This window comes from Juglans regia, chromosome 3 (assembly GCF_001411555.2).
Source record: "Juglans regia cultivar Chandler chromosome 3, Walnut 2.0, whole genome shotgun sequence".
NCBI classification, from domain to species: domain Eukaryota; kingdom Viridiplantae; phylum Streptophyta; class Magnoliopsida; order Fagales; family Juglandaceae; genus Juglans; species Juglans regia.
Window position 1 is genome coordinate 25,906,082 of NC_049903.1, and position 72,089 is coordinate 25,978,170.

General features: G+C 36.1%; 2 protein-coding genes across 3 annotated transcripts; both read left to right on the forward strand.

Moving 5' to 3' along the window:
* The first annotated feature begins 40,215 nt into the window (after positions 1 to 40,215).
* LOC118348021 (uncharacterized mitochondrial protein AtMg00860-like) lies at positions 40,216 to 41,583 on the forward strand. The gene is made up of 3 exons (XM_035688746.1): positions 40,216 to 40,341; positions 40,441 to 40,587; positions 41,290 to 41,583. Exons 1-3 carry the CDS (start codon positions 40,216 to 40,218, stop codon positions 41,581 to 41,583), a joined length of 567 nt encoding a protein of 188 aa, XP_035544639.1.
* Positions 41,584 to 52,972: 11,389 nt separating this feature from the next.
* On the forward strand, positions 52,973 to 55,370 carry LOC108990911 (heavy metal-associated isoprenylated plant protein 6). 2 transcript variants are annotated; one of them, XM_018965029.2, is made up of 5 exons: positions 52,973 to 53,107; positions 53,237 to 53,378; positions 53,634 to 53,863; positions 54,108 to 54,186; positions 54,421 to 55,370. In XM_018965029.2, exons 1-5 carry the CDS (start codon positions 53,099 to 53,101, stop codon positions 55,014 to 55,016), a joined length of 1,056 nt encoding a protein of 351 aa, XP_018820574.1. In that variant the 5' UTR covers positions 52,973 to 53,098; the 3' UTR covers positions 55,017 to 55,370. The 2 variants fall into 2 exon arrangements, with proteins under 2 accessions (XP_018820574.1, XP_018820573.1); XM_018965028.2 differs by having other exon boundaries at positions 52,985 to 53,107; positions 53,234 to 53,378; positions 54,421 to 55,347.
* The last annotated feature ends 16,719 nt before the right edge of the window (positions 55,371 to 72,089 follow it).

Genomic DNA, 72,089 nt, shown 5'->3' on the forward strand with positions numbered 1-72,089 from the left:
AACCTTTTAAACCTTGAAAATTTGATTGGGCCAATAAAAATTGGTTTTGGGCTTGATAGCATCTCAAACCCTAACCAAACCGTCTCTAAACCCCAAATTGAAGCCCACTTGGTTGGGGCCCTCCAACGCCCACAAAATTGGCCACTTTGGCAAACCTTCTTGGAGAAGTTTCCTCCCCCACATGGTAGACCATCCACTGTCATTGGTTGCACCCAATAGTGCCTTGATGTGAACGAGAAATCCATTCCATCAACCTCCATCTCTCACAGCTGCTGCAGGCAATCTATGCCTCTCACTATTCTCCAATTTATGTCACATAGGAAACTCCAATCAAGGGTCATTCAAGCCCACAACTTCCCCCTCCAGGATTCTGAAGTCATGCAAGGCACATTTCATTCCATTGTATCACTTCTTCACCCGGTTCTTAGAGAGAAAACCCAAAAGGGCTCTCTCGGGTAGATTTCTGGGTCTTTTTGCGTGGCCATGTTCGACCCGTTGTATGTATTTTCACATGATGATTCCTTCACATAAGTTGTTCATCTTTGCTTTTAGTGTCTGTGGATAGCTTATTAGTCTCATTCCATGCTCATTTGATTAGTCAAAAGTATTTTTAACCATAGAAAGGTCATTCTGGGGTTGAAACTTGAGAGTATGTTATGTTTTGGAATTTTTGACCAAGCTAATGGACATATCTTGGTCCGAAAATTTTATGGAGTGTTTTTAGCTTGTGTTTGTGAATGTTCATTAAGGTTTTATTACATGAATAAAGCTTTTGATGATAGATTTCTTTAGATTTAGACACTTGAAAACTGGAAGTGGAAAAACAGTTTTTGTTTTGTGAAAGTTTAAATATTTCGTGGTTTAATCTTATTCCAAAGGCTTTGATATTTTTATATGATGATTCTAAGCCTCTTATGTACATGTTAGGATGTTATTTCAAAGATATTTAGTATTAAGTTTAAAAATAGGTTTTCTATGCAAGAGGATTTCGGTTAAGCCTAAGATTTGATGTTTTAGTGTTAGATCCATCTTTTAATGAATTTTAGCCATGTGATTTTAAGTTTGACGGTTGGATCTTCTTTAGGACACATTTTTAAACCATGTGATGTTTTATTTTGAAGATCACAAGTCCTTAAGGCATGGATCAAGAGATTGATCAAAGTTAGTTGTGAGAAAGTTTCTGTTTTGGACTAAGTTTAAAACCAGGAACTTCAAGTATTGTTTTGTGATTTTTGTTGACTTTGTTTGATGATTTAAAGCATGGTTGATCTTAGGATGATGTTATGAATATGTTAGAAGTAATATTTGATTTTTTTGAAATTCTTGGAGATGTTTTTATTAAGGTCAAAACTTGTGATTTAAGGGTTTACTTTTGTTAAAACGTTTGGGTCTTTTTACAAAAAGTTCGGTGTTGATGATTAGATTTTTCTTAATGGATATTTAAGTGTGTTTTTAAATTTAGGATAGGAAGATCTTTGTTATAAAATTTTTGTTTAATCATGAGTTTTGAATTTTGAAAGAATGAAACCAAAATCAAGAGAAATGGCCTATGTAGGTTTCAGCCATAGTGAGTTTTCCATAGTTGTGAATAGTTTTAAGATTTCTGAGTTGATAATTGAGTTTAGGACAAAATTTACATGAGGAATGTAAATTTTTGTAATTTTTGGAGTTAGGATGTGAAATCCTTAAGTTAGGGGTAAAATTGTCATTTTCTCACATGTAGAGGGTAAAATGATAATTTTACTCTAAGTTGCCTCTTTTCACATTTCTAACTTTTAGAATACCCTCTTACAGTTCCTTGTGTTTCGCGCTTATTCTCGTAGAACGCGACTATCGAGGTAAGTTAACTCTTAACTTACTATCAAGTTACTGTGTATATGTGATGGGTTAGGGAACTATGGTTTATGTTTTTATGTTGTTTTATATGCCATGCCATGCTATGTCATCCCATGTTTATCTTTTACACGAATTATTCTGTCTCAAAATACTTATTTGTTACACAATATATTCTGTCTCATGTTACTATCTGTTGCAAGTATGTCACATTACGTATGATGCCATATGTTACTTGTATGTCATGTCACGTAATATTTACTGTCACATGTTATGCCATGTTATGAAATATTGTCTATTATAAGTTATTCCATATTACAAAATTTTGTCTGTTACACGCATGTCATGTTATGAAATATTGTATGTTTCATTTATGTCTCAATGTATGTCATGTTTGTCATCTTACGTTCATGTCACGTTACGCTACGTCAAGACTTCTGTCTTTTCATATTCATGTCATCCCCTCTCGAATACAGTTTTTGTACCTTAAGAACAATCTTGTTAAGTTATTCATGTCAATCACGACCTTAAGTACTAGGATAGGGTAATATCCTAGTGGAACTCCTTTGTTCATGCTGGAGTGTCTAAATAGATGTGAAATTCCCTGGTTGATGAAGTACAGTCAACAAGTTGTGAATGAGGCCTAACTAGCTGGTCACAGGAAAGCACCATGCACTGACGCCGATGGAGCCACTTTATTTTACGTGTATCCATAGCAAGTGTGGCACAAACAAATCATGGGGCCACAACAACTGTGGAGCATACACTACGTGAGACACAACAATTGTGACACGTAGAATATATGGGGCCACAGCAATTGTGGAGTACGTATTAACGCACTCACAGCTGGTATAGACACCTGTACCTGTGTTGTGATGCTGTAATCGACAGGGACACACAGCTCAAGGGGATCCATGTAGCACCCATATGGTAACTTTTTTAATTAAGTCTACTGAGCAAGATTCCAAGTTCATGTATTTCACGTTCAAGTCATATTTCATGTTATGTTATGTTCAAGTTGACGTTTAGGTCAAGTTTCAAGTTTGTCACGTTAACCTTAGTTTCAGTTTCAGTTCAAGTTATGTCAGCTCATGCCATGTTATGTCAAGTCACGTTATGCTTATTACTTCATGCCATGTTATGTCAAGTCATGTTATACTTATTATTTCATGCCATGTTATGTCGGTTTTGTTATGTTTACTATTGACTTTGATTGTGCATTCATGTCTTTATTGTCATGCATGCATTATTAACTTGTGTGAAGGTTTTTTGTTAACTTGCTGAGATTTGTAATCAAATCTCATTGTGGTAGTCCCAATTACCATCCCCCCAATTGGTAGATCTTGTTACAGGATCTAAAGGAGAACTGGGAATCGACCAACTGAAAACGGTCGACTAAGCGACGGTGCGACTTAGATGTAGTTGCTTTAGGTTACTACTTGTATTTTGTGGAATTCAATCTCCAGCACTCTTTTGTTCACAACCATTTTGGGCTAGTGTTGTGATCTTAGTTGTTTAGTATGTCTTGATGTATGAAGTATATTTTAAGTATTTGGGATATTATAAGTTTGGTGCATAGTATTGCTAAAAAAAAAAATATATCCGCTGTGAATATTGCATAATGCTAGATGCATGTTAGGAATATTGCATCTTATATGTCATGAATGGGGGCAGGTAACCTTGTGTTGCATGTCCCGACGCTTCAGATGTCCGTCTGATCCCAAACGGAATCTATGGGCTTCCCAGTTGGTCAAATTACAACAAAAATCAAGTTTTTGGCCTATATATGAATCTACCTAAGCATTGTTCTCCTAGTTGTGAACTATTTTAAATTTTTTTCATTGGATGTTTGATTTTAGGACAAAAATTATATGAGTAATGTACATTTACATGAGGAATGTAAATTTTAGTAAGATTTGGAATTATAAAAAATCCTTGTTTTAGGGGTAAAATTGTAATTTTTTGCAAGTAGAGGGGTAACTTTGTAATTTTTGCCATAAGTCAGAACTGTTTATGTTTCTAAGTATCTAGTGAGATATTCTAACCTTAGAAATAGCTCATTTCAGTTCATGATTTTTCATACTACACTTTACGTTATGTTAATCACTCTAAGTTAGCCTCTAACTTATTCTCGATGTATTTCTGTATGTATGGTGGTAAAAGTGTTACTGTTATATTCTTCTCACTTATGATTATTATAAATTATTATAATATTCTATGCCATATCATTTATAACAATTCATTCTTATCTGTTACATACCATGATATGCCACATCATCTGTCACATGTTTATTTTGTTACATGCCATGCCATGTCACATGTATTTGTGTATGTCATAAAATATTTTCAAGCATTTGAAGTCTTTTATATTTTTAGAATGACCCCAAGTTCTAGGATGGTGAGTTATCCTAGTTGAACTACTTTGTCCACCTAGAGTGCTTAAACTAGTGTGGAATTTCCTGAATTGACAAAGTACCCTCAACAGGCTTCAAATGAGACATTAGTAACTAGTTACAGAAGCAAAGTAAGGCACCCAGCACTTGTGGTGTCAACTACATATTTATCATTTTAAATTAGTTAAGTTATCATGATATACTCATAGCTGGCACAAATGCTTGTGATGTGATGTGGTACCGGATAGAGCACATGGCTCAAGGGGACTCATGTAGCATCCACAGTTTCACGTTTAATCAACCATGTATATGTTGAACAATGTCTCATGTTCATGTCACGTCATGTCAAGTTATGTCACATGTAGTTCAGCCAAGTCACATTATGTCTATGTGCAATCATGTTATTTGTCAAGTCAAGCACATGTCATGCTATTGTCAAGTCATTTCACGTGTGTTCATGTCCATGTCATGATACATTTATGTCATTTTATTGACATAGATGCATATATATTGTTTGTAGCTTAGTTGCTTACTTGCACTTGGTAGACCCAACTACCATTTCCCCCGAAATGGTAGACGATGTGTCAAGATCTCGAGAACCCACGCACAACAGACTAGATGAGGTTGAATAATCCATAGCTCGTTGACGATGACGAGAAACTAATAAATTTGGTTGTCCACTTTTTGGATGTGATCTTAGATATCATAGCTGAGTTATGTGAGCAACTCAGGAATTTAATGCAGTAGTTTTACTTCAAGTCTATAATTATGAAGCATTGTCTCTGGTACTTTATTTTTTACAAACTTGTTGGAAAAGTATTGTAGCCCTTTAGTATATTAGTTTTTTTTTTTGTAAATTTATGAAGTGTGTTTATGTTTATGGGATATAGTACTTCTAGTACATTAGGTATTGCTCAAAGAAAAAAAACAATTATCAGCTGCAAATATTGCATACTGTTTGATGCATGCTAGGTGCACTACATCTTTATCTATTATGAACGGGAGTATGTAACCTTGTGTTGCATGTCTCAATGCTTCAAGCAACATAAAATCCCAAATGGGGGTTATGAACATCACAGTGCCTATGGCGCCCATTGCCCTCTATAGTTCCACAGCGAGAAACCATGGTGCCTGGGACCCTAACTGATTGGCTAGGTCCTCCATTCCCTAGAACAAGGTGTGCACGTAAGGGTTATGCGCATGCGAGTTGCAATGGTTTGCAACGAAATTTAAAAGGGGCAATTAGTCGGAGACTAATCTAATCAGTACCAGAGAGGTACTAAATAAATCCTCAATGATAGTAACAGCTGCAAGTCACTCTTACTTCATCTCAAATAAAGTTACAGACCATCATAAGTTCCTCACTAACATGAACATGTACTGATCTATAGAGGTTCGTCTACTAACTATAATAAACATCTTAAATATAGGATAAATACTAACGGAGGTAGGCCTCCTTGGCTACTCTTTCGGATGGGTTGGTCCTTCCTCGGGATAATTCTTATGGGCTATATCTACATCAAGGTCTACAACTTTGATGAATGAAATTGCAGGTGGGACTGCCACATTAGTCTCAGTAAGTTGAAATCCATTACAATACTAATAATTAAAGACAATGGAAATAAATATGCATGCACCAGTGTATGCAAATAAAACTTAGGACACACATATTTTGCATATGGCAAGGAATCACCCTCTGGACAAAATACATATATTCCCAGGCATGGCAAGGAACTCGACGGGGACTCAATCCACCCATCCAACACAGCAATCACTTCACACGATCAACACGTGGAATGCCTCCACCCAAACATAACAAACCACATATGATCAACTGAGGACTCCCGCTATTCATGATATCAAGAGAAGCCAATAAAAAAATATTCCACCCCGATCATCATGAGGAATCTCTTTACTCATATGAAACTCATGGTAATGTGTTGTTGGAATGGGACGGGGACTCCTGAACCCGGTCCTATGATTTTCAACTCTCAAAAAGATGCAACACTTTGAACCACAACATCTCATATCACATCTTAAAACCACATTGTCTCAAAATCACATTCTCTCAACACATACTTTGCTTGCCTAGTGTCGGGTGAATTATCATTCGTCACCTTGTACTATCCTGCATATGCCAGGCTCTAAAAAATGTGCTACTCACCTTAGTCCTTGATTGGTTGCATGTTGCCCACCCACTACCTCCTTGTCTCCATTATTTTGCCGCGAGAGCGAATCTCTTTCCTTGGTTCAACATGATCCACAAAGTTCCATGCAACCACAATTCAGGCATACCCCCACAGTGCCCCAAATATCAGCCATCTCGTGGTTTGTTGAAGCAATGAGGGATTCCCTTCCCTGGCCATCCTTATTTTTCTTTCTTTTTTAGTTTTTAGTTTTTTTATCTTTTTAAAATAAATTTACAAGAAGATTCTTCAAGAAATATAGGAATACATTCTTCAGGAAATCAAGTAGTCTAAGCGTACTCACACCATAGCTGAATTTGATGACATCTTTATATATGAAATTATAATACATATATAGATGTAAAAGCCTAGAAAAATGAGTTCATGTGAACCATACAAATGTACCCGAGTAATTAGAGAATTCGGGTGAATGGAGAACTGGACAATATCGATTTTTCAGCAGAACAAGTACTTCGTCAAGATTTAGTGTCATTTCTGGCAACAACACACCAGCCAACGTGATGGAGTTAAGCTACATTGTGTTGTGATCATCAACTAGAGGGAACAATAGAGTTCGACTTCACAAATTTTCTATAGATTCAGTCATTCAAGAGGACTGTTGCAGGTGGGTGGGTTGTTGTAGGCCTCTTGTGCGAAGAGAGAATTCAATGACTGTATTCATGAGTGTGCTCTGGTGGGTCTGCCTTGTGAAGGTAACATGTTTTCATGGTGTAATGGGAGGTTAGGTGGCAGAAGAATTTGGGCTCAGCTGGATAGAGTACTAGTGAATTTGCATTTTTTGAGTTGCTTTGGGAGTGTTTCAGTTTTTTTTTTGCCGAGAACATCCTCGAATCATGCTTCGATGTTGGTACTTCTGGTTAGAGAGGACTTATCGTTTGCTCGGCCTTTCCGGTTTCTTCGTATGTGGGGCACACATGAGGAGTTTATTCCTCTAGTGCAGTCGATTTGGAACTCTAATATTGAAGGGTGTGCTATGTTCCGTATTAGTAGGAAGTTGAAGGCACTTAAAGGGGCATTAAGATCATGGAACCTGGAGGTGTTTGGTTGCGTTGGAATTAAAAATATTGGAGGAGCGCATTGTTGCATTGGAGGTTGATCTCTCTCGAAACTTTACGTCCTAGACGGAGTTGGAGTTATTGAAGTCTAAGCTGGATCATATTAAATGGTTGCACCGAGAGGAAATATTAGCTTGTCAAAAATCAAGAGTGAAATGGATTGCTGAAGGAGATTCCAATACAAGTTTCTTTCATGCTTCACTATGGGTTAAGAGAAAGAGTAAATTAATTTAGAGAATGCAGCTTGAAAACGGCGGATTGTTGGATTCACGAGATGCAGTGCATGAGGGAGGAGTTTCATTTTTTCAACAGCTTCTTGAGGTGACGTCGATTGACAGCAATCTGAGTGAGTTGGAGTTGATACAACCAGTGGTTTCTATGGAGGATAATGATGCTTTATGTGCTGCCCTTCTATTGAGGAGGTTAAGCAGGCTTTATGGTCTATTCTTGCAGATAGTAGCCCAGGTCTAGATGGATTCTCAGCTAGTTTTTTCATGCTAGCTTGGGATATCGTTAATGGTGATCTTTTGGAGATGGCTAAGGATTTTTTTGAAGGGAAATCTCTTTCTACTTTTTTTGGGGCGACCAGTTTGGTTTTAATTCCTAAAGTGGAGGAACTGGTGGGATTTGGCTAGTTTGGCCCAATCAACCTTTGCTCAGTTGTTTATAAAACAATGTCAAAGATTATGGTTTGTCGTTTGGTGCAAATCCTGAATAAAATTATATCTCCAGAATAGGCAGCGTTTATTCCAGGTAGAAGTATTTTTGAGAATATTTCATTGGCCCAAGAATTGGTTCAAGGCGTAAATAGGAAAGTGAGAGGGGGAAATGTTATGTTGAAGATTGATATGGCCAAAGCTTATGACCGTATTAATTGGAATTTTCTCTTAGAAATTCTATGCCGGTTGGGCTTTTCAGAAAAGTGGAGAAGTGTTGTGTTTAATGCTATTTCATCTCCTTTCTATTCAGTAATGCTTAATGGATGTGCTAAAGGATTTTTTAAGGCGTCTTGGGGACTTCATCAAGGTGACCCTCTTTCTCCCTATTTATTTATTTTATCTGAGGAGATCCTTTCTTGTATGCTTCACAAAGAATACCATATGGGTCGTATTAAGCCTTTTCATCCGGGAGGAGGAACCTTGATTTCCCACTTATTTTATGCAGATGATTTATTGATTTTTGTGAATGGTGGAAAAGCATCTATTCGGAATCTTATGGGAGTCTTGCATCGATATGAAATGATGTTCGGGCAATTGATGAATCCGAGTAAGTCTTCGATGTTCTTTTCATCAGCTATATTGAATGATCGTAAAGGTGGTTTGAAGTTAATGTCAGGTTTTTCGGAAGGTAGTTGGCCTTGTATGTATTTGGGTTTTCCTCTTTTTGTAGGCTGGATGAAAATTCGCATGGTTGACTCATTTTTTACAAAAATACAGAAAAAGCTGGCTGGGTGGAAGAGTAAGCTTCTTTCTTTTAGTGGTAAAATTGTGCTTATCAAACATGTTTTGAATAGTATGCCTATTCATATGCTTTCAATATTGAATTTGCCGAAAGGAGTGTTTTAGACAATTAAGAAATTTTTTTCAGATTTCCATTGGGGATCTTCGATGGAGATGAGAAAAAGGAAGTGGGTATCTTGGCGGAATATTTGTTTGTCGGTGGAAATGGGTGGGTTGGGTATTCGGAACCTTCATGAAGTCCAAGAATCCTTGCTTATGAAATTTGCGTGGAAATTAATTAAAGAAAATTCGATGTGGTCGAATTTCTTTTCTACCAAATATGTGGGAAATTCTCATATTTGTTCTATTATGCAGCTTCGAAAATGGTCGAGATTCTGGAAGGGTATCATGGAGAGAATTCCAAAAGTGATATAGAATTCAAGATGGATTATTCGGGATGGGCATGCTAAGTTTTGGCTAAATAATTGGCTAGGGGAGGGTCTGTTGATTGCAATAGTTCTGTTGGTGGGTAATCGTGATTTGCAGGTTTGGAGGTGCTTACTGAAGTTGGACCGAATTTGCATAGATTGCGGGATTTAGTTCAAGAACAAATATGCAATAAAATTCGGGACTCTGGTTTGCGTTTACATCAGGGAGAGGATATCTGTATTAGGGAGCCAGCGATTGATGGTGAGTATAGTACAAAATCAGCTTGGGAGTTAATTCGAAGACAAGGGGAAGTATGTCCTTGGAAGAAATGGCTTTGGAAGAATTAGATCCCAAAAAAATTATCTGGGCAATCCCGGTTGATGATATTATCCCACGTTTAGGCATTCCACTCCTTTTGAAGTGTGAGTGTTGTGTTCAATCGAAATAGGAATCTCTTCAACATTTATTATGTGAGGGCAAAGGTGCTAAGAAAGTGTGGCAATATTTTGTAGAGGCATGTTGTATGAGAATGCCACAGATCCGAGATTGGGAGGGAATGATGAGGTTTTGGTGGCAAAGAGCATCTTTGTCAATGCAGGTGGGGTGGCTTTGAGGGGTTCTCCCTATTGTGATTTCTTGGGCGAATTGGCGAGCTCGGTGTGTGGCAAGAATGGAAGGTATTATTTTTAATCCAGTTAATATTATTGGTGTTGTTAAAAGTTTAATTAGAGATCTCTCTAATAAGATTAAAAGTTTTCGTAAAAATGGGGATAATGACCGTGCCATTTTAGAAGTTTTAGCTTGTTCGGTTGCTCCTCTTAATGAAAGGAGAGTGAGATTATTTGCATGGCAACCTCCAAAGAGAGGGCGAGTAAAATTAAATGTGGATGGGGGTTCTTGCGGGAATCCAGGAGATGCCGGTGGTGGAGGCATTATTCGGAATTATCAAGGGGGAGTAGTGGCAGGGTTCATGCATTCTTATGGTCAGGCCACAAATAACATTGCTGAATGTAGAGCTCTTCTTGATGGGCTTTGGTTGTGTAGAGATTTGGGATTGCGGGATGTATTAGTAGAGACAGATTCATTGATTTTAGTAGGCTGGTTGGCTTCGGGTGTGTGCAAATATTGGTTTCTTTGTGATTTCTAGGAGGAAATTAAGGCTATTGCTTGTGAATTAAATGTACGCTTCATGCACATTTTTGGAGAAGCAAATATGGTGGCTGACTGTTTGGCAAAGCAAGGAACTCGAGGTATGAATTCTGATTTTTGTGATGTTGATCTCTTTCTAGGAATCATTCAGGGTTTGATTTGAATGGATAAACTAAGTATCCCTTATCTTAGACGATAAAAGATTAGTAGTTTGGGCAAGATGTTTTTTGGTGGATGTTTGGGGCATTTGTGTAGTATTATGTTTGGGGAATTTTTTTGCAAGTCCTCTTGGGATGTTTTTTTGTTTTTGCCGTATTCATCAGCCATAAGTATGGGTTTTTAATAAAAATGGGTAGGGGTCATTCTTGGACATGTGACCTCAACTCTTTTAAAAAAAAAAAAAAAAGTCATTCAAGAGGACCACTACCACCAACCTCGGTTGCTGAGGTAGAGACTGAAACCTATAGGGAGAGACCGATGCTAAGGATAGAAGAAGGTAAGTCTCAGTCTAAGAAGCAGATGATGTGTCTAGTAAACAAAGGGGCATGGTAGTTTCTCAGCCTTTGGATCACTTTAGTTGGGGCCTAGATAGGATACTGTGTTGGAAGCATCAGAAAAGAACACGTGGAAAGGAATATTTTTTGTAGTTTTATCTCTAGTTTGTCATTACTTTTGAGTTCTTTTACATCTATTGGCCTAGTGGTATCAATGTTAGGAGTTTTGTTATTCTGCTTGTCATTGTAGGACATAGGGAAATGTAACGTAACAGTCAATCAGTGAGTACACATTTCTATTTCATCACTTTCACTTTTTTTCCTCCTCACACCTTTCGTAGAGGCTCTCACCCTCTAAGTGAGAATATCCTTACAAATTTTCCTAGAAGTATTAGAGCTTGAGGATGGTTGAAGGAACACGTCTTAACCAGCTACAAGATGGGTTGAACGCCCTAAAGAAAACCATGAATTCACAGTAAAAAAATCTAGAGACTAAGATGTTGGCCTTGAAGGGACAAACATACTTTTTGTGGAACAGCTGGCAGCATTAACATTAGAGCTGCAAAAGAATAATCAAAACCAATGTTAGGGAGAATCATCATCGGGGGTAAACATGCATGCTGAAAATACTAGTTGTTAGTCTGGGAGGTTCAAACCAAAACAATTCAAGTTGATTTTACAACCTTCCATGAGGAGGGCCCTATCACCTACCTGTACAAGCTTAGTCATTTCTTTTTCCTTTCATAACACTTTACCTCAACATAGGCTTAGGCTTGCTTCCTTTCATATGAAGGGCAAGGCTCTTGTTTGGTTTCAAAGCATCGAAGAAATGGGGCTACTCACTGATTGGGAGGCCTTTGTTAGAGCTTTGTTTGTACGATTTGGACAAAATGCATATGATGACCCACGAGGTCATCGACAGATTGGGGAAAACAAGGTCTATAAAAGAAAATATGACCAATTTTGAGAGGCTCTCGAAAAGCTCGAGGGGACTATCTGAAGCCACCAAACCGAGTTACTTCATGAGTGGGCTAAATTATGAGACTAGCCTCCCTGTTAGGATGTTTAATCCTACTAATTTGGTTACCGCCTCTAGTGCTTCCAAGATACAAGAAGAAATGTAGCCCTCATAAGAAGGTATCATAGGAGCTCCTCTGTGCACTCTGAACCTAGAATATTAAAAACTCCACATATCCTTGTTGTAGTTTCCAACAAGGGGACATTTAAAACTAAAGTGCCAGTTCAAAGGATCAACCAAACTCAGATGATGGATAGGAAGGGGAGGAGATTGTGTTACTGTTGTGACTCTAAGCAGAACCCAAGTCACAAGAAACAAAACTGTAACGCCCCAAACCCGGTTGGCTTCGAGAATTACTACCTGTCACTTAAGAACATGTTTCCCAACACAACTAAAATAAAACTGCAAAACTTTATTAGCAAAACTCAATCTCATGTACTCTAAATAACCATACTGAAAACTTTACAAAGTCATTACAGCAGCAAAATAAACTAAGGAGTCCAAAATCTCCCGGTAGTCATAACAAACCAAACAAATACTTTCATAAGTCTTACTAAACCCAAGCCCAAGATATAATTAAATCTAAAAGACATTAAAACTAAAGGACAACAGAATTCCTTCTTCTAACATTCTCTCCTCAGCTAAATCATGCTCACCAATCTAATCCAGATCCTCAGTTGGACTCTCCACATCATCTGAAAAATATTATAAAGATAGGGGGTGAGTTATCAACAACTTAATAAGCAGAAGACATATGCTAGCGTGCAAACATGAGCATTTACAAAGTATAGCATGCAGAATAAAATATTTTTAGTTATCATGCAGAACAGAACATATTTTCAAAAGTAACAGACCGATGGTTTTAAGACAAGTAAAACCCGTAATACTTTGGCGTAACATAAACTGAGTATCATCATCAGATAAAAAATAGAGCATCACACAAAGCAGAGACCATGTTTCACCCCCGTGGTAGGGTTGTGCTAATCCCGATGGCCAAACCAGGCAAAGACAGATGTGAAATCTTTCCTTTATTCTTCTCGGAGCCCCGAGTGTGCACACATGAAAGGCCACAATAAAACCACTTTGTTTCCAAAGTGGGTGCACTCAGAAACAGAGAAGTTGGTACCAACCCAAACAGAGCAGAGCAGAGCAAAGCAGAGACAGAGTCAGATACAAATACCAGTACACCATGCCAAAGGTTTTCAGATGTTATATCAAAATAATACAGAGTACCAAAACAAAATCAGACAGTTTACACACACTGACAACAAAAGCCAAAACATCTTTCTAAATAAATGCACAATTTTCCATATTCTCAATATCGCTCCCTTTTTCAGATTTCAAAAACCCCATGATAGAATTTAGCTCATGTTTACACAATGCATGTCAGAACATATTTTTCCTTTTTCATAAAGATTTGATGAATAATGCAGATAAGCGACCGAGGTTGGTCTTTGTTTTTCCCAAGTTCCCATTACATCACAAAATATGCAAGTTTTCATAAAGTTAACCTCAGTCTTATTAACTTGTATAAAACCTAGCATAGGAACCCTGCTTACCTGAACAACTTAACTTTTTAGAATTTTCCTAAAAAATGTCGAGTCGAATATAAATCGTCACCTATAAAAATAATCACATAATTTTCGTAAGTTTTCAATCAATCACGGATTTCGATATTTAAGCCTAAACTTCTAAAATAACCTATTTTAATATCTCAAAACTTAAAACCTTCATAATCCCAAAATATATCATCACTTCCTAAAAATCACCAATATTTACCATGACCAACGTCAAACTCAAAACACCAATATTTAAACCCGAAACAGCCAACAAATTTCATAGCATAAACTAATCTCACACAAACAACTCCATCAACCAATCCAACCGACCCCCTTACTCCTCTGACTCAGTCCGGCACAACTAACAAATTCACAATAAATATGAATTAGCGTAGAAATACATTTAAATCTCAAAAGTTCTTTAGGAAAATACTTACAATGCTATAATATATATTTTGAAAGATTACGGAGGTGCTAGAAGCGGCAATGCAGCAACAAAACAGTGCCAAATGCACTGTGGCTGTGGGTCTCAAAAACTCACTTTTGAACGGGTGTAAACGAAGACCCGAGATTGATAGGGTAAGGCTTAGGGATGTCGGTGAAGCTAGTGGTGGTGGTGGTGGTTGGCCATGGGTGGCGGCGTAGAGGGCGGTCGAAGGCTAAAATACCCAAAACGGAAATATTGATGGTGGGGCCTCACCGGTGACAGATCGGAGGTAAGGATGGGTGCATTGGGTTACTAGAAGGTCGAGGATGAAGTGGTGAAGCAATTGTGGCCGGTGGTGGTGCGACGGCGTCGCAATGCCGCAAGGAGTGCCGCGGCTTTAAGCTGCTCGTGGGGGCTATCGGCGGCGATGGAGGAGCTGGAAATGGAGGGGGAGTGTCGCCGGCAGGTGTGGAAGCTGAAGGGGTGGGCGGTGTCGCACACGGCGGCGTGAGGCAGCAGGGCTGGGGGAGAAGAGATCAATGCACGTGAGAGAAAACAGACGGGTCGCGCGCGAGAGAAGCCAGGGAAGAAAAGAAAAAAAAAAGGAAAAAAAGTAAAATAAAGAGGAAAGAGAAAATGTAGGGAAAGAAATGAGGTACAATCCTCACATCTTGGGTCACAAAATGATCCAACGGAAACGATTTTAAATCAGCAAGTGAAAATAAAATAATTTAAACGTAGTGATTAAAATGAAAATAAATAATTAAATCCAACAACAAGTTAATTTAATATGAAAAGAAAATTAAATGCATAACAATAATAAATATTAACGAAACATGTCAAATTTTAATTTTCACAAATTAAAAATCCTAAAAAAATAAACCCACTAAAATCTGAAAAGTTAAAACAAGATAATCAATTTTTAAATTAATAACAAAAAAAATCCTTCAATTAAAAATACACTAAAAATACGGGGTGTTACAAAAACTCTAGGTTATAAAGTTTAGAATAAGATCTGGAAGACAATGAGGTGGTAGAGAAACATGGGCCAATAATTGGTGACAAGGAGACCAATAGTGAATCCCTAGATTTCATTTCCATTGCCAAAAATCTAGAGATCTCCCTTCAAGCCATCATAGGTTCATACAACCCTCAGACTATAAGAGTAAAAGGAAAGGTTGGGTTTTAGTGGGTCATTATCTTGATTGATACAAGCAGCACATTTTTTTGGACCCTGTTTAATAAAGAAGGGGCATCCACCCATCAATCGTGATAAAAGAATCAAGGTCAGAGTGCTCAGTGGGGAGCAACTACTCAAGGGAAAAGTATGCGTCTTAGGTTTTAGATTTAGGGTGTTAACTTCTTGATTGATGTGCATGTTTTGTCTTGCCAGGGTGTGATATGGTTATGAGAATACAGTGGCTAAGGGCCAAGGGCCTTGGGCATCATTCTTTGGAACTTTGAGAAACTAACCATGCATTTCACTTACATGACTTAACCTATGGAACATTAGGGACAAGTTGCATCCCAATTGATTGAGGAATGCTCATTAAACGAATCCCACAAGCTCGAGAAACAAGGAGTAATCTTGTAATCTTATACACATGCAGATGTGTCTGTGGAACCTATGGGATTCCCCCCCAAAGAGGTCAGTCACATGATCATTCAATTAATATATTGCCCAATTCTAAACTAATGTCCGTAAGGCCCTACCATTACCCCTATTTTCAGAAGGATGAGACTAAAAAAATAGTGAACGAAATCCTAGGTTCTGGCTTATTCATACAAGCCAGAGTCCCCAGTTATCACCTGTTTTGTTGATCAGAAAATCAGATGGGACCTGACGCCTTTCTGTAAACTATCGTGCCCATAACCAAGTCACTATTAAGGACCAATTTTCAATACGTATTGTGGAGCTTATAGGTGAATTGTATGGATCAGCAATGTTTTCCAAACTCACCTCAGCTCTAGTTATCATCAGATTCGTGTGAGGCTCGATAATGCCACAATACAATATTTAGAACTCACAAGGGACACTATGAGTTCTTAGTTATGCCCTTTGGGCTAATGCTACCTCAACTTTCCTAAATCTCATGAATGAGGTGTTTAAGCCTTTCCTTAGAAAATCTATTATAGTATTTTTTTTACGACATTTTAGTGTACATGAAAAGCGAAGAGGAGCATGTGAGACAATTACAAATCAGTTTGGATAGTCTTAAACATCATTCGTTATTTTCCAAACTCTCCAAATGCAAGTTTGCCTATAATGAAATTACATATTTAGAGCACTTGATTTCAGCCCAAGGTTTTAGAGCAAATCTAGAGTAGTTGCAAGAAATGATACAATAGCCCCTGACTAACTATATTTACGGGTTGAGAGGATTCTTAGGATGCAACTTGTCCCTAATCTGATGATGGTAGCTGATGCCCTCTCTAGAAAATCTGATGATGATGAAGTGTCCTTGTAACAGCCCTTTTCCATAGGCTATGAGTGTCACGTGTTTTTCATAAAATAAATCCGGCAAGAGATATCGTATGTAATAACATGAAATTAGCATTTATTTCATAAAAATATTTGTCTAATAAATGTCTTCCAAAAAATCTTAAATGAATAAACTGAACAAACTTTATGTCATAAAAGCAATTTTATTTTAGAAAGTCTGAAACTAAATCAACTGCTTCTTCTAATCCTGACTTGCCTGCTCATGTTCATCACCCTCACCTGGGTGGTTAAAAGACATGAAATAAACTAAAATGAGTCGAAAACTCAGCAAGAAATCCATCACAACGTAAACATAATAAACATAAGGTTTTCATAAAATTTTTCATGTTGAGACCTTAAATGGATGACTATTCATACTGATGTTTATGCTATGCATGACTAATTTATTTGAATTAACTGACTAATCTAACTTAATTGATTAATCTCGCTGGCCAACACATTTAACCCTGTGTGCGAAGTTGTGCACTTGCCCCACGTCCCGCGGCCGCAAGGGGAGCCGCTGATAGTATTGTATTCTGGCATATTATGGTGGACCATGCTTAAGTCCGTGGCTTACACATCCACCCTGATCTGAACTACATTGGTACCACGCATCTAAATGGCCATCTGATTAACTGATCTTATCTTATTTTGCACTTGAATTTAAGATAGCTTACGTGTTTTAGGCACATGAGATGCATGACATAATACATACATAATTATAATTTTTAAATCTGAACATGATGCGGAATGACATGATCGTATACTATGTTGGATGACATGTTTGCATGAGTGGTACATAAAAATGACTATCAAAGAACTAACACTAATAATAATCTATATAAGCTGAATTGTGATGATCCTAATTTGTGATCAAATTACTTACTTCATGGCACTTCTTCCTGAATCTCACTTGGTAGCTCGTCACCTATACAAAGTATTAAATATCACTAAATTTGTCAAGAAAGTCGATCCTAATAACCCACTTAATTAAATTTATACCACAAAACATAATCAAATAAATATTCTATTTATCACGAAGATCAATGAATACTGATATTTTAAAATTATTTAAATATTGACAACATATTAAAAATTTAGAAAACTGCTTTGAGCTATATTAAATTTTAATAAAAATAAGTAGTGGACACATCAACTCTTAAAACATATTTATTCTCTTATAATTAGCATAATTACTCAATTTCACAATACAATCTAATAAATACTTATATCATTTAAATATTCTTAACATATTTCTTTATTTTAAAAGTAAAGCTGTAATACCATAACTATATCAAAACCTATAAAAAAAAACAGTAAAATTCTCTTCATACGATAGACATTGATCTAAAAACATTTCAAATATAGATTAAACACTTACTATTTGCTATTAATATAATATCTAATCTTTCAATATTATTTAATATATATATATATATTTATCTAAGTTTAATAAAAACACAACTGGTGGAAACACCCGATTCATAAAGATAAACTTAATAGTATTCAATATAAAAATTATTACAAGCTATTAGTATAATTCAATCTTAATTTAATACTTAATAACATAATAAAATTGCTAAGCTAATATATTTAGTTTAAAATGTAAGCCAAACTTAATTGTTAAACCCAACATGAAATATAAGTCTATATATAAAATTGCCCTTCAATATACTGAGTGTAAAAAACTCAAGCGGTCAAGGGTCTAATGGGAGTTTTGATAACAATAAATTTAGAAGCACTTACGGAAGGCCAATAGTAAGAAGAACATGCTAGACGTTACCAGGGAAAAGATAAAAAGAAAACCGTGTGGCACAAAGGAGTTTCAAACTCACCGATGGAGAGAAGAAATCATGCGACGGTGGACCTGGGTGACGGAAAGTGATTAACAGCAATTTATGTGCGTGGACATGGGGTCTGATGACTGTGTTTTTCAGTGGTGTTCCATCAAGGAGGATGGTGATGAAGCACGACTGCCTAGGCATAAACGATTGTGTGCGCAGAGGTAAATATTTTGTGGTTTGTTCTGAAGTGATAGGAAACTTCCGGCGACAGTTGTTGTGAAGCCTAAGCTGTCCACAGCGGCAACGATAGGTGGAAGTGGCTGTGAGGGAGGCCTCTGTTTATGGTGAAAAATTCTATATATGTAAAAATCAATTTCTGCAGTGCCCATTGAGAAACAAAGGAGCAGATAGAGAGAGATCTAAATGTCTTGTGGGAGTAGTTGTTGAGGCTTTTCTATGATTGAAACTAGATGGAAACTGTCATGTCCAACTCAAAGTGCTTCAGAAAGTTGCAGGAGAAATACTCGGTGATCACACTAAAAATAGAAGGATAACGAGGGGTGACGTGAAGTGTAGAGTGGGTTATTTGAATTGAAATTTGGTGTAGATAGAACTGACTTAGGCATGTTTTGCACATGTATAGAGAGTCTGGTAAATCACTAGAGACAGTTCAGTGTTTACATCTGATAAGATTAATACATATTTTGGGTTAAATAAGATTATTATAATAATAATGATAATAATAATATGAGAAATCGAAATATTAAAATATTTGCATTTAATCTCTAAAAAGGTTCTGGGTCGTGTTGTTATAGTCCTTATGCTTATTTTATTTTCCCTCAGTGGACTCGATTGAGGAACTTTGAAGGCCTTATGCTAAGGACAACTGAGTGCAAGAACCCCTAGCCAATCTAACAAAAATTCTCTACCTTCGCACTATACCTCTCGAGATGGCCTACTCTTTTAGAAGAAGAGACTCTACATCCCTTAAGATGAGACCTTTAAAACTAAACTTTTAGAGCTATTACATAGTAGCCCTCTAGGAGGACACTCAAGATACATTAAAATCATGTATCGAGCAAGGAGGGACTTCTTTTGGTTAGGTCTTAAGGCAGACGTTAAAAGCTTTATCCGGAGATTTGATATATGTTAGAGTGTGAAGGCAGAAAACACCCTTCCAAGAGGTTTGCTCCAACCCTTACCTATCTCCTATCAACCATGGCTCCATATTATCACGGACTTCATTGAAGGTCTTCCCCATTTGCATGGACACAATAGCCCTCTAAGTAGCTGTAGACATACTAACAAAATACAGACACTTCACCCCTATCCCACCCATTCACAACCAAAATTATAGCTTAGGTATTCCTTAAACATATTTTCAAACTACATGACCTTACCATCTCCATAGTTTCAGACCATGACAGTACTTTTACTAGTAGGTTTTGGCCAGAATACTTTAAACTACAGGGAGTACAAATGGGTTTTAGTGCTAGCTATCATCCTCAATCGAATGGGAAGTCAGAGGTAGTCAACAAGAGTTTAGAGAACTACCTCGGGTGCTCGCTGGAGATCAACTATAAAAGATTGGCCTTAGTGGCTTCCCTTGGTCAAGTGGTGGTACAACACCAACCAGGATGCTTCTACAAAACTGACCCCATTCGAGGCCTTAATATGGATACTTACCCCCCTCACATTCTCAGCTATATTCCTGGAACATCCCAAGTAGAATCAATAGAAAAAGTCCTTCAATCAAGAGATCAGATTCTACAGATTTTGAAGCACAACCACCACAGAGCACAAAATCAGATGAAGAGGCAAGCAGAACTAAAGAGAAAGGAACAAGAGAATAATGCAGGTGATTGGATCTACTTATGGCTCCAGCCATATAGGTAGTTGTCGGTTGCACATTGGAGGAATCTAAAGCTTGCTCCTCGGTATTACGGCCCCTTCTAAGTCTTACAGCACATAAGGGCAATAGCCTATCACCTAGGTCTACCTCCATCTACTCAAATCCATGCCACATTTCTTGTCTCCCAACTGAAGAAAATTTTTTGAGAAAAGATGGCACATTTACCTTCATTGCCACTCATAGACGCTAATGCAATTCTCAAACCAAAACCTGAAGAGGTCCTAGAATGCCTCATGACCAAGCACCATAACCAACCATCTGTAGAGCTACTAGTCCAATTGCAATTACACCAACCAAATGACACCACCCAAGATCCCTACTTGTGGTTGTGAGAGTCTTACGCACCTTATGGGCAAGGTGTTTTGATGGGGGAGGCATTATCACTAACCATGCCTACATTTTCTATCATACATCTGCGTCTTAGCACTATCAAGAGTGTTACAATTACATCCTTCAAATAGAATTTAGGGTTCAAAGTTTTGAGAGAAGCTGTGTTTTCTATCGTACATCTATGACTAGTTTTTATTTTTGCGCTGACGTGGCATTTGTTGATGTAGGTACACACGATGTGATTGATCGTGGTAGAGGTTCATAGAAGAACTCTTTACTTATAAATTGGTTCCCCATATTCAATCAAAGGATGACAAAAGGAAAGTCGAAAAAGTTCTTTTTGGACTTTTGGCTTTATCAATTGCCACTAAGAACAAAAAGAAAAAGGGTTATATGATTCTTTTTGTGTGCTTTCATTTGACGTGTTCAGTACCATAGGAGTTTTTGGTACATTTTTCTTCTAATGAGAGAGCACATTATAATTCTTGCCTATTACAAAGAAATTGAATTGAAGATCAATGTGGTAAAAGAGCATTAAATTTTATTTTTTTCAAATATCAATTGTATTATTTGCCATATAAATTGAGTTTTTTATTCATTGATTCATATAAACTTGATGTTTTCATCTTGATAAGTTCAACTTGCATATGATTTGTACATGTAACACCCCGTCCCTCCTAAGGTTAAGAGTAATGCCATTTTCATAAATCAATGGGATTTAGAATGCTACTTACCTTTAAAAGTCATTACTCAAAATTTGGATATAAAACATTGTATAAATTCAAAGAAATCAAAATCACCCTTTGTAAAATACTAAAAATTTAAAAGAAAGACCACAGAAGCATTTATTATTGAGTTATATGCTCAAGAAAATAACTTAAGACTAAAAATATAAAACTAAGTATTTCATGAACTATCTAGGCCTCTATCCCTTCTCCCTAAACCAGGCCTCATTCACTAGTTTCATCCTCATAGTGATCATCAGCTAGAATGGTTAAAACATAGAAACAACTAAAATCAGTCGAATACTCAATAAGCAACAAATCATAGAGTAAATATTATAATCCTCGATATTATTTATAAATAAATTATTATATTATTATATTGTATGATTGTCTGTTATGGTTGATGATATTATATTATGCGTAACTAGTGAGGTTAGTTAGAAGGGGGCTAAAATTTGGACCCTTGGGAAATTTTAGTGTGCACATTTTTGTAGCTTAGAGTGGGATTAGATATAACATTGGGTTATGGTATAGCTTAGTATCCAAGGCTAAGATCCAAGACCCTTTGAATGGCCCAAACCGTGACCCAAGTTGTGCTTTGTTTCACTTAACCTGACCCGGTTGCTAGAGAAATTACACCGAACGTAACACACTAACGCCTGCATGTCCAATCATCTTCCTTTTGATTGGTTCTAGTAGTTTCCAATTTAGGGTTGTAAAAAAATCGATGAACAAATAAAACCGACCAAATTGGACTGAATCGGTGTGTTCAGTCCGGTTCCGATTCCTAATATAAATAGACCGGTAGATATAAATATATATTTAATTTTTTATATTATATAAAAATATTTTTAAATGATTTTTTATATTATATATTATTTGCAAATTTCTAATTAATATAACATAAAATTTTAATCTTATTATTCATGTTTGTTAACCTTCCAACATAAAATTAATATAACATTTGATATTATGTAAAATTAATCTTATAAATTTTAATATAACATTTGATTATGATATAACATAAATTAATCTTATGATTTTTAATATAACATTTGAATTTTGATATAACATATAAATTTTAATTTTATAACATTAATATGACATAAAATGAGGGATATAGGTCAAACACTTGCGATTGGAGTATTATTTTGTTTATCCGTAAAAGTGAAAAAATTGGAACTTACAATTTTGGTGATGATTGGTCTAGTATCAGTTCTTAAATTTCTAAAATTGGCGTAGACTGGTTCAGTTTTAAAAAATGTCCAAAATCAAATCAAATCTAATCTGTTACATCCCTATTCCAATCGTTCCCCTCTCATAATCTTCTTCTTCTTGCCAATGTTCATCATTGGGAAACATTGCGTCAATCCTGAGCTTCAAGTTGAGTCAACCATGTGATTCGAGATGGTTTCAAGTACTCTCACTACTATTCTTTACTTTATTATTACTTTTCACCTATTTTTACTACTATTTATTACTCTTCACCTACTTTTTACTACTATTCAATATTCTATTATTACTTTTTCACTACTATTAACAAACATTTTCAACATTTCTCAAGTATTCTCACTACCCAAACATTTTAAAAATACATCACTAGATCTCAATCTTGCACTGCTCAAGGACCACTGGTAAGCCCTTCACGTTGTGTGACTTCCCCAAGACCCCCGCTTGGGATGTAAAGAAAACTTACAGTGTCGGAACATGCAGAACAAGGTTACATAATCTCATTCATAACAGTTAATATGCAATGCATCCTAAAATGCAACTAACAGATGAACTAAAGCATCACAATCTCATTAGTAACCATCATTAGTTCAAACAAGGGGTGATAAACGGTCAGTCTGGACCGACCGTTTCAGTCCGAACTGGACCGGATTAAGACAAAGACCGGTCCATGTTTTATAGGACCAAAAAGTTTTGGTCTGGTCCACGGTCTAGGATTTTTTCGGACTGGACCGAACCAAATAAAAATAAAAATAAAAAAATATTTTATATATATTGTTTATATAATAATTGTACAATTAACAATATAAAATTTTAAATATGTTATTAATACTTGTTAATATTCTATAAATTAACAATATTTTATATATATATCTTCGTCTAACCTATTGCTATTAACAATATAAAATTTTTAATATGTTATTAACACTTGTTATATTCTATTAATTAACTAATATATAATATCAATTAGTTAATTATATAGTAATTATATAAATTAATAATGTAATTTTCATCTAATTTATTATCATTGACCATATAAAATACTTTTTTTATTGAGTTTGTTACATAATCCACATTAATAAGTCACTTACTTTAATTTAGTATTTTAAATAATTTTTTTTATTAATTGATTTAAAAAAAAAAAAACTAGGCCAGACCGAATGGACCGACCAGACCGATAGCTACTGGTCTGGTTCGATCCCTATGGCTGTTCGGTCCGGTCCAGTCCGGAAAAATGATGGACTGAAAATGTTCAGTCCATCGCCGGACCGACCTATTTGCACCCCTAGTTCAAACCATAAGATAGCATATCCTCAATACAAACTACTTTCAATAATAAGTCTTCATGATTAGATCAATTCCTTCGTACGCTCTAAGGTACGAAGGGTTAGAGCTATGAACATCAAAATTAGATCTAATATTTTATCAAGGCACGACTCCTCTTCAATCAGTTAGATCCACTAGATTCCTCAACATTTTCACAAAAACTTTGATGCACATTTTTTACATAGAACATTTTCAATTTAACTTTCAAAAAACATAACAACTCATCATCGTTAACCAATCATCTTAATATTAGCCATAACATTAACATCATATAGTATGGTATTATCACAGTTTCCCAAATGCATTGTGAGTACTTGCTAGTGACCGTAGCACAACACATTTTAAAACTACGTTGTCTGTAGAGTCGTTCTCAATGCATTGGTAACATAATAATTCATAACATCATAATGTCATAATATATACACCCACCAATCTTAGGTGTCATAAAACTTGACTTCGCTCCGGCATTCCTTAAAAGGAGCTCATTCAAAGATCGTTGAGTGTTCTTCGTCAACCTAAGGGTTTTACCACTCTATTTTTAATCACTCTAGAGTGGACAGAGAGGTTCCACTAGGATAATCCCTCATCCTAGCATTTGGGGTCGTGAAAAAAATTAAATTTCCATACTATGCTTGGAAATACTTTTCATGACATGCGTTTATAAGTATGCTTCTTGTAAAAATGACAAATTTTGTATAACATGCTCAAATGATGAAAAATTGCACTTGTCATGTAAGAAAATAGTCATATACCCAATATATCATATAACATGATGTTTCATGCTTAAAATGAAAATTATAACATGAATGTGGCATTTATCAATAAATTATAAATAACTTATCAATGTGTAAGTTAGACAAACTGTCCAAGTTTGGAAAACCGTAGCGGCTATAAATAAGGTTATACTAAGTTAGGAATTGAGTTTCTAAAGAAGGTGTTCATAATCAAAAGGATTCAAAAATTAGTATTTACAAAAATACCCCTAAACTTCTCTAAATTGCCACTAAGACCCTAAATTTTTACTATTTACAAATAAATCTCAAATTTAACCAAACTTCACCAACCTCATATTTTCCGTATTATAAAACCATCTATGCCCTTTTAATTTTAAAATTCAAAGTGCAACGATGCTAATCACATCCAAACCATGGCATGCATCTCATTGATGTCTAAGTGTGATTTCAACTAATTAACCTCCGTGGTGCATATGTACTCAAATCATCAAGTGCCATGAATAAGTACAAACTTAAATATGAATTAAAACTTATATTCAGGTCCTACAAGTTCATCATAACACTTAGACATGGCTCAATACCTTAATCACCACTAAATCATCCATTAAGCATACATGATGTCTCTTAGTCTTTTTCGTCAAGAAATGTTTCAAAAACTTAAATCAAATCATGTATTTTCCTTCTTACCCCAATCACAAGGTTTTCTAAATGCTTATTACTCAAGCCTAGGTAACATAAATAAAAACTTCCATGTTTTAATTCAAACTAGTCAAAACCGATGCATGCTAAATGATCAACACAAGTTAGAATTAAAACCTATCATAGCATGCTTCTAAATTCAAAATAAAACGTTCAAGACTCAAACTAAGACATTTATGCAACATATAAAAATCATAACAAATCATGCCATGACTAAAATTTCACCCAAAATAATTTATTTCAACAAAACTTCAAATCTAACCCGGTTTGATATTTATATGCTAAGCCTTAACTAAACTCAATCAAAAACTCATTCTTATGCCATAAATTAAAACCTAACATGCTATTATAATACTTAGCAAGAGAATAAGTAAGAATACTTACAAAAGTCGTGGCCCTTAAAGCTCTCAAGCACACTTCACTCAAGAACTTCATCCAACTCACTAGGTTTCGACTCTCTTGCACACTAAGGGGAGAAGAGCTCTCAAAAACTGAAGAGAAGGCTTGGAGAAGAGGTGTGTAGAAATGAGGAAGTGAGGTAGGTATTTATAGGGTTCATTGGAGGGGTGAGGGGAGAGAGGCACGACAATGGAGAGGTGTGGGATTGGTGGAGGTGGGCGGTGGGTGATGAGTACCAACAAGAACCGATTGTGTCATCCTTGTGCACAAAACTAGTGTTCAATTTCTTCATGATTTCATCTAGACCAAGTGGGTGCAGGGGCTTATTTGTTTCAGAATTTCAAAACAAAATGCAATGGATTGCTAGGTGATGTCATGCAAGATGTCGTCGAGTAGGGGTCTTCAAGGCTGGCCAATTTTCATCACTCATTTGTACTATCTCCATGGCTTTTTTGTGTAGTTACAATGATACATCTTGATGCCCTTTTCAGGTGGTGGAAGGTGGAATTGGCGTGGGCTATGGGGGCTGATTTATTGCAATGCACATGAAGGTGCATATGTGAGCCAATTGGTGGTGATAGTGCAATGACATGTCTTTGCCTGTAATGATATGTGTTGGATCAAGACTAAACTTCTAATTTAGTCTAAGAATGATGAAAACTAATAATAAAAATAATAAGGTTCAGATAAAAAAAGGTGAAAAATAATTAAAAAGGAAATTAAGCTTAAAACATGGTTTAGATATCAAAAATCATGTGTAAGTTAATTAATGTTCTTAACTCAAGTTGCAAACTTAATTTAGGTCCAAAGAAATCCTAAGGGGTGTGGGGTACTAAATGAGCTTGAGGGATACTAATGGTATGGTGTATGTGGGCTTCAAAAGGAAGTGTAAAAATAAATGAAAGACAAGGCTTTTGGGCCTTGTTGAGATTGAGGGGGCCTTTTGTAAATTTTTAATGTCGGCTTTTGGTGTGGGTCAATGAGTGGGCTTTATGTCTAGATTTGAGAGTTCATACAACGTCCCAAGGCCTACTAAGATTGGGTCAAAATGGCATGTCTAAGGGCCTCTACTATCACCAAGGTAGGCACAAAGGCTTAATGCCTTCTACATGTTTGGGTTTAATCTCTAAGGCTTTTCAAGAGGGACCTAAAATATTATAGATCCAATTGGGTTTAGGCGTATTGCCTATTCCTAGCCCATCACATCCTGATTGACGACCCAAGATAAAACGCTATTGGACTTACCTCTAAATCCATCCATACTTAGCTTTTTTACTTAGCCCACCAAGGATGCCGAGTGTCAATCTCCAATTGGTTTCTTAGCAATTATTCTAAAAATAACATACTAGAATTCTCCCACTACTTCTAACTAAACTCAAAGTGTGATTCTCAAAATAAAAAATAAAAATAAAAAATTAACTGTAAAAATAAAAATTGCAATCTTATGCTAATTAGGATTAAGGGAGCTAATGGCTAAGTCTTAAAGTGCTTTTTAGGCGGGGTGTTTCACATTGCATTATGCATTACACATATGTGACACACACGGATCATTCCGAGTTTTCCTCAGTTTCCCAGAAACCACCGTGGAAGTGAGACTTTAACCATTGTCAAACCTCCTCAACACGACCGAATAGCCCCTACACCTCCACCCATCAAGCCAGGCCACAAGATAAGGGTTGGAAGCCACCAACACATGTACATACATTTTCCTAACATTGGAAGAAATGTCGCCACACCTTCATCCCACATCCGCACGCACCATCCACGATAAGTTTACTCCCGTGTTCTCAGATTTGTGTTATTCCTTCCCCTCACATGTTGACCTTTAGGCAGACTTTAAGATCCTACATTAGAGGCTTGAGAGAGAGAGTGAAGTTGGGAAAGAAGGTGTGAATGTTGTGCTTAAGAGTGGAGGTACACGGGTATAGGACCAAGAGTTGCATTTGTATTTGAGTGATGGGTGTGTTCCGATTGAAACCATGTAGCAGATGGGCAAGGAAAGAGCAAATGGTGTGTTGGGATACTATGATATTGTGTGGTTGTATGTCGGCGTGTTGTACCGGAAGCTTATGTTATGTAAGTAGACTACGAGCATGTGGATTTTACATGTGGGTAATTTAGAATCTAAGAGTAAAGTAATATACAGTACTAGCATGAGAGGATCACGGGAAAGTGTCTAAAAGTGCAGTAAAACCCTATGAGTTAGGTCAAAGGTCATGTCCAAACTAGGGTTGACGTTTGGAGGACTTAGACATCACGAGTTACCTTGAGGTCTAGTTTCATTATGCATATTTTCCGTATCGTTTAACGAAAAGGATGCTTATTCCATCGCATGGATATGTATAGATTCTTTTTAACGATTGGTGATATGCACTGCTATCTTAAATTTCATTAGGATCGAAGTGACTATGATCATGTTCTTTCATACATTATTTTATGTAAACTGAAATGTCTATTTTGCAACTATATATGTAATGTACATGTTTATAAATGTATATACATGTACAATCCTTCATTGGTAGCCCCTTTTCATGAACCATATCTATGATGAAGGTAATTGCATGTGATTTTAGAACTACTTTAAAGAATGAAAGGTGAGGTAAAGTAAGGTAAGGTTAGATGAAAGAAAAGAAAACGAAAATGTATGATCGCATGTGTTGGATGAGGTTAATGTACTGACCATGACAGTGAAGTGCCATGAGGTCAAGGCGGATTACAACACCAGAATGCATCATTAGCAGTGCATCTAGTGATGACCCATTTCTGAGGAGTTTAGGTTCTTATCCGCTAACCACAGAAAGAACCATTCACCACAAGGGTTGCTTGCCCCTATATATGGGGGTAAAAATGTGTACCAGCCATTAAGGACATGAGGCTAAGGAAATACATGTTTCTTTTATGCTTGCGGTTAACATTTACGTATGATATGAGGTGATGTTTTCTTGAGAATGTTAATGTTAATTGAAACCTATACTACTATAATGTTTACTGAATGACATGATTTGTACTGAGTATTCGATTCATTTTTGTGTTTTTATATTTTTTCCACCCTAGGTAAGGAAGGTTATGAGGATGTTGTGAAACAGGATTCTTTTCAAGGGGATGACACTAGGGCTTGAGGCACTGAGGATATTTTTGAATTATTTTCATATTCAGTATTTTTTAGCACATGAGTGTTTTCATCTTCTTTAATAAGTGTTACTAACAATCTTTATTATGTAGGTTTTTTATTTTAATAAAGTGCTCTAAGTTTTTTATAAATGCTATAGAATCTTTTATACCTGGCACGAAAAAGTAAACGTTCTAAGGTTAGTAATATTCGGTTCCTCTAACTTTTTCTTGAAATAGAAGTGCTCATGATCTATTTATGAATAATGTTGGCAATCAACCATTACAAGATCAGAAATAGAAGAACAAATAGAATCAACATCAATTCTTTCTTCATCTAATAGCACTGCTACCCTTGCAAGTTCATGTGCAACTTGGTTGGCATTCCTCTTGACATGTCTCACCCTCCAATCTGTACCATCCAATAGTTGTATAATGTCTGCAATGATAGGATTGTTACTGTAATCAAGCTCCCTCTGATTATGTATTGCAGACACAACATTTGAAGAATCTCCTTCAAACAAGCACGTAAGCAGCCCAAGATCCTTGCATAACTTAACTGCTTCAAACAACCCCCTTGCTTCAGCCATATCAGCATTTGAACAAACAGACATAGGCTTCATCAAGCTTAATAACACAGACCCTTCCCAATCTCTAGGCACAATGCCAATTCCAATCCTATTGGCTTGTTTCTACACTGCAATATCCCAGTTGATTTTTATAAACCCCTCAGGTGGTCTTTCCCATCTAATTGCAACATTTGAACCTAAGACAAGGTGACAAGTGGTGGCCTCCATAGCTTGCTGATATAGATCACATTCATTAACAGCATGCTGAAACAAAAAAAAAGGGTGAAGTAAACTGCTCTTGATGAATTAAGGAATTCCTTATGTGCCATAAAGAACGAGACACATAAGCAAAACAAACAAGATCTCTTCCTTGCAACCTGTCAAGCATCTGTTTAAAGATTTGAACGAAATCAAATAAGTAATAGCCATCTTCTGCAAAATCTTATCACCCATCATCCAAACATCCATAGCAGCAGGACATGCCCATAGAATATGCCTAGTGGATTCAAGTTCTAATAAACAGATAGGACATAAATTGTTCTCAATCACGTTTCTTTTATAGAGATTCAACTTAGTTGGGAGTGAGTCTGAAATAGCTCTCCACATGAAATTCTTGACAGAGTTAGCAACAGGTAAAGCCCACAATTCTTTCTAACAAGGGTCATACTCAGCTCGGGCAGAGGTCTCACCATAGATACTACAAGTTGTTTCCATATAGAGATGATAAGCACTTCTGACAGAAAATAATCCATTGTTAGTCCCTTTCCATACCAATCTATCTGGATTCCCCAACACACTAATTGGAATCTGTAAAATTGATGCAACCTCCACTTCATTAAAAATAGACTGGACCAATTGGACATTCCACCAAGCATTCTATTCATCAATTAGTTCCTCAACCAAAGCATTAGGACCCAAAGTCTGAATTTGAGATTGAAGCATACCTGAGTTGGTCCCTGGAATCCATCTCTCCTGCCAGATGTGAATCTAACTACCATTCTCCACCCTCCAGATGAGACCATCTTTAAGAATCCTTATGGCTTGCCAAATGCTTCTCCACATGTAGGAAGGTCTTGACCCCAAGTTTGCTTGTAACACTGAAGATGAAAGAAAGTAATTTGCTTTAAAAATTTTGCTAGGTAGGTTGTTTGGGGCTGTGAGGAATCTCCAAGCCTGTTTAGCTAATAAAGCCATATTAAAACTAGTAAGGTCTCTGAATCCACATCCTCCTTTCTGCTTACCAGTACATAAAACATGCCAAGATTCCCAATGCACCTTATTTTTATCTTCCAGACCACTCCACCAGAAATTGGAGATTAAAGAATTCAACTTCTAGCATAAGGTTTTGGGCAAGAGAAACACACTCATACAGTATGTAGGAACTGACTGAAGCACAGCCTTGATCAGAACTTCCCTTCCAGCTTGAGATAGAAATCTATTTTTCTAATTTCCAATCTTGCTTTGTACTTTACTCACAATAGTCTGAAAAGCCTTCATTCGAGACTTGCCCACCAAACTAGGCAGCCCTAGATATTTCTCCATGTTAGAAGTGTCATTTAAACCAGCAATCTCCTTTATATAATCTCTAGTTGAGGCTTTTGTGTTCCTGCTGAAAAAAAGAGAGGTCTTATCTCTATTGAGCAGTTGTCCAGAGGCCTTTTCATAAATACTCAGAATATGATTCAATCTCCCCCATTCCACCATATTAGCTTGACAAAACATCAAACTATCATCTGCGAAAAACAGATGATTCATGATAACACACCCCTAGCAATAGGTACTCCAGAAATTAGCCCTTGATCTTCTACTGCAAACAGTTAAGAACTCAAGGCCTCAACACATAGGATGAATAGGTATGGTGAGAGATGACATCCTTGTCTTAAGCCTCTTGAAGGTCTGAATGTTTGCTGAAGGGAGCCATTAACCAACACTGAAAAGCTAGAAGAGGAAACACATTCCATAATCAAATGAATCCAGTTATGTGCAAAGCCTAACTTAGCCAAAACTGCCTTGAGGAACTCCCATTCTACACGGTCATAAGCTTTGCTCATGTCGCACTTTAAAGCCATATAACCCTTCCTACCATACATCTTACTATTCATTGTATGAAGGGTTTCAAAAGCTGCTAATATATTGTCAGAAATCAAACGTCCAGGAACAAAAGCACATTGGGTTGGAGATATTAACTTTGGCAAAACACACTTCAATCTGTTTGCTAACACCTTTGCAATCATCTTGTATAGCACATTACAAAGACTGATTGGTCGATATTCAGATAAAAATTGAGGCTTAAACTTCTTTAGTAACATAACAAGATAAGTGTGATTAATCCCAGCTATTGATTGCTTGTTATTCAGAAAAGATAGAACTGCCTTACAAACATCCTCCTTCACTATTGGCCAATGATCTTGGAAAAATCATGCAGCATAACCATCAGGGTCGGGGCTTTATGAGGACCCATTTGGAAAAGAGCATTTTCTACTTCTGTTGCAGTAAAAGGCTAGTTCAACATTGCATTCATCTCAGCAGAGACCTTTTCTGTTAAGTAAGCAAGACATAAATCAATGTTAGTAGGAATAGAGGAAATGAAGAGTGATTGATAATAGCTAGTAAAAGCATTCCCAATATCCTTTGATTTAGTAAACATTGTCCCCCTTTCATCAGCAATCTTCATAATATGATTCCTTCTCTTCCTTTGAGTAGCACAGAAATGAAAATACTTGGAATTTCGATCACCCTTCTGAAGCCAATGCACATTTGCTCTTTGTTTCCATCTGATATTAATTCTTTCCAAAAGGACATTAATCTCTTTTTGCAGATGCTTAATTTCCCCAACAAAAGCAACTGTCATAGACTGTTGCAGGAAATTCAATCTCTCCATCTTGGCCTGCAGAAAAGAATCAAATAGAGGTTCCTTGCTTCTGCTCCATCTTCTGCGGGTTGACATACCTTGCTTTAGCTTGGACATTACTGAAGAAAAACTAACTTCTAAGTTATTAGACCCTTGCCAAATTCACTTTACCACTTCTCCACAATCATCATAGGAAGACCAACTTGCTTCATATCTTGCAATTCTACAATGAGGCACATGCTGCTATCTCTATGGCAGTAGTGTAACCATGAGAGGACAGTGATCAGATGAGAGTGTAGGTAGAACTTGAATGTTACCATCTCCAAAAACATCATTCTCATAATATAAACATAAGTTTTTCTTGAACAATGTGCATTCTCATAAATACGTAATAAAACATATAACATGAATTGTCAACAAAGGTCATTTCTTATCTTAACTAATGACCCCATGAGTTAGGGTTAACAATCTTGAAGATCCTAATTCCTCCCATGTCCATGTATTAAGAATCCATACATAAGGATTATATCACTAGGTGCACTACTAGTGTGCCTATCCTGACAATATAATATACCATTACCTTATGGTACCACCATATATACTTATCACAACATAGGTCACTGCTTATCTTAACTGTCATACATTTCATGATTATACTTGCATGCTTTCTTATTATACTTTGTCTTATCACATCTTATTATGATGCATGAAAACAACATAGAATTATGGCACGTCATAACATATTGTGAAGCATACAATATACATACAAGTATGTAACACAACATAAAACATGATGTGCATAAAATTAACCATGTCATTTACAATTTATCATGGCACTCAAAATCATGATTTTCATCATGACTTGGGTATGTAAAAGGGAGCTTCCAACGAAGGGTCATACATGATACATAATAATTTACAAGAATGATATCATTTAATATACAATATACATACAAGTATAATTATGTTGCTTACCTCGCAGCTCTTGAACAATAATTAGCGTGTCGATAAGCACTTGTATACGCCATCACATGAAACTCCATATCAATTTCAGCTCATGTACCTTCAATTTAAAGACTAACATTCCACCTAATTGGCTATTGAAAATAATCTGTAATACTTGGTATGTCAACCAAAAATCATGTGTCCTAAAACATCACTTCAAGCCCGTTACACCTATCTATGCCCTGTAACCTGACGTCCGGCATTTAAATTATATCATAAAGGTCCTGATGGTTCAATGTATCAGGCCGTAAACCATCTCCCATAAAACATACCATCATAACATGTTAGCCGGTAACCAAGTTTCTCTATAATCAATGTTAAACTCGTGGGCCGTAATATATCCCTTTAAAAACATGTAGGAACTTGTTCCTTTATGCATGTCAACCAACTACAGTTAACACCAAGTATAGGCAACAGGTGTTTGATAGGTCCCGCTCAAAGACTAAGCAAGTGAATACAGAGGAATAGTTCACTTCGGGTGAGAGTAAACCACAATTTGGATGAAAATACTTGACTTCCATTAACAAAAGCATTGGCTGCTTAAATAAGCAAACCTACGTACATATTGCCGAAACAAAAGAGTCCTATCAGTTAGTAACATAAAGCATAAACACACGTACTACATAAAAGGAAATCATGCAACAACAGAAAAGAAAACGTAGAGCTTGAAACTCTGTAATGGATCAAAACAGCTATTGACCCAATCCATGCTACATGCATGCAACATTCTCCCACATCTAACCTCTTCCCATATACTTGGGATTTGGCTTGAGGCCTCTCTCTGAACGCCGAGGCCTATCAATACCCCTCCCATCAAGTGGACTCTTGTCCTCAAGGTCCATAGAAGGAAACTGGTCCAACAATGACTACTTCTTCTCTCACGTGGCATCATCCGCCTTGGTCTTCCTCCAACATCTGCTAATCAGTAATGTCTTCACATACCAGGTTAACCGCATGCCCCTCCAAGAGTAATAACTGTGGTTTAAACATCTGAATCCCATCAGCAATTTCAGCTTTTAAGCCGCCCATGAATGTCCCCATTAACGCCTTCTGAGTCCATCCTTGAACCTTGTTGCCGAGCTTTTCAAACTTGTGATGATAATCATGCAAATTCCATAGCTACCTGACGCAGGAGACAGCTTCGTCAAAGTCCTCACACTCCGATAGTCCGAAGCTAGCCCAGAGTTCTTTTTTGAATTTCTCCCATGAAATCACTTGTCCTTCTTCCCAAAATGTTCTGTGAATCCACTGCCACCACTGGTTTGCCTCTCCTTCCAGATGGTATGCTGCCATGGAAACCTTCTAGGCTTCTGCCGCCGTGCTCTAGTACTCAACGAACTGGTTCACACAGTTTAACCATTTTGATGGGTCATCCCCTGAAAATCGTGGAAATTCCAGCTTTGCCGTTTTGGAGGAGACGATCTGCTGACCTCCATCGTTGCCTTCTCGGTGGTGGTTGTCGTGGTTGGGGTTCTCCTGGTTTGCGAGCAAGACATCAGAGAGGCGGTTGAGAGTTTCTTCCAAATGACGAAGCCTGTCAGCCATGCTGAGATCCATCCTGTGTAACCCATCTTGCACTCCACCGAGCCCAGCCTCCAACTACTCAATACGTTCTTTATTGGTTCTCATAAATAACCTTGCTCTGATGCTAATGATAGGTCCCGCTCAAAGACTAAGCAAGTCAATACAAAGGAATAGTTCTCTTCGGGTGAGAGTCAACCACAATTTGGATGAAAATACTTTACTTCCATTAACGAAAGCATTGGCTGCTTAAATAAGCAAAGCTACGTACATATTGCCAAAATAAAAGAGTCCTATTATCTAGTAACATAAAGCATAAACACACGTACTACATAAAAGGAAATCATGCAACAACAGAAAAGCAAATGTAGAGCTTGAAACTCTCTAACGGATCAAAACAACTATTGACCCAGTCCACACTACATGCATGCAACCGTCTCCCATGTCTAACCTCTTCCCATATACTTGGGATTTGGCTTTAGGCCTCTCTCTAAACACCAAGGCCTATCAGTGTTATCTAGAGGCTAGATGGTATGCCATAATCTTCCTCTCCGGTTCAGTTGTGGCTTCCAGTACAATGGCTTGGGCTGGCCGTGCCTCCTCAAAGTGATGCAAAAAGGAAGTTAAGCTAGTCTACGGCCAAGGTAAGAGAAGAGGGTTTGAGAGAGTAATTGAGAGAGAGAAGCAGAGGAGGGAGAGAACCAACTTGGCTTATGCACGAATCGTGTGAGATGGAGGACAAAAGAAGTAGGGAAGAAGACGGTGGTCAATGCAAACTTGCTTGGCAGCATTTTTTGTCCAACTGTAGTGGCTCCAGACGTGAGAGAGTGTTGAGTTTCCCATGGGCTGCAGTGGTGTAGAGTGGATATCAACTGTGCGAAGCTAGGATCCTATCGTAGTCTCTGTGAGTTGGCTGAGTTGAACGTGCATGCATGGCAGCATGCTAGGCAGAGGGACAGAGACAGTGGTTTCACGGAGAGAGAAAATTATCAAGGAAGATATTGCAAATATTCTTTTGCCAACTCAAATTCAACGGAAATATTAAATCCCACCCAGATTTTGTGCAAAGCTTGATTCAAGGAACAGTTTCGATTTTTCTGTAAATTTCATTGTTAAATACGTTGTAACTTTCCTTACTTAGATTACTCAGTTTTGTATAGAAACCAATCATGTATAGTAATAAAAGTGTGTGTTCAAATTTCAAAAACCAAAGCAGTGTTAAATCTTTTACATGGTATCAGTAGAGCCAGACCTCTAACGAGATTTACTTCCTTCATCCCTTTGAAATGGCTGTTATCCCTTCCTCATCCTCTAATACTCGCTGCCACCACCATCAATGAAAAGGTCACTCCTATGATCTTCCCTCAATGGAGAGCCCAATTTGAAGCAATGCTAGTAATTGGTTATGACCTCATTGATTTTGTCATCGGAATACATCAATGGCTATTGTGTGACAATTTGGGTGCAACTCATCTTAGTTTTAATTATGTTCAGCACTCAAGGATGAAGCACATTCAATTTGATCTTCACTTTGTTAGAGATTTGGTTCAAAAAAATGCAATTCATGTTCGTCATGTTCATACTAATGATCAACTTGCAGATTTACTAACCAAGCCTCTCTCACGTCAACATACAGATCATCACAAAAACAAGATCGGCCTCAATAATGGTAGCCCCTTCTTGTAGGGGCGTATCGAGGAAGATAATGCAAATATTCTTTTGCCAACTCTGATTCAATAGAAATAATAAATCCCACCCAGATTTTGTGCAAAGCTTGATTCAAGGAACAATTTCAGTTTTTCTGTAAACTTCATTGTTAAACACGTTGTAACTTTCCTTACTTAGATTACTCAATTTTGTAAATAAACCAATCATGTATAGCAATGAAAGTGTGTGCTCAAATTTCAAAAACCAAAGCAATGTTAAATCTTTTACAAGAACTAGGTGGCTATGCATCGGCTAATTAAAATGGCTTAGGGCAGTGCAGGGATGGTTTCTGCATGATGAAGGGCTTGCAATGGAGCATTCAAGCAGTGTAGCTGATCTAGTGTTGCTTGGTGCATGGGTAAGGATTGGAACGACTTGCTTCCTATGTGGGATATGGTGGCTAATTGGCTGGTTGAGAGTCTTAGCATGTGGTTCTTGCCTTGAACTTGGCAAATGTAAGGGGTTGAAGAGAAGGGTTATGTAGTGTTGGAAGAATTAAACGATGAGTTTTGAAGAGTAAGTGAAGCAGTGCATTTTGTGGAAGGTAACTAGGCCTGCAACCCAATGGTAACCAATAGGGTTTGGACCTGGTCCGACACTGTTCGCGCGCCAAACCGACCCAACCCAGTCCGACCCGTACGTTACGAGTCAGGTCTTTTTTTATTTTTTTCTTAATCCTGCCTACCTACTCTTGTCACAGTGGAGGAGATAATTGTTATTGGTCTTCTTTCAACATAATACAAGTTAAATTTGTACAAAAAAAAAATAATAAAAAGATGTACAAAAGCCATCTATTACAAAAACTATCTAAATTACAAAATATGAACATCAACTGATAGAGTACTAAGGAGCATCCAACAATCATCTAATAAATAAATATGCCAGTAAATGAGTTGTTAAATGAAGTTTCTCAGACCAAGTTTCAATCTACTTGGTGTTTAAAGCTGTGTTTGGATGTTGAACTGAGTTGAGATGAAAGTTGAAAGTTAAATAAAATATTGTTAGAATATTACTTTTTAATATTATTATTATTTTGGGATTTAAAAAAGTTGAATTGTTTATTATATTTTGTGTTGAAATTTGAGAAAGTTGTAATGATTAGATAATATGAGTTGAGATGGGTTTGGGATCCAAACTGGCTAAATAATGCCCATGTGTAGATCGAAGACAAAATAGAAGGGGTATAAAAAGTAATGCAGAGAGAAAACAAAGAGCAATTATCTTTCCAGCCTTTTTTTCTGATTAGATGTTTTCTATGCATATTGGTTTATTGCTTGTCCGGCCATGTTCAACAGAATTATTGGAGCAATTCTTCTCGATTTAAAGTTTCTGAAAGATTGTAACAAAACCCAAAAGCTCTCCATTTGTTAAGCTCAGATAGACCATTCTTTCAGACCTCTCATTTCAATGGCTAAACCCAAAAACCAAACAAAACCTACCAAGATTATCCACCAAAGCCAAAACCAAAACCACCAGCCTCTAAAATCTAAGAAAGCACCCTCATGGTCAGTTATTAGAGGCATTTTGACCTGTAGAGATCTCCAAACACTACAACAGCATCAACAATTGCAACAACAAAAGCAGCAGCTAAAGCAACAGCAACAAAAGTGGCAACAATAGAATGGGCATCGACTGCAACACCAAGAGCAAGCCCTAGAGGAGAGTACTAACAAGAAATGCAAGAAAGTGAAGTGCTCTAGTTCACTCTGTAGCAACACAAAGGTGCTTCTACAAGATCCCAGAAAGCTCCTTTACGTGAACTCAATGGGTTGTTTCCTCTACTACTACTTCGTTCTCTGCATCTTCCAAAACGATTTATTTGTCGATACTTCCTCTCCCTCCTTTTTTTTTTTTTTACCTGATTAGATTATAAACTATTTTGTTAGCTATTATTTTTCTCACATCTCATCTAGACTAATCTTAGTTTAAGTAATTTAATAAATAAAATAATTATTTCAATAAGAAAAAATAATTAAAATCACCATATATCAAATTATGCAAAGGAAGATAAAACTCTGAAAAACATTTATCATCCACTTTCTCCGGTCCACAACAAAATAAAATGGGAGGCTATCAGAAGTTCCAAAGGGAAAAAGTTTGAGGTTCGTAATTTTCAAGGAAAACTGGAAGGGACCCAGAAGGATCCGCAAAATCAACCATCCACAGAGAGAGCAACAAGATCGGGATATCACCCAATCAGAGAGAAAATTCATGACTTTCCAAAGATCAAGAGTTAAGCAAGAGAGAGAGAGAGTAAGAGAGAGTAACCTGTAATGTGGATGGAAGAGAAGCAATAGGCTGAGCCAGAAATAATGAAAGCAAAATTTTCTGTCTACTTAAGTGACTGAAACGAAGCAGTAGAACTCTTGATCGAAGTCGAGAGTCGGACAAGTTCTTTGCTAGTGGGGTGGAATCAGAAATCGGGGGCAAGTGAGGTTTAAGTAAGAGAGGTTAAGCCGGGGTCAAGTGGACGGGTTCTTCGTTAGAGGACGGTGATGGCAAACGACAACAGAGAACAGTGACAGTGACTAGGGTTTCCACAGTGGGGAGAAGAGACTTGAGAAATTGCTCAGTTTTGACGGGTTCGATGGGTTGTATTGTTTAAAACCCACTATTAAATTTTGATCTAATGAACTCGTGTTTGTTCGAGTTGGGCAAATTGGGTATCTCAGACGGATCGGGCTAAGGCCCTTTATGCACAGGCCTAAAGGTAACGATATTCACGACAAGGAAATCAAAACAGGATGTTTTATGCATTAATGAAATAGTGCATTTTGGAGTTATAAGAAGCTGACGTCTGAGAAGAAAATGATGTATGTTCTGTGGGGATTTTGTGTGTAATAAACAACTGCATTTTACTTATAGTCTAGTAGTATAAATTTTGAATTCATTGTAGAGACTCTTTATTCAAAAGCTTAATAAAAGGAAGTCGTCTTTGGAGGTTGGAGGTTCCTCGAAAGCCTCTTTCAAGAATCAAGAAGTGGATTCTTGGGTTTTCTTCTCATCTCTTGTTCATTGTTCTTATTTGTTAGTTTCTTGGGAAGTTTTATGGGAATTGAAAGAAGCACGTAACAACAATCGGTTGGGATTAACTATGGTTTGGAGGGAAAAGCTCTCATATGGTATCAAGATGTCATTGATTGTGGTGTTTTTAATGGATGAGATTCATTTGTAAAGGCATTGCAAGTAAGATTTGGGCCAACAGCTTATGATGACCCAATTGAGGCATTGACACACCTCAAGCAATCATCCTTTGTAACTGTGTATAAAGCTCAATTTGAGGCTTTGTCTAATAGGTTGAAAGGATTGTTTCAGAGGCATAAATTGAGCTGCTTTTGAGTGGGTTAAAGGATGAGATTCGATTACCAATTTGAATGCTCAATCCTATTAATCTCAATGTTGCTTTTGGATTACCAAAGATCCAAGAAGAGTATTTGTTAGCTGCTAAGAGGCCATGGAAGGGTATTGTAACACATAATGAATCTACTGTTGAAGGGAGTAGGGTGTAGAAACCTGCTTTACCAATTAAGAAAATATTTTCTTCTCAAGTGGATGAGAAAAGAAAAAGAAAAAAGACATGCTACCATTGTGATGAAAAATAGAACCCTGCACATGTGTGTAAGAGTCCAAAAGTGTACCTGTTGCAAGTAGAGTACACTCTTAATAAAACTTTAGAAGTTGAGGAAGTCGTGGAAGAAGCTGTTGTAGGGAGAGAAGAGTTAGTAGTAAAAGAAGAAGGGTTAGAGGTATCCATTCATGCAATATCAGGGTGTTCTAATAATAATGCAATGAGATTACTTTGAAGGATAGGGAGTTGTGTAGTTGAGATCATGGTGGATTCAGGAAGTACACATAACTTCCTAGATCCCTTAGTGGTGCAGGCAGCAAAGTTGAAGGTTCATGATGACTCAAAGTTACAAGTTAGAGTGGGTAATGGTGACAGATTGCTTATCAAGGTTAGATGTGAAGAATTCATAAAAATTCAAGACTCCAGATTCAGAATTCCTTTCCATATTCTGACTTTAGGTGGCTATGACATTGTCTTGGGGGTTCAGTGGTTGAAAGCCTTGGGGCCCATTAATTGGGATTTCAATTCTATGTCAATGAGTTTTGTAGTTGGGCATTCCAGGGTCACTTTGTGTGGAATGAAGTCTGATGGGTTAAAAGTTCAGAGTGGAGAGAGTAGTTTGAAGTCTTCTTTGGTAAGACATCAAGGTTGGTTTTTATAGTTGGTGAGTGAAGAGCAAGGAGAAAAGCCTAGAAGTCAGGTTAAGGAAGCGGCTGAGTATTTGCAAAACTTGTTGGGTTACCTCCAACCGGATCTTTTGATCACTAAATTCCACTGAAAGAGGGTCCTAGCCCAATTTCAATGAGGCCTTACAAATACCATCACTATAAAAAAAGTGAGGCAGAAAATATTGTCCAAGATTTGCTGAAATCTGGTGTAGTGAGGCCCAGTCAAAGTCCCTTTTCATCACTAGTGCTTCTTGTTATAAAATCAGAAGGATCGTGGAGAATGTGCATAGACTATTGTGCACTAAATCAGGTAACCATCAAGGACAAATTCCCCATAACTGTCAATGATGAGTTACTTGATGAATTATTTAGGGCAAAAATTTTCTCAAAGTTGGACTTGAGATATGGTTATCAACAGATTTGAGTGAAGGAAGAGGATATTGAGAAAATAGCTTTCAGAATTCATGAGTGGCACTATGAGTTCTTAGTAATGCCTTTTGGGCTTACTAATGCCCCTAGTACCTTCCAAGGATTGATGAACGATATGTTCAAACCTTTCTTAAGGAGGTTTATATTGGTTTTTTTTTTTTTATGACATTTTGATTTACAACAGAACTTTGGTGGATCATGTCTCACATCTAAGATCAATTTTAGAGGTATTAAAGCAGCACAATTTGTATGCAAACATGTCAAAGTGTAAATTAGCAATGCACGAAGTAGATTACTTGGGCCATGTCATTTCTGGTTGTGGAGTCAAGGCTAATCCTTCTAAGATTGTATCCATGGTTGAATGGCCCATTCCAAATTCCTTGAAAGCTTTGAGACATTTCCTAAGCCTCACTGGATACTACAAGAAATTTATAAGGAATTATGGAACCATTGTTGCCCCATTAACAGTTTTGCTTAAGAAGAATTCCTTCCGTTGGACTATAGCTACATCTCAGGCTTTTCAACAGTTTTAAGAGGTTGTTACTAATCCTCCAATTCTTAGGCTGCCTGACTTCTCTAAAAGCTTCACAATTAAGTGTGATGCTTCTGGAGTAGGGTTGGGGGCTGTGTTTATGCAAGAGGGCTAGCCTATTGCATTTTACAGTAAGGCCTTAAAGGGTAAAGTATTGTTGTTGTCGACTTATGGAAAAGAGTTATAAGCTCTTGTTTCTACTGTAAGTAAATGGAGAGCTTATCTTTTGGGATGAGTTTTTAAGGTAAAGGTTGATCTACAAGCACTTAAGTATTTGCTAGAGCAAAGAGTTGGCACAAAAACTCAACAAAATTGGTTATCCAAGCTAATAGGCTATGATTTCACTATTGACTATAAAAGGGGCAAGGTGAATAAAGTGGCAGATGCCCTTTCAAGAAAGTTTCAAGAACAACCAGCTACTTAAGCCTCAATCACTTTTCCCACTTCTGTTTGGGTCAAGGAGCTTAAACAAAGTAATCAACTTTGCCCTACCATTAGTGGCATTTATGAAAAATTGCAGCAAGGCCTAGAGGGTCCTAATGACTATACCTTGCAGCAAGGGTTGTTACTGACGAAAGGGAAAATTGTAGTGGTTTTAGACTCACCATTCAAGACCAAGGTTCTTGCATCATATTCATCATGGTCTACAAGCTAGGAATGTTAGCTATCACAAAAAATTGTTCAGAGCTAAAATGGGTTTTTATTGGGAAGGAATGCGCAAGGACATAAAATCACTTGTCAGAGAATGTGAGGTGTGTCAGACATGTAAGCATGAAACAGTCCATCCAGCTGGACTTTTGCAGCATTACCAATTCCCTCTTCACCATGGTTAGACATTTCCATGGATTTTATTGAAGGGTTGCCTCCTTCAAGTGGCTTTATTATGATTCTCATAGTGGTTGACAGATTCACTAAATTTAGACATTTTTTCCCTCTTGCACATCCATATACAACAAGTAAGATAAATCAAGTCTTTTTCTCTCGGGTTTTTTAAATTACATAGAATGCCCAAATCCATTGTATCAGATAGAGATCCTATTTTCACAAGTACTTTTTGGAAGAAGCTGTTTAAGCTACAAGGCACTTCATTGAACTTTAGTTTTGCCTATCATCCACAATTTGATGGGCAGACTAAGGCTTTGGAAGACAGGTTTTGAAGCTTTATATGGCTATCTTTGGAAGACAGTTTCCTTGCGCCACAACTTGAAACTTACTCCAAGGTTTTTTTGGACCTTTTCAAATCCTTGGAAAAATTGGGACAGTTGCTTACAAGCTGAACCTCCCTTCCTCTTCAAAAATGCATCCTGTATTTCATGTGTCATGTTTAAAGAAGAAGTTGGGTCAGTACGTGATGCCACTACCTACACTTCCTTCTATAAACTCTCAGGGAGAAGTTTAACCTGAACCTAAAATGATTTTGGAGAGAAGAATGAAGAGGGTAAGAAACCATGTTGCTACTGAAGTATTGGTGAAGTGGCTAGGGGTACCTATTAAAGACAGTACTTGGGAGTTGCTCTGGAAATTGTGTGACCTGTATCCACAACTTGTGTGCAAGGTTCTTTAGAGGAGTGGAAGTCTTAAGGCCTTTAGGTCAAGGACCTTAAAGGGGGAAGGAATGTAAGGGATTGAAAAGAAGGGTTCTGTAGTGTTAAAAGAATTTTAAACAATGTGTTTTGAAGAGTAAGTTAAGCAGTGCATTTTGTGGAAGGTAACGGTATTAACGGCAAGGAAATCGAAACGGGGCGTATTATGCATTAATGAAATGGTGTGTTTTGGAGTTATAAAAAGCTAAGGTGAGGGAAGAAAATGATGTATGTTCTGTGGGGATTTTTTGTGTTATAAACAACTGTGTTTTAATTGTAGTCTAGTAGTATAAAGTCTGAATTCATTGTAAAGACTCTTTGTTTAGAAGCTTAATAAAAGAAAGTCATCTTTGGAGGTTGGCGGTTCCTCAAAAGCCTCTTCCAAGAATCAAGAAGTGGTTTCTTGGGTTTTCTTCTCATCTCTTGTTCATTGTTCTCATCTGTTAGTTTCTTGGGAAGTTTTCTGGGAATTGAAGGAAGCATGCAACAGCAACTAGTTATGCCTGCAGGTCAATGTGCAGTATTGCAGCAACGTTATGGCTCAATATGGTGGTTTCCAGAACTCAAAGGAGGTAACGCCCCGTACCTGGATGGGTCGGAGAATTACTACCTGTCACCTAAAATCATTTCACAACAATACAAATATAATTTCCAAATAATCCATAAACATCAATTCGTCTATTTTAACTAAACATATAAACAACCCCTACAAGATTCTCAATGAGATAATCTAACAAGATAAATTAATAACTCCACAAACTCTTCATAATAATATCAATCTCCTAATAAATCAAACCAAGATACGGAAAATATCTTCTAATAATTACAATACCCTTAGGTACTCAATAAAATTTCCTCAACTAAACCCTGCCCATGTTTCTTAATCTTGATTCCCAGCTAAGCCATCACAATTATCTGAAAAATATTGTGGAGATAAGGGGTGAATTATCAATAATTCAGTAAGCAGAGAACATATACTAATATGTAAACATGAGCCGTTTCACAGAGTTTAGAATGCAAAGCAAAACATTTTTAATTTTAGAGTGCGGAACCAAAACATGTTCTCAAAATATCAGAGCAACAGTTTAGAAATATTTATATTCAAAAATCATTTGGCATAGCATAACTAAACATCATCATCATATCATCTCATATCATATCGTATCAAAGCATCATATCAGAACAAATGTTATGTTTAACCCCTATGGTAAGGTTGTGCTATTCTTAGTGGTCAAACCAGGTAGAAACAGAAGTGAATCTTCCCCTTATTAGTCTCGGAGCCCCGAGTGTGCACACAGGAAAGACCACACAAAAAACTATTTTACTTCCAAAGTGGGTGCACTTAGAGACAGAGAAGTTGATACCAACCATATAACAGAGGCCGCAGTTTTACATCTGTGGTAAGGTCAAAGAAAAACATATCAGAAGGGAGAAGGGGGAAGGGAGGGAGGGAGGGAGTGGCGACACTTGATGGGGAGAAGGGAGGAAGTGATCTTTGGGAAAGGAAAAATCAAAGTGGGTGTTTGTGAGAGTTAGAACAACGTCGGACGTGTTGTAAAAATTAGAACGAGAGGGTTTGACGTCGACCAAAACCCTCGAACAGAGATGGTGTCACATGGCTATTCAATGGAAAGAAAAGAAATAAAAAGAAATAAATACATAAATCTTGAGCTGAGGGACGAACATAGAGAGTAAGGGTAGGTTTGGGGGGTGAGATAAGAATTTTGTGTTTTGTTTTAGTGTTTAAAATATTATGTTTTAATATTATTATTATTTTGGGATTTGAAAAAGGTATATTGTGATTTGAAAAATTTGAATTATTTATTATATTTTGTATGGGGATTTGAAAAATGTGTAATGATGAGATGAGATGAGATGAAAATTTTGTGTTTTATTTGTGCCCCAAACCTGCCCTAAGAGACATGATTACTTAGAGAGAGAGAGTGGGCTTTATCGGCATGAAGAGTAACCGGCAATGGTGATAACTATCATGAATGGCAATGGTTAACAGGGAGGAACGATATGTGAAGCAGATTGTGAGTGAGAATTGGTGTGTGTGTGTGAGAGAGAGAGAGAGAGAGAGTGAGTGAGTGAGTGAGAACAAAGAGTGAGTGAGAGGAAGGCTTACCGTCGTTCACCAACTGCTCTGACGTAAAGGCTTGACGGCGACACAAATTCAGGAACCCACAAAATCGTAGCTCCAACGACGACAAAGAAAACTCATAAAGAGGGAAAGTTTGAGAGTGGGTCTGTTGAGAGAGGTTTGGATGTGAGGAAAAAAAAAACTGCAAAGACGTGGGGGGTTGTATGGGGTGGAAGGCTAACAAGGAAGAAGAAAAGTAAAAGGGACATGAAAACATACCGAAACAGCGCCATTTTGGTCTCCATGGCTGGGCTCTTTGTGGGCTTGGGCTTGATTTTGTACATGTGGCTGTTGTGCATGACCTAGAGTACTTGTCTACATATATATAGTTGATAGTGAGATTGAGATTGATGTGCGGCAACCCTAATATGATCTCCTACATGCATGGGTCTCGTTCTTGGGCTCAAGCCTTGGGCCTTCTGATGGGTTTTAGTAGGTTTCTTGAGCTCGGCCTATAATCATTTAACAAATTAACCCTAACAGGTGAAGCCTTAGACCCAAAATGAGCTCAACACAATATTTGTTGGCTTTTTAAAATAAACCATTAGTCAATTGCCTGTTAAATATGGGCCGCTTGTTCAAAAGGATAATTGGGTTTTAACCAATTTATTAGGCCCAATAAAATCCTTAGTCATCTAAAATGATTTTCTAGGCCCATGGTCTATTCTATATCGTCTAAATACGAAAAAACATATTTACCATAACATCCCAGAGATTTTTACTTTGCTATTTATTTAGTATTATTATTTTATTAGTAATTTAAAGATATTTGAGTGGGATTGTTATTAGGCACAATCAATCGTTTTCGTTTTTATAAAAAGGAAAAAAAAAAAAAAAAAACTCTTGGCTTTTCATTTAACCAATATCGTTTACATTTTGGCTTTTATTGTGTGTGACAATGGAATTTGTGTCTCTTTTTTGTTTAATTAATCTACTCTTTTATCTTAATTTTCTGTTTTCTTTTATTTGGATATATATATATATATATATAAGAAATGATAGTTGCAATCGTAAATGTGCAAGTATCGCGCAGTCACTTCAAAAAAAATAAATAAATACGGAATTTACATGAAAAAAATTAATTTCTCAGTAATGGACCTCATGTTCTTTTTTAAAATGACTGTACGATATTTAGACACTCTATAAATGTATATAGTATTATTCTATATATATATATATATATAGGAGTATATATTCAAGAAGACTAAAGAGGAAGACCACAGCAAAGTGAGGAATAGACCCTTGGTTTTGCGACTGAATATTGTACCTCTCTTTGAATTGAATTGCTCATCTCCAAATAAGAAAAAAAAGGGAAGTTCGGATTGTATACGCGGCTTGATGTCGGTTAGCTAACATATGGAAAAGGAAAACAACACAAGTCTCGTGAGAGGTAATGAAAACCATTTTTTAAGTGTTGGCTTTTCGTCCTTTGGTTCCGTCCGAAACTCGTTACATTTTCATCTACTTTTATTTCATTACAATAAATCGTGATTATTCATTAATTTTTAATTTTTTTTAAAGAATAAAGGATAATTTGATAGTGATGAAACGTGACGTATTTTATATAATGAAATGAAAATAGGATAAAAATGTAATTTGTAATATTATTCTTTTAATAACCTCTATATTAAAATTACAAATTTTTTGGCTAAGAATTATAGAATTTGTCCCTTTAGGACCCAATTCACTCCAAGCATTGACAAAAATGAATCCCATGCATTCGTTCATGATTGCTAAGCAAATGGGTATCAAAAGTAAACGTGGCTCACGTTGTCCATACTTAGATTCTAATCTTTAACTACACATGCACAAGATGTTTATCTCGTGACTCTTATATATATATATATATATATATATATATATAAATATATATATATTTATATATAAATATATATATATTTATATATATGGTCCCCCGTTCACTTCACTTATACTTTTTGTGGTGCATGAAACTTCCTGCACATGAACCTTTTTTATGCACCTATACATCGACCATGGCCACTTGGCAGTATGGTCCTCCAACCCTAAGGCCACGGTAGCTTTTCTTCCAAAGCAAAATATCAAGCCTTTTTAGCCAAAGGTCCCCACAAAGACACATTAATAGAACAAAGAGCAGTGTAGATATGTTTCAACCTTCCCCCTTAGCCTGGAAGTCGTGCACTCTCCTCTTCCAAGTTTCCTCGCACTTGTTGGGAAATAAATCTTATCCTAAATTTCTATTTATTTTATTTCATCTACTTTTTAAACATAGTTCAAATATAAATATTTTTTAAATTAATCATTACAATTTTTTTAAATTTTTAAACAAAAAATAAAAAATAATTCAAAATTTTCAAATTCACAAACAAAAATAATATAATAAAATTATATTCTAACAATAATTTAACTTCATAATATTTTTATTCAACTTTTTCTCTCTTATTTTCTAAAATGTTAAAAATATTTAATTCAAATTATCTCACTACTCTTCACAAACTATCTTACTACTCTTCAAAAAATTATCATCTCATCTTATCTCATCCTTCAAAAGATCTCGGAGAGGACGTAATTTGGATTATGTAGAATCTGTACGGATTGGTAACATTAGTGATATGTGTAAATTAAGCATCTCAATGAAGTTCAATATAAGATATTGTTTGATAGAACATTTTTTTTTAATTATATATGTTTGATAGAACTTACAATATATTAGAAATTCAAATTGACAAAGAGAATGAGAATGGGGGAGACAACATTTGAGGACTACATTTTTATTGTTTCGCAATAAATTGAATACAATCATATCAATATGTCTCTATTTAGAAATGAAATAAAGTAAATATTGTAAAATTCAAATTATTTGATAATTATCCTAATCAAATTTGTCAAATTCTTAATTTAAGGTGAAAAATATTTTAGCCTGATAATTAGAATATCAAATAAGCGCTCATTATTTTTGTTTTGAGATTTAAAAAAATTGAATTGTTTATTTTATTTTATATTGAAAGTTAGAAAAATTGTAATGATTAGATGAGATGAGATGAGATGAAATAATATGATATGTTTTCTAAAAACAAACGATAGAGTCGTGGCCAACAAAGAGTTAATAATTGGCCAAAATCAACAAAAATGCTAACAATAAACCAAAAAATTGAGTCAACATGATAAGGCAAAATATGACATCGATGAGATATAGGACTAAAAACAAAACGCCAACAAAAATAGTCATGGGGATTTATACCATGCGCACAACGACTAAGAACAATTGGGCTAACGAAGATGCACAGAACAATTGGGCTAATCGACATATATATGATTGAACGACAGCGAAAGTTCTTTGAGATAGGTAAAACCAATCGAGTAAAAACAAATATTCCCCACTCATTGTCAATTACCCTCTACTAATTTCGAAAGTTAAATCTAAATGACTAGTTAAGATCAAGCATGACATTAATGAAAGGCCCTAATACCATGATAGAGTTTAGAATAAAATAAAAACTGAGATGATAAAAAGAATTTTTTTTATTTTATTTATAAGTCAGTGTGAATAACACATTTAATAAAGTGTTTATATGACATAATTTGATTTGAAAGATAAGTTTTAAAATTTAAATCTTTACTATTTAAATGATGTGAATGATATACTCTATATATCGACTTCAGGATAAAATAACTCAAAAGAAAATGAGAGATGATAACTTTCACGACAATTTTTTTGTTATTCACGCTAAATTGAATATAAAGCATAAACTAGATCCAATGTGAGTAGGATCATGGAGATTTTGATACAAATTTTTTTTAATTCATCTCATATCATTTTATCTAATAATTATAATTTTTTTAAATTTTACACAAAATATAATAAAAAATTTAACTTTTTTCAAATTCTAAAATAATAATAATACTAAAAAATAAAATTCTAATAATATTTTATTCAATTTTCATTTCAACTCATTTCGTCTCAACTCACTATCCAAACCTCTCCTTAACCACGCTTCCAACTGTTCTGCCAGAATCTATAAGATACTTATAATAAAATTAGAGCGGTGCTACTCTGCTCCTCATAGTAGCCCGCTGCAAGTGACCGCTAGATCAAAATCATATTTTCAATTTTTATTCATATTTATTATCATTTTAAAATATTTTTTAAAAAATATAAAAATATATATATCAATACATTAATAGCAAATTCCTTAATTATTAAGTAAAAAAAAATTAAAATACGTAAGGTGTCAAAATGAGTGGATAAGTTGAATGGACAAAATAAAATTTTCGTAAAATTATATAAATAAATATTGTGAAAATCAAATATCTTGGTATGCAAAAATACTTGATAACTCTATAAAATAAAATCTTTTACCATAATTAGTAGTTACGATTATGTTTAACAGTGTTAAGGCTCATAAACCCACAAACATGTAAGGTCACTTCAAATACAACTTTTCCGATGCACGTAATGTCAGGAGATCCATCGATCATACATCAAACCATATATAACAAATGAGATTAAAGCTGATAGTACATCACATTTCTCCATACCAAAATTTCTTTCTCCTTAGAATCCAAAAGAGAAAAGATATCCTCCCTACTATTCTACAATTTTTCTATAACTTTCTAATAAAATAATATTTTTTTAAATATTTATTTTAATTTTAATTTTGATTTGATGTGTTCAAACTTTGAAAAATATTATTTTATTAAAAAATTGTTGAAAAAATGTAAATGAGTAGTATGGCTATCATTGCTCAATCCAAAAATGAGAGTGTTGCGTGTGAAGCTGCCAATGCAAGTAAAGAGATAAGAAAATGGAGTAAGCTGAGCTCTATATGGTGGTATGGTGGGGAGCTTTTTCCGCGTCGGTACAAATGATTGCTTGGGAGATGGTCCCAAAATGGTGACCCTGCATACGCAACTTGATAAAAACTCCTATTATAGAATACGTGACTCCATCTGGAAATCAGCCTCAACCCCAATCCTGCTTTCTTCTTTTTGTTTTCTTTCTTTTTGGTCTAAATTGGCCAGAGAGCTGAATAATATGCATGATCAGGGGGGGATCGATGCAAAGCACCGCGTATTTGTTTGTGATGGGTGAGTTCTCGGCCCGGATGAAGCCAGCCCCCAGCCGCATCGTAGATCAGTCTATCCTGTCTTTGCGCATGTTTGAGAAAAAGAGTAACAAAAAGTATTGGTATACATGCTCCGAAGAAATGTACAAGATAGAGATATAACTCCATCAACAGTACGTAGGCACCAAATTTTATTTTAATTTATTTTTTGTGGTTAATGCCGACTAAACCTGACCACATCATTTTAATCTAAAATATCTAAAAAATAATATTATATACAGTCGTAGAATAGACGGATTTCATGAAGTTTCTCTAAACGAAAGAATCGAAGCGAAAGAATATTTCCAGATGCTTGTTCATGATCATTATGGAAAGATGGTTGATTTTATAATCACCTAACCAACTCCCTTGTTGGTGTGTTAGTGATTATGTAGTGTAGTGGGTAAGAGTTATTGTCCGTGCCCACCGATTGCTAGTTGAGCTGCTACCATTATTGACAGTACCCTCGTAGCAATGATCGATAATACGTTCTTTTTGACTTACCATGCATTATTAGAGCACTGACAGATATCGGTAAAAGTAATATTTCGAAAAAATGTCTACTAAATTTCTGCTGTATTGAATTAGATTAACGCAATTTATTTAAAAGATAAGCTACAATAACTTTATTTCTAGAATTATATATGAAGAGAAATATAGTATTTTTATTTTAATATTTTTTGTGTTTCTCTTTTCTCTCCTTTTAGTGTAACTTCATTTCTAGAATTACGATATATTTTCTTATTATTAATTATATTTTTGTAAAATAATAATATGAATAAATTTTTTATTAATTACTTATAAAGTACAAAATAATGCAATAATTTTATCTTATAACAAATTATAATATAAGTAATGTTCATCTATATAATTTAATTAAATAAATATTAGTAATAATAAAATAATAATAATAATATTTTATTATTATAGAGAGTATGATAACTAATCTGATTTAAACTTTAAGTTTTGAGTGATTGGTTAAAAGTAAAAAACTTTTATATTAGTCAAATTTTAAAAATTGAGATAATTAATCAAATGTTAATGCTATGACCAAAGGTATTAGATACTCACTAATATTTAAATATTTATAACCTAGTATTCTTATATTATGATAAAAAGATAAGGTTTATAAAATATAATTATAAAAATATTTTATAATTAATGTGACGTAATATAATGTATCGTCTTAAAATTATAATGTAATATATCATGTCAAGCCATGTATATTTATAAGATAGTTCTTTTAAAATTTATTTATATATATATATAAAAAAAAAAAGATAGTTCTTTTATAACTTTTTTAAGGAGCAAATATTTCACAATTCAAAATATCATGCAATTAAAGTTCTTACGTAAATACTATTTTTAAATATAAGTTATAATATAAGTTCCTATGTTTTCACAAATTCCCTATCTTTTCGAATTTAGCAAACTCATCATTACAACTTTTTCAAATCTCAATACAAAATATAATAAACAATTCAACTTTTTCAAATTTCAAAATAATAATAATATTAAAAAATAATATTTTATCATCTCAACTCAATTCAACTCAATTCACTTCAACATCCAAACACAATCTAAATCCTTATGTTTAGAATTTTTTGCAATCAACCCCTATTTGAGTTAAATCAAAGTCTAACCAATTAATTAATAGATAATATTATATACAATCTTAAACTGTGTAGTTTTTGTGTATTTCATTTAAAAAAATAGTGGAGGTCACAGTTAATAAAATAATTTTTCACTTAAATTTTAAATTTATTTATTTTTTATTAATATAAATATTATTTCTATTAATTATATTCTTGACATTTTTAAATAGTAAATAGTAACACACGAGAGGCTTTTATGGACCGTACACGATATACCGTAAAAACTTTTTCAGGTTTTTGTGTTTAAAAGCCTCCCCGTAACTAAATAAATATTGTTTTTCAAATAGATAATTAACTATTTTTTTAATTAGTCAATAGTTTCTTTTTTAGTTTAATAATCTTTATTTATTTTATTTTTCAATTAGTTTTTGACTTCCTACGTAAAGGTTTTAGGAAACTCAAACACTGATTTTCCCGATTAACCTCTTTCTTAATCAAACCATATACACTATACGGTACAGAACGTGATACCGAAATACATAGTATGAGTCTGGTGCGTTTGGTTATCATATTTATTTCAATTTATTTTATTTTTTTTTAATTTTAATATAAAATATAATAAATAATTTAATTTTTTTAAATTTTAAAATAATAATAATATTAAAAAATAATATTTTAATAATATTTTATCATTTCAATTTAACATCTTAACACAATTTAAATAATAAATTCTTAAATTATAATGGGTTAGACAGTAAGGGGTTGTACGGTCATTTTACAAGACACGCCAGCGCTGACGATGCCGTCGTTTCTGGACAACCATTAGTCTACTTCGACGGCAGTTCCCAACACACCGCACACCACTGCTGAGTTTCTCACCATCCCCATTAATTAATCACATTCCCCATAAGCATACATACATCATACATCCATCATTCCACCCACACATGATATATACATACATAGGCGGTCCCTCGTGGATATGACCCGCAACCGAGCCTCTTATAAATCTCAACTCCGTCCTCCATTGCTACTCTTCAAACGATCCTTCTAGCAGATCTCTACGTCGGTCGAATAATTAATTGAGTTTTTGTCATTCTGATTATCGCCAATGGGTGAGGTCTGTCTCAAGTCTCTCTAGCTTCAGCTCTTCGATTATTCATGGGGTTTCCGTATTGTGTTATGTTCTGTTTGACTAACGTTGTCTTTTTTTTTAACTTTCTTTTTCCTCTTTGATTGGGAAAAGCAGAAAGTTCAAGGAGAGAAGAATGAGGGGGAGAAGAAGCCCGCCGACAAGAAAGACGATGGCAAAGCCACCGCCGTTTTCAAGATGGAAATGCATTGCGAGGGCTGCGCCAAGAAAGTCAGAAGAGCTGTTCGTGGTCTCGATGGTATACATGGAAATCCATGACTTTAATGACATTATGTGGTTTTGCTAATTTAATTGTAATCCGATCTTCACTATATGAACTGTGGAGTGGATCCTCTCTCATCGTTCTCTCTAAAAAATTTCAACGCTGAATTGAAACAGAGAATTGTTCCTGTTACGATTCTCAACAAATTCAGCATGATTTGTTTTTGTTTCCAAATTCTAGGCATAAGTTGTTCCTCATTGCGTTGTTGTTGATGATGATCTATGTCAACAGGTGTTGAAGATGTGAAGACAGATTGTGCGGCAAACAAATTGACGGTAACGGGGAAACCGGACCCCGCGGCCATCAAGGAGAGGCTGGAGCAGAAAACAAAGAAGAAGGTGGAGCTCGTCTCTCCGCAGCCAAAGAAAGATGGCGGTGGGGATAAGAAGCCGGAGGAGAAATCGGAGAAGAAGGAGGAGAAGAAGGAAGAGAAGAAGGAGGAGAAGAAACCCCCCAAAGAGGTACACTCTCTAACCTGCGCTTCACAACCGGCCTCTCGTTAACATGCGCCGTTGCCAGCTATGCCATGGCTTTGCACACACGGTGCACTTTAGCTCGCGTGGGGCTGATATGTGAAAAGATTAATTAATTAATTAATTTGGTTACCAACGAGGGCCGACGAGGGGAGTCTTGAGATAAGTTGTTATTATTCAAATCTGATTTTGTGAACTAATTTTATGAGCGATTTTTCTCATGTGGGTCCAGAGTTCTGTGGTTATGAAGATCCGACTGCATTGTGAAGGTTGCATCCATAAAATAAAGAAGATCATACAGAAGTTCAACGGTGAGATATCACCAAACCCTTTTAATTATTCAATAATTTTTGTAAACAATTTTTTTTTTGGTCGGTTATAGTGATGCAAACTCACCAAACTCCAATTTTATTTGTTAATTTTAAAAAATAAATAATATTTTTCTACTCTTTCCGTTGAGGGCTAAAATATTCTGGAACACCCAGATGATTGGCTAGCTACAATGAATGACATTTACCAATTTATTTCAATTGATGCGGATGCAGGAGTTGAGAAGGTGGAGGTAGATGCGGGGAAGGATCTGGTGACGGCGAAGGGCACGATGGACGTGAAGGAATTGGTTGCCTACCTCAAAGAGAAGCTCAAAAGGAACATCGAGGTCGTCCCGCCCAAGAAAGACGAAGGCGGAGATAAGAAAGCGAAAGAAGCCGGCGGAGGTGGCGACAAGAAAGAAAAAGAAGCCGGCGGAGGTGGCGACAAGAAAGAGAAAGAAGCTGGAGGAGGAGGAGGCGGCGACGGTGGAAAGAAGGAGGAAGGTGGTGGGACAAAGGTGGAGGTGAGCAAGATGGAGTACCATGGATACCCATATGGAGCTCCCATGCACTACTGGCAAGAGGGACAATCGTCGTCGTACGCTCAGAGTTACCCGATGATGGACGTTCAACATCATCAAGGATATGGGATTGTAAACCATGCGTATGCGAACCAAGAGTATGCGAACCACGGGTATGCGAATCAAGGATACGTGGATCATCAAGGATACGGTGTTGTAAATCAGGGATACATGGTGCCGGCGAACCACCCGATGCATGCGCCGCAGATGTTCAGCGACGAGAATCCCAATGCTTGTTCCATCATGTGAGTGAGATAGCAATCGAAACCCAGATCCCCCAAAACTCCAAAAACCAAAACCCGTAGACGAAGTCGGAGTATATACTGTATACTAAGACAAGAAAAGTAAAAAAAAAAAAAATATTATGGAATTTTAATTAGCTTAATGGATGGGTATGGTAGCCGGCTGGTTTGGGTTGTTGGGTTAGGTTGTTGGTCGTTCTTTTGTCATTGTCATCTTCTAAATTTTGTACTAATTTTTTAGAGTAGTCGAATGTAATAAAAAGTATATAATATATTAATGCTCAACCAGTAATGTCAAAAATACGTGGAGTTGGAACGTTGATTATTATGTTTGGCTCCGTGGAATCCACCTGTTAATTTATTTTTTGTTCGTTTCTTTCTTTGTTTTTTGGTCTTTTTTAAAGGGTGGATGAATTAATTTTGGTTTTAACTAATGAGGGGCAGCAAAAAAGCATTGATGGTTTTGATTGAATATTGAATGTGCGTGCGGGGGCCAAGTGGAGGCATTATTGTCATTCTCCTTGTCATAACTGCGACACTATACTGTCTAGTTGTCCCAATTACACTGTCCCAATTACACTGTCTAGTTGTCCCAATTGTAATAGCCGTCGGTTGGTGGTACCAAGTACCGACTTGCCCGGGAGCGCTACCTATGCAAGTAGAGCCAGTATTGTAATCATTCGATGGATCATATTATCATGAATTATTTTATGTTCACGTGATTGTCACATATCTATATTATTTTTTGTACCGACTATAAATAATGTACTTCACTTTACTTTTGTACTACACACAAATAAACACACAATTGATCTTTTAATAAAATAGAGGTTTTATTCCAAACCCTTCAAGTGTTTCTCTCTACTAAGGTTTCACCATTTCTCTGCTGGGTTTGATCTTTACATGGTATCAGATGTTTTTTTCCTTCCATAATGTCATCTCACAAATTTATTTGAGAGGATGCTACATCTCTTTTATTTCTTCACCCTAGTGATAGTCTTGGTGTCATTTTGGTCACTTAACCTCTCATCGGTGATAACTATCATGCCTGGTCTCATTCGATGACGATGGCTCTTTTAGCAAAAGAATAAACTTGGTTTTGTCAATGGATCTATCTCTATGCCTTCGGATTCAAATCCTTTTCTTTCTCCATGGCTCTAATGCAATAATATGGTGATATCTTGGATCTTCATCTCTGTTTTTTCTAAAATTTCGTCTAGTACTTTGTACATTACTACTGATTACGAGATCTAGTCAGATCTTAAGGAGCGTGATGGGCACCAACATAGACCTAGTCTTAAAAATCATTTACAAGTTTCAGATGAGCCAATTATAAGGTAAAGGGCCAAGAAGATCAAGGAAACAATGCAAGGATTGATGTAATCCATTTGGAACGAGTTTAGTAAGAGCCCAATATTCAAGATGGGCTTGAAGGATGAAGATCCAATTTTGTTTCATTTGATAAGCTATGGAAGAGAATAACAACATGACTTAAAGGCTTTGGGCACTTGAAGGCTTTCAACTTGTTTAATTCATTTAAAACACTTATTTTATTAGTTTAGAATAATTGAATTTATTACGGGAATGACTTGAGGGGGCCTATGCAAAGGTATGTTGGAAAATTTATTATTTTATTAAACTAGGGTTTCAAGAGATTATTGTAGCGTTACTGTAGCCATGACGCTGTTCATCCAGGGGCATTTTGGGTAAAAGGGAATTTATTTTAACTAGGGTTTTAATTATGTTTTGGTTTAAATACTCTTTGTAGTCTCATTTTACTAAATTTATAAAATTTGATGAATTTATTCATTGTATGTTGAGTTTTACTCCTCTTGTTCTTAATTGAACTTTTGAACTTATCAAAGGTAAATCACAACATTTGTGGCGTTCTTCCTTGTAATTTGGGTTCTTGAGATGGGTTTTTCAACGGGTCTAGATTTTAATATAATCTAGGTTCTTGAAACAAGTTCTCATCGGATCTAGATTCTCCATCAATTTACTTGATTTTGGCTTTCTTGGGGAGTTTTCAAATTGATTGTGAGTTCAAGAGATTTCATTCTCTCGAGTTCATATCATTTGGTATCAAAGCCAGGTTTTCAATCAAGTCTGATTCTATCTTTTAATTCTTGCATCTTTAATTTTAATTCTAAGGTTTCATTGTTCTAGGGTTGCCAAAAAAAAAATGAAAAGTAGATTGCCGAAATTCTTACGGTTTTTGGTTTGGCTGAAATTTGCATCACCTAGGGTTTAAAAATTCTAGTGTTTCTTGCATCTTTAAGTTTGTCAATTATTGGGAGTGCCGTTTCATTGTTTCTCATTGTCAATTCTTGTGTGTTTGAATTCAATTACTTGATTTTCACAATTGAATATTGTTGTTTGTGATTGAATTAGGGAAGAAAAAGGAAAAGAGAAAAAAAAAATTATTCAAAAGGGTTGAATACAGCTCTAGTTGGTATCTTGTTCTATAATTACTATTTCTCTTGTATAAATTCCTTGAGTCTCGTGTCATTTTATTCCTATCTTATTTCTTGTTCTTGTTTATTGGATCTATATTACTGGTTGAAATAATACAAGATTGTATTGTCTTGATTTTAGTTCAACTAGTTCTTAAAGAACTTGAGTGGGAAAACTATTGAGGTAAAATGCAAGAGAGTGTGAGACTATTATCGGAAAAAAGCCAATAAAGAGTGAAACACGAGTGGAGTACCATTATTCGAGTGTAAACACATAAGAGAGTGCGTGAGGTTTTCCATTAACATTCTTTTATGCAGCACTTTACAATGTCTCACCGGAGTGACTCTTCACCAAAGTGGATGGCAAATAACTCATCATTTATGTTGCAAGACATGCAACAACAGATTGAGCGGTTGAACTTGGTGTTGGGTGAAGTGAGGGATAGTATAAATCATCAAGAAGCAATGATTAGACATATGAAATGTGGGAGAGATAGGAGGCGACGTGAGCCTAGTATTGAGAATGAGTATGAGAATGGAGAGTATGGTAAGGATGAGGAAGCCTAATATCTGAAGTTGGATTAGATAGATATAGAGGTATTAGGCGTGGGAGAGGACTTAGGGCAAAGCCAGGGGGTCAAGATGGAGTAGATAAAAACATTGAGAGCATCAAAATGAAAATATTATTCTTCTAAGGTAGAACTGACCCTGAAGTTTATTTAGAGTGGGAGAAAAGAATAGAGTTGATGTTTGATTGTCATAATTATTCTGAGGAGAAGAAGGTGAAGTTGGTGGTAATTAAGTTCACTTATTATGCGAGTATTTGGTGGGATCAATTAGTGACCAATAGGAGGAGGAATCTTGAGAGGCCTGTAGAAACTTGGAGAGAGTTAAAAGCTATCATGAGGCGGAGATTTGTACCTAGCCACTACTATAAAGACCTCTACCAAAAACTACAAAAATCTTACACAGGGGTCTAGGAGTGTAGAGGATTACCATAAGGAGATGGAGGTGGGTATGATTCGGACTAATGTAGTGGAGGATTGGGAGGCCACGATGGCTAGATTTTTTAGTGGATTGAATAGGGAGATAGCCAATGTAGTTGAGTTGCAACATTATGTGGAGGTAGAGGATATGGTACACATGGCTATGAAGGTGGAGAGGCAGTTGAAAAGAAAGGGTACGTCAAGGTATACTTCGATTTCTTGTACTCCTTGGAAACCAAAGTGGGACAAAAATGATGAAGCTGTAACAAAGGGAAAGATCGAACCACCTAAGGGAAAAGATAAGGGTGAGGCTGAAACCTCAAGAAAAAGAGAGAAAAAATAATTATGATGCCGAGAGTTCAAAAAAAGAGGAGAGTGAAAGAAAAAAAGAGAGTGGAAAGAAAAAAGAGAGTGAGATGAGAATAGAGAATGATGCCAAAACATCAAGAGAAAGAGATAGTGAAAAAGAAAATACAAAGGTAGCCGAGAGTTAAGAAAAAATAGTGGAGCCACGAGAGGAAAAAGAAAGAGAGATTGTGGAGAGAAACAAAAAGACAAAAGTGAGTTTTTATGCTAGGGAAAGCTTTTATACTAACGAATTTAACGACTCTTTGCCTAGTGTTATTGTTTCTTTGTTGCAGGGATATAAAGTCATGATTCCAAGCGGTGTATTTAGTGGATTGCCACTTATTAAGGAGATATAGCACTACATTGATTTTGTGCCAGGTGTGACAATTCCTAACTGACATTTCTTTGAAGAACATGAGTCCTTAATGCACTTGAAGGGACAAGGTAAGTTGAATAGAATGCATGCCAAGTGGGTGCAATTCATTGAGAACTCTCTTCATATATTCAAATACACACAAGATATGAAAAATTTTGTGGTTGATGCTTTAGCAATAAGGTATGCACTTGTCCTCATTTTAGATGCAAAATTGTTGAGACTTGAATATGATAAGAAATTGCATGCTAATGATGATGACTTTGCTAGTATGTATGGAACATGTGAGGAAGCATCGTTTGGTAAGTTCTATAAACTAGATTGGTACTTGTTTAGAGAGAATAGATTTTTTGTGCCTACTAATTTATGCGTAAGTTTCTTTTGTGTGATAGACATGGTGGTTTGTTGGGTAACCTTGGTGCAATGAAGACTTTTGTTGTGTTGCATGAACATTTTTGGGAATATCATTTTCCATTCAATGATGTTGCATGAACGTTTGTGGAAGTATCATTTGTCATTCATTGATGTGTTGCATAAATGTTTGTGGGAGTATCATTTGCCATTCATTGAAATGTTGCATGAACATTTGTGGAAGTATCATTTGTCATTCATTAACGTGTTGTATGAACGTTTGTGGAAGTATTGATTGCCATTCATTGAGTATGCATATAATTGGAGTGGTCATTTTGGTGTAAGGAAAGCTTTCGGTGTGTTTCATGAACGTTTGTGTGAGTATCATTTGCCATACATTGACTTGTTGCATGAACATTTGCGGGAGTATCACTTGCGTTTCATTGAGTTTGCATACTATTAGAGTGGTCATTTTGGTGTGAGGAAAGCTTTAGATCTGTTTCATGAACATTTGTGGGAGTATTGTTTGCCATTCATTGAGTTTACATATAATTGAATTGTTCATGCTACTACTCAATTTTCACCTGAAATTATTTATGGACATAATCCATTTACTCCTTTAGATTTAATACCTTTACCAATTGATGACAAGAGTATCTTGGATGGACTATTCCAAATTCTTGAACAAATTAATGATAATGCATATCAAGTGGATCTTGCAGGTAAGTATCATGTTTATGCTATTTTCAATGTTAGTATCCTTTTCCCCTTTGATCCAGGTGAAAATTCGAGATTGAATCCTTTTGAGGAGAGGGGGAATGATAGGCACCAACATTAACCTAGTCTTAAAGATCATTTGCAAGTTTCAGATGAGTCAATTACAAGGTCAAGGACCAAGAAGATCAAGGAAACAATGTAAGGATTTGTGCAATCCACTTGGGACGAGTTTAGCAAGAGCCCAATATTCAAGATGGGCTTGAAGGATGAAGATCCAGTTTTGTTTCATTTGATAAGCTATGGAAGAGGGCAACAATATGATTTAAAGGCTTTGGGCATTTGAAGGCTTTCAACTTGTTTAATTAATTTAAAGTACTTATTTTATTAGTTTAGAATAATTGAGTTTATTACTGGAAGGACTTAAGGGGGGCCTATGCAAGGACATGTTAGGAAAGTTATTATTTTATTGAACTAGGGTTTCAAGAGGTTACTGTAGCGTTATTGTAGCCGCGTCACTGTTCATCCAGGGGCATTTGGGTAAAAGGGGATTTATTTTAACTAGGATTTTAATTAGGTGTTGATTTAAATACTCTTTGTAGCCTCATTTTAGTAAGTTTATGACATTTGATGAATTTATTCATTGTCAGTTGAGTTTTACTCATTTTGTTCTTAATTGAATTTTGGAACTTATCAAAAGTAAATCACAACCTTTGTGACATTCTTCCTTATAATTTGGGTTCTTGAGACGGGTTCTTCAACGGGTCTAGATTTTAATATAATCTAGGTTCTTGAAACGAGTTCTCATCGGGTCTAGATTCTCCATCAATTGACTTGATTTTGACTTTTTTGGGGAGTTTTCAAATTGATTGTGGGTTCAAGGGATTTTATTTCAACAGATTCATATCAGAGCGTTTTTCTCAGATAAATGGTCTTTGCATTTTTCAGTTGTAGAAGTCTATTTATGCTCTTTCTCAAGGTCAACTTTCTGTGAGTAATTATTTTACTCGGCTTAAGGCCTTTGGGATGAACTAACTAATTACAAGCCTATTCCTGCTTGTTCTTGTGGAGCCGTACGTATGTTGAACTCCTATGTTCAACAAGAGCGTGTTTTATAGTTTCTAATGGGCTTGAATGAGTCTTTTGCACCTGCTTGTGCACATATCTTGCTTATAAAGCATTTGCCTCCTCTTAATAAAGTGTTTTCTCTTGTTTTACAAGAGGAACAACAAAGAAAAATTTACTCTATTTCTCTACCTTCTGTTGATTCACATGCATTTGTTTCTCAAATTGATGGAACTAGATCTATTAAATCCTTTCCTAAGAAGGATAGACTAATGTATAAACATTGTGGGATTATTGGTCGATTGAAAAATATTACAAATTGCATAGTTTTCCCCCAGGCTACAAACCTAAGCAGAAGCAAGAGTTTGTGGCCAATCATGATGTCTTTAATGATAGTAATTCCTCGGTTGCTTCTCCTTTCTCTTTAACTGAGGCTCAGTATCGACAAATTTTGTCCATGTTTCATCCTCCAAACAATGTTGATGAGGCTCCTCCAGTTGTAAATGCAGTTGTTTCAAATTCCTCATTTTTTGGATGATTTTTCCTCATAATAATACTCACTCTGTTTTTTCTACTATTCAATCTATTGCTTTTGATTCAAATATTTGGATCTTAGATACAGGGGCCATTGATCATATGATTCCTTCTATTGATTATTTTTCTTCCATTACCAGTTCTAAAATGTTTCTGTTAAACTTCCTAATGGTCAATCTGTATCTGCCACAACTAGGCTCTTCTGTTTCTAAATCTAATTTTTTTTTCCAGTACATATACTGCTTGCTTACCTGATAATATGCCTTTACACACTTGTTCAGTTTCGCCCAAATGCTCTAAATATGAGATTTGACATAATAGATTTGGTCATCCTTCTAATTCTAGGATGATGTTTGTGAATAAATTTGTTCTACAATTAACTGTTCTATGCAATCCTTGTATGATTTTTCCATTAGCTAAGCAAAGAAAATGACATTTTCCTAATAGTGTTCATCTATCTGCTGCTCCCTTTGATCTTGTATATTATGATGTTTGGGGCTCATATTATGTTCCTACTGTTGAAGGTTACAAATATTTTTTAATTATTGTTGATGATTCAACTCGTGCTACATGACTTTATCTTCTCAAGCATAAATATGAGGTTTCACATATATTTCAGATTTTTTATAAGATGGTTAAAACACAATTTTATCTTAGAATCAAAACACTTCACGTTGATCATGGCACAATTTTTTTTTTCTCTCATTTTCTTCGTGCTAAAGGTATCGTAAATCAACACAATCGAGTTGAGACTCCACAACAAACACTACAACAAATGCAGTCTTCTGCTGCATTTTGTTTTTTGAAGGACATATTTGGTCATAATTTGGCAACAATTTGCAATCAGGAGTTTATTTGCCTTCGATTTAGTAGTTTGTTGGAAATAAGAACTTTCCGTAGATGCGTCACTTTCCGTAGATGCCAATGGTTTCTATTATGCAGCGATTAGCCCTCGACGGAAATGTGAAATTATAAGAACTCACGTGTTAAGCTATTGCGGTGAATATAATGTTGCCATTAAAAGCCCTTTGTAGTGTTGTTATTTACTGCAAACAAAGTTGTTGCAACAGGAATTATGTATTGCAACAAAAACGTTAAGCACAAAGATTAGATTACTTGTTGAGGGGATATTTTTTCGCCGCAAAAAATAATTTTACTGATGCTACGAATTCGTGAACATATAACGACGACAATTTTCACCACAAAAAAGTATATATAAATCCCAACTAAACGACAAAATAGATCACTCTTTGCCTATTTTCCCCCAATATATTTCTTGATTTGCTTCGTGGACGACATAGGGCATATCGACAACTTTGGCAGCTGCCACTCCTGCTCCCGTTAGCCTCTGCAAAAGTCGTCGTCTCCTCACTAGTAAAAAACCATCCGACCCTTTCTCTCCTCTGTCTGGTCATTGATGCTCTCTCTCTCTCTCTCTCTCTCTCTCTCTCTCTCTCTCTCTCTCTCTCTATCTCTATCTCTATCTATCTATCTATCTATCTACAACTCTTAGTCAAACCCAGCTTAATGCTCTCCCTAGGCTGCCCCACCGTGATTCGGTAGCCCCATCGTGTCGGCAAATATTTGTGGGGCATCTACAATGCTTCCACCATTTCAATTCACAAACGATGTTAGTGGTGGTTCCATTTCTGCCGAATCAATCATATTCTAATAATTCTATCTATCTTAAGGCATTATCCGTTTTACCAATTTCAAGTAAATAATACCTGAAGTATATCTGTATTACCTATAAGAGATCCATGTAGATTTGAAATGTGGATTGGTGATTAAGATTACAAGAGAAATAGCATGGAGAACATAAAAATTAAGAGAATGTACAAAAATCAAATGATTTTTGGACTAAAAGAGGGCTTTGCTATTGACCCAATATTTGAGATAATTTAGACAATTAATTAATTCATTTTTGTTGAGGCATATTAATTGTATCGTAGATCTATACTCCATCAATGAAATTATATTAGAACTTTATTTCTATCCCTAGATGAATTGTCATTAAACACATGTTCTGTAATTGAGTTACGTGAATGCACCAATGAATTGACTGTTTCCAATGTGATCAAAAGAATTACAATCACATTGAATAGTGGAAGTGGTTAACCAACTAATGTGGTCTTCCAGTTTTTGTCTGTTGATGATAGACTGAAATAACCCAAATAGTAGTATTTTCATATTGGTCATGTCTTTTACTCATGGTATATTATAGAACACTATACCCGCATAGCCTAACATGTCAGAGAAAGCATTGGTCTATACCATTCCAAGATGAAATCCTTTTCCGTCTATACCATTGGTCTAATATTAGATAGAATTCTATCTAAAAGCATTGGTCTATGCTTTTTCGAAAAAGCATACTGTCCATATCATCCTACAACGCTAATATTGATTTTCTGAGGTTCTCATGATTTTAACACGTGACTTATAGAGATTGAAGGACTTCTCTGTTGTCTAATTCAATTGAGAGATCTGTCCATTGTTTATATCCTCGTAATGTCAAGTGTCTTATGTGATGTATCAGAGAATTTCTCTCAAGTTCTATGCTTCTTATATGTTTTTGGCATGTTAGTCATATACCAAATTATTAGTGACATAAAAACATAGTTTTTGAGAACATGTGTTTGAAACCATTAAATTCCTTTTTCTTATATTGTTTAATTATCATTTTTAGCAACCTATATGAATTATTTCATTGATATGCTCAAGGTTTTTTTTTTCATTTCGCTTAATCGATTGAGCTGAGAAATGGACAAGAATTGGATACACATGCCAAACAGGTTTACTTCACGTGAATATGGTAAAGGGATTAATAATCTCCTCACCATGGAAAAAGCCCATGCACCTGGAAGAACTACCATCAAGTATCCATGTAGGAGATGCCGTAATAACCTATTCCTACTAATCAATAAAGTCAAAGATCATCTATTTACAATAGGTATTGATCCAAGTTATACACATTGGATATTTCATGGGGAGGGTGAAAGTTGGAGTGTGAATTCGTTAGACGATGATGACGAGTTGGAGTGTGAATTCGTTAGACAATGATGACGATACACATAATGAATCTCATAATTTTATTGATGATATGGATGAGATGATAGAGGACACCCGAGCTGCATCATTCATTGACCATGCATTCGGTGAAAATGGTACTACTTCGGAGTCCACCTAGAGTGATTGGCAATCAAAAACATTTAACCAATTGTTTAAGGATGTGAGATGTCCTCTTTATCCAACTTGCGAGAAGTTTTCTAAACTCTCATTTATAGTCAAGTTGCTTCTTATCAAAACTGCTGGTGGGTGGACTATCAAGTCATTTAATATGGTTTTACAATTGTTAAAGGCTGCTGTTCCAGACATCCAGAGACCTAACTCATACCACGAGGCCTGACACTTAGAGCGTGGTTTGGAACAACAACCTTTAACAATTGTAAAACCACCTAGCCCCAAAGCAGCAGGAAACGACATCGATGTTTATTTGCAACCTTTAGTGAATGAGCTCAAAGAGTTATAGGAGGATGGTGTTGATAGCTATGATGCATCAAAGTCTGAACACTTTCGCTTATATGCTGCGCTTACTTACATGACTTTCCTGCATATGCCTATCTTTCTAGGTGAAGCACAAAAGAAAAGATGGCTTTCCCGTTATGCAATGAGGATACAGATTCCATGTAGTTGAAACATGATAGAAAATATTGTTACATTGGTTATTGTTGCTTCTTGCTACACTTTTGTGCTAGTAGTAACTACTTTTTTTTTTTGTCCTACACTTTTGCTACACTTTTTTGATGAAGTTGTTGTGGGGAGAATGAAGTAGCAGCATGACTTTGTCGAAGATTCTATTGTTTTCAAATACTCTTGTTGAAGAGGGTGAAGGAAGCTGATGGAGGTAATGATAATAAATTTTTGTTGCAAATTTATTTCTGATCACTCGAACTTTTGTTAGAAGTTCATCCCAAAAAATAGTATGTATTTTAAATGTAATTAGTAAAAGGGAGGGAAACTATTCCTATTTTATTGACGAATGAAATAGGAATAGTAAGAATAGGGATACTACATGTATTATCCAACTTTGACAGGTCATGTATGACTCATTCAGTGATGACATATATGTTATTTATAATCAAAGTGACCATATATAATTTTAAGTTTCTAATTTTGTTCATAGCTTTACACTTTGATAGGCTGACATGTTGTATAATCTAACTGGATTAGAGTACTTAATGCAAATGTTGTTGGGAGTTTCAAAATTTGCATGGTTGACCTGCTGCATGGTTTTAAACTATGACCCTAATATTGACTGCATGCTATTAAATTATATAGGCGGTAACTTGCTTGGCCAGTTTTGAATTTATAACCTATGATGCATAGAGAACAATTCTAAATTATTTAATGCAAGCATTTTTAGGTTTGGTTTAATGATTTATTGTTTGGAATACACGTGTTTCCTTAGATCAGAACTATAGTTATAATGCTCTAGATGAATAGTTTGGTAATGTACGTTGACCAATTGTATAAAACCACACTTTAAATGAAATTACTGCTATTTTACACAGGGTTCTTGTATAGGCAAAGCACATATGGAACAAGTTGGTATTCCAGTCAAGGTGGTACACAAGAGGTTGGTCATGGCCTTGTCAACATAAGGTAAATATAAACTTATGACTTTCAAATAATCTCATCATTATATGGATTAGAAAATGCCATTAATTTTTAGCTTGTAGATAAATGACATGTAGCCTCTTCACTTGCTTCTACTCAACATAACTGAACAACAAATAAATCCGACCAGCAAATGGAGGAAAATCATGGATGACTTTTTTAGGTGATGGAGGGAATTTTGTAGACTATTTTAGATTGAAGGAATATAAGATAAAATCACATTTTTTTACTTGTTTGGCCATTGCAAGTACTTCATGATGCATGATGTTCCAATTCAATACTGCGCGCTAATGGTATAGGGATATGGTCATGTATAGGGATGTACATGGGATTGCATGCTAATGTATACGTTTAGGATGCATATCCAATTCAGTACTTCATGGGATATGCATGCTAATGGTATAAGGATAACCATAACTTATTCTAGGTTGGTGGTTATATGGAATTGGATGCATGACATGATATGATTTGATGACATTGATGTGTATGCCTTAAAGGTTGCCTTATCCATAAACAAAGCAATCTCTACTAAACGGGAACTCCATCAACAACTTACCTCTCCACGCGGTTGTATAGAAAAATATAGGTCTTAAAGGTTGCCTTATCCCTTTCGCGGAGGAATGTGGGTCGTTTCTTAGCCACTCGAAGATAAAACTTACCTTCCTCGTATGTGTCAATAGACGAGAGTGGGTCCAGTAACATACTGCCCAAACAACTTACCTCCCCACGAAAGATGATAGGTGAGCAGGTGGCTCAGCCTCCTTGTTTGAGAGAGTGGGATCAGCCTTATGGCTACCCTAATCACTTACCCCGACCTCCGCAGCGACAAAGTGTGGGATCAGTACCAGCTTGACCCAACCTACCCTTTCCTGTGATGTCAACGGGCGAGAGCGGATTCAGTAACAGACTGTCCGAATAACTTACCTCCCCAAGAAGGATGATAGGCGAGCAGACAGCTCAGCCTCTTAGTCTGGGAGAGCAAGAGCAGCATTGAGGCGGTCCGAATAACTTACCCCCTCATGTTGAAGGAGAGGTCAGCCAACTGCTGTCCGAACTTACCTCCCTACGGGGGCGTATAGGGAAGGTAGGCCTTAAGGTTGCCTTATCCCTCTTGCGACGGAGTGCGGGTTAGTCCTCAGCTACTCGACATTAGAAAGTTTTACCTTCCTCGTTAGCATCAATGGGTGGGAGCGGGTTCAGTAATAGACTGCCCGAATGACTTTCCTCATTGAGGGATACTATAGGGAAAGGTCGGCCCTAGGATGGCCTTATCCCTCCCGTAGAGGAAAGCGAGATCAGTCTCAAGACTACCAGAATAATTTACCCTGGCCCCCATCGCAGTGAAGGAGCGGACCAGACACATCGTTGTCCGAATTACCTCCTCGGGGGAGAAAGAGGCAGAATGGCATGAGGCATTCTGACCTCTCCCCGACGGAGAGCGGGTCGAGTCTATAGACCGCCCGAATAATGAAGAAAAAGACACAGACATTAGCAACATAATCTACATTAACGGGATCACCATTAGTAGCTTACCTCCCACGAGGCGAAAGGGAAATGTAGGCCTTAAAGGTTGCCTTATTCCTCTTGCGTAGGAGTGCGGGTTGGCCCTTGGCCACCCGAAGATAAAATCTCCACCAAAGGAATTTACTTCAACAAAAGAATCTCCAACAAAAGAACCACCACCAAAGGAAACTCCACCAGCTCCAACCTACCTCCCCACGAGGCAAAAGGGATGAGTCATGCCAAAGGCGGCTCTATCCCCCTCGCGGAGGAGTCCGAGTCGGCCTTCGGCCACCCAACATATTTATCAATGGAACGTCCTCTCCAGTAACAGAATGTCGAACGGATAGCGCCTCAGACCCTCATCGCATCTAGGCAAAAACAGCTCAAGTTTGCAAATTCACTAACAGGTTTGACTTGTGCAACATCTTCTACTTACCTTCCCGTGAGGGTCAATAGGCGGGACCAGCCCTAGGGTAGCCCGACCTGCCTCACGGCAAAGTGTGAGTTTAGTCATTCGATTGCCAGAAATTACTTATTGGCGCAGCATCTCCTACTTACCTTCTTGTGAGGGTCTACAGGCGGGACTAGCCTTGGGCGGCTTGGCCTACCTCACAGCGAAGTGCAAGTTCGATCTTTCGACTGTTCGACATTACTTATATCGGCAGAATCTTCATCTGCAAAATATTTATAGGCAGAATCTCCATTTACAAAATGTTTATTAGTGGGATCTTCATTTACTAAATATTCATCATGAGGATCTTCATCTGCAAAATATTTATCAGCAGGATCTTCATCTTCAAAATATTTATCGGCAGAATCTCTATTTGCAAAATGTTTATCAGTGGGATCTTCATTTACAGAATATTTATCGACGAGATCTTTATCTACAAAATATTTATCGGCAGGATCTTTATCTACCAAATATTTACCAGTGGGATCTTTATCTACAAAATATTTATCAGCAGGACCTCTATCTACTAAATATTTATCGAAGGAATCTCCGTCTACAAGGTATTTATTGGCGGAATCTCCATCAAATGAATCTTCGCAAACAGAAACTAACATTCTTATAATGTAGGAATGAGCAAATGAAAAGAAAAGTTAAAGGAGAAATTTCAGGACAAAGTAAAAAGAAAGAAAAATGAGAGATAAAAGGCTCAGCGGGGTGCAAAATAGGAGTGACAAATGAAAAGGCGACTGAAGAACATGGGGGAAATGAATGTGGCTAAAGGAAATAGGAGTGAAAGGAAATGCATAAGTAGATGGGAAAGGCGACAAAAAGAAGTAGAAAAGGAAAAGGAGATTAAAGGAAATTGGAACGACAAAGTGACAAAATAAAGGCTCGGCGGGGTAGAACCCCACCTAAGGACGGACCAGCGGGAAAAAACAGACTATGAAATAAAAATTGGACAAGTTCTATAGGAATTGACGGGGTAATGTAAGGGGGTTTTTCCCTCAGCTTGTAGAATGTCATAGGCCCAACCATTGAGGGGGGACTCACTAGAAAATAGAGTATGAAAGAAGGAGAGGGGATAAGAATAGACTAAGGTAGAGGGTGTCAGGAGGCATGAGAAAGCAATGTCAACATTGGAAAAGAGGAGAAGTGACATAAAATAAAGTGTAAGGTGTTTGGAGAGAAAAAGTATGGAAGTAATTTAAACCAAGTGGGAGGCAGGCGAGGCAATGGAAACCTAAGTCAAATCTTTCGACTACTTTTGATTGGGGGAATTTCTTCTTCATCCAGAGAGTCCCAGAGAGAACTTCTACTTCAGTAAATAGCTCTAAAACTTCCATTGTACAGAGAGAAATGAGAGGCTACGAGAGAATGTAAACAAGCTTATTATAGTGGAATCTCCACTCCCCAAACCCTCGTGGACGAAGGCCTAATGCTGAACAACGTAAAATCTGTGTGTTCATCTCTTTATTTCTGCATTTAAATATTGTTCATTGATCGTCAAGGATGTACGAACTGACACCATATAGCCGCACTGGTCCATTGCCGAGGGCTCACACATAGCATCGATCGAGGCCCATCACTAAGGACCCGAGTTGCCGGGGCTTGGCCTAAGAGCATGCGAAATACGACATCAACAGTTATTAATATAAAAAAACTATTTAAAAAATCATAAAAATTAAAAAGCTCAAAGAAAAACAAACTAAAATGCATATATACATAAAACTAAAAACTAAAATTTAAAATGTAAAAGAGAAAATCAAGTTTTGTAAAAGCGAAAAAAAAAAAAAAAAACTTTCTTTTTGGGAGGCTGTGGTGTGGGGCAATCCCAACCTTTCTCTTAAGCCATCTCTGAGCGGCTAGACTGAGCCTCCCAAAAGTGGCTTGAGGTAAGAGATTAAGGTTAGGATTGGATTGAAAAACACAATATTTATTGTTGCTAATATATTTTGGCCTTCATTACTCTTAAGTTTAATTCCTTTTGGTAAAATAAATTTCTTGCAATCTTTTTGAAAATAGTGAGATTTATCATAAAAAAAAGTGAATTGTATGCATCTCATTTTCCTTTTAAAAGGTCTACATAGAACTTATACGCACTAAAATTGTGTAAATTATTTTAAAATAAGTACAAAAACTAAGAGAAATGATAGTTTGTAGTTATGAGTACGCAAGCGTCATGTAATTACTTTGAAAAAAATAAATAAATATGAGATTTACAGGAAAAAAATTAATTTTTTAATAGTGGACCCACTCATTTTCAAAGTGACTTGTCATTTGCGCACTCCACAACTATATGTAGCATTACTCTAAAACTAATTAGTTTCTTAAGAATTTTGTATTTTTTTTTTTTAATTCTTTGAATAAAGATCAGAAAAAAAATCCAATCATTATAAGGATAAAGAAATCATCCAATTGCATGCATCATCTAGCGTAAGGGTGTTCATCCGGGTTCCAACCCGGGAACTCAGGTATACCCAAACCGGGACCTGGGTTTCAAACCCGGGCCGAAACCTAGACCGGGTTAGTCCGGGTCAGACCCAGGTTGGAACTCGGGTAGATCAGGGTTTTTTAAAACTCGAAAATCCGAGTTTCGGGTTGTACCAGGATTTTTTTTTATTATATATTATTACTTGTACTTCAAATATTTTGTCTCGATTTAGAATTTCAAATCATATTCTCAATAGAAAACCGATATAAATCTCTTTTAGTCTTACTTCTTAATACAACATAAGCCTATAAATAATTAATTAACTTTTTAACTAAATGCATGTAAAAATAAATAAATCAATATTCATCATGTAAAATGCATGCAACATACAAGATGCAATCAAGTACATATTACATTGTTTGAACTAATTTGCTAAGAATATTACAAAACACATACATTGCTTTAATCAAACTCTAATACAACAAATTGTTTGTAAAAAATCAGAAAATTTTCCATCAATTAGCTCTTCTTCCAACAATTATAGGATAACTCTCTTGGTTGAATTAGAAACTAGTATTTGATGTTGTTGCACGCCATATGGGAAATGAGCATTTGTTACAACCTGTACAAACTAGAAGCAATATAATAGGTGTACATAAACCTGACAAAAATAAAACTCTAAAAATCTGGACAGAACCACAATGACAATGGCATCTCAGTTTCATGCATGAATGGATTCTCAATCAAACCTCTTTCAAGTCCATTTTCCTTCAACCCCACCACTGTCTCCATCATTATTAATTAGAAGGCTTTGAGCATTTGGAGCTAACAACTTTAAATGTTGAGCTCAATCCCAACTAGATGCTATAAAAGGGAAAAAAACCTCCTTCCTTCCAATTGCAATCAGCCCTTAATTTATTGCAGCCTGGTTCAAACAACTAGCCAAAATCCATGCCCTATGAGCCTATAGACCAGAATGGTGGCATTATTCAGTCAGGTAAAACATATGGCTCGGAGTGATGTGCACTGTTGTACATACCTCACACTGTACATACCTTTTGACAGCTTGAAACTTTTGGCCATGACAAAGACGTGTGTAAGAGAAATTAACATTTCACTTTAATGAGTACCAAACAAACAGGAAGCAACAAGCCCTACCATGTATATATTATTGCTAATCGAATAAATCTCAAC

Coding starts and splice junctions, on each gene's coding strand:
- LOC108990911 (XM_018965028.2), top strand. Junction 53,864..54,107: donor AGAAGAAACCCCCCAAAGAG/GTACACTCTCTA, acceptor ATGTGGGTCCAG/AGTTCTGTGGTTATGAAGAT. Junction 54,187..54,420: donor GATCATACAGAAGTTCAACG/GTGAGATATCAC, acceptor ATGCGGATGCAG/GAGTTGAGAAGGTGGAGGTA.
- LOC118348021 (XM_035688746.1), top strand. CDS start 40,216: ATGGTGGATTCAGGAAGTACACATAACTTCCTAGATCCCTTAGTGGTG. Junction 40,342..40,440: donor GTGACAGATTGCTTATCAAG/GTTAGATGTGAA, acceptor TTGGGGGTTCAG/TGGTTGAAAGCCTTGGGGCC. Junction 40,588..41,289: donor GTAGTTTGAAGTCTTCTTTG/GTAAGACATCAA, acceptor GTATTAAAGCAG/CACAATTTGTATGCAAACAT.